The sequence below is a fragment of the Pieris brassicae genome, chromosome 1, assembly GCF_905147105.1.
Source record: "Pieris brassicae chromosome 1, ilPieBrab1.1, whole genome shotgun sequence".
Taxonomy (NCBI): domain Eukaryota; kingdom Metazoa; phylum Arthropoda; class Insecta; order Lepidoptera; family Pieridae; genus Pieris; species Pieris brassicae.
In genome coordinates, this window is record NC_059665.1 from 20,845,408 (window position 1) to 20,917,496 (window position 72,089).

General features: G+C 33.6%; 1 protein-coding gene across 1 annotated transcript; it reads left to right on the forward strand.

Moving 5' to 3' along the window:
• Positions 1 to 11,842: 11,842 nt before the first annotated feature.
• On the forward strand, positions 11,843 to 47,070 carry LOC123713766 (B-cell lymphoma/leukemia 11B). Its single transcript, XM_045667609.1, has 5 exons — positions 11,843 to 12,200; positions 33,585 to 33,761; positions 34,642 to 34,839; positions 35,290 to 35,478; positions 44,054 to 47,070. The coding sequence occupies exons 1-5, from the start codon at positions 12,164 to 12,166 to the stop codon at positions 46,048 to 46,050; spliced, it is 2,598 nt and encodes an 865-aa protein (XP_045523565.1). The 5' UTR covers positions 11,843 to 12,163; the 3' UTR covers positions 46,051 to 47,070.
• Positions 47,071 to 72,089: the final 25,019 nt, after the last annotated feature.

The window sequence follows — 72,089 nt, forward strand, 5'->3', positions numbered from 1 at the left end:
AAGCGTAAATTTATTACAGACATATGGTGTCCGTGAGACCATAGACAATTTATTGCCTATCTATTCCATAGCTGACCTAACACAGGTTTGTTTACATACTCGAGGTTTTAATTACAAAAATCGATTAGCTACAAATGTAGGCAATAATTTCAAAATGACAATTGACATATTTAACTGAGTAGAATGCAAAAACCGTTTTCAATTATGTTATTTTTTCCTTATATTATATCACAACAGTAATATCCAAGCTAAGTAATTACAATAATCTGTGAAACGTGACAAAAAGGTGACCTATGGTTAGGGTTGACAAATAGATCTGTAGAAGAATTTTATATCTGTTGACATTTTAATACTGTTAAATGTATCACAAAGTACTCAGCGGTCAGTGGCTCATTATGAAATTGGGATTGTGTTCGTCACCATAGTTACGTTTTCCCATATAAATAGATGGTAACCATGGTAACTAAATAACTGGAATAATCGATTCTTAGGCTATAGGTGTTGAAATGTTATGTTATCTATGTATGGATTTTTAATATATGTGTGTCTATGTATAAATAAATTCAGGTGACTAAATGCACTTCCGTGGTACATAGAAAGTGAATAAACTTCGAGAGACTTACAACACTTCTTCACTTACAAACTTCGTTTGACAACCCTGATCCGGTCATTAGTCAAGTTATGGCTGTTTGTATGTAAATCTAGGATGTGACCTTGTCAGGAATCGAACTTGACCACGGGTCACGTCAGGGGGTCAAACATGAGCGACGTTGACGCATTGTCGCGATTATCATTCTACACTGAAGGCAAATGATTCTTTTAACTTATGGTTAATATTTCGTCCAAATGTTTTTATGTTTTTATGTTTTTTACATCTTTATCATGACGATACATTTTGGTATAGAGATTCTTCTTGCGGTGCCTCCAATTACTGGAGGTTCACGTCATTATCGTGAAGCTTGTCCTATGCCAGATTCAGCAACTCTTCCTCAATCGCAATACGCGTCCATTGCCATAACACGCCGTTTACCCTGGGTTTTACTTATGAGTATTAATTGACGGAAGCAATCATGGCGCAACACAAGGTCCAGCATTCCGTAGTTTAATATTCTGCATAAGTTTTTTCGTCACTCCAATTCGATTTAGATCCTTCTTGCTAGAAACCTTCCGGATCCAGCCCAATACAAAGCGTGCGGCGAGCGATATGAATGCTTATAACGTCCATTAGAGCAGCGTTGGCTTAGTAGCTTACCTTCGACTCACCACATTTAACACACGATTGTTAGGGCTTACGTCTTGAGCAAATCGGCATGCCTAAAACTCCAAAAAGTCAATAGCGATCAGAAGACTAATCACTAACACGTAAAAATGCATACGACCTAGATCCAGAAGTCTGAAACCTAGACCTGGCTCACTGAATTATTGGTTTTTACTTACGTGTGTTTTATTGATATCAGTATTTCTGCCTGGCATTAAATAAAATAAAATAAATAGTAGTTCTGGATTCTCACCGTGTCAGTGTCATATTGATTTTTATCAGTACAAGCGTACTTGGTTCGTCTATATAGAGTTGAGAATTGCAAGCTAAATAGATATGTATTATTATTTACTATCGATTATAAGTAAAATTGGTTTGATGCTATCGTGATATATGCTTATAATGAGTATTAATTTTACATAGTTCTGAATCACCTGCATCATGAGCAAACCTCACATAGTCATCCTTACGTAGATAACACTCACTTTCACACCATTACACAACATAGTCGAATTAGGTTTGATTCAGTTGAATGTATTTAAAAGTTTTAAATATTTTTTCCTTGTTTAGATTTTTGAAACATTATGTTTATATTATGTAGTGCATCTTTGGTTATATCTTTAGTACACATTATTTTTGTTAAATATATATATATATATATATGGCTATAAAATAAAATCACAAATATACTAATAAAAAATAAGTATGTAAACCGTTTAGTAAATCTATTTAATTAAACGAGATTTTAAATCTGAAAAACGGACACTATTTGTATATTTACATAATTATTATTACACATCTATTGAAACTCTTCCAGTGATTCATATCAAGATGGTCATGTTTCCGTTGCCATGGTAACGTGGATAGGCCACGGTCACGCCACCCTCAGTAAAAAACCTGAGATCTGGTACGGCTTGGCACCAAGTATCGACCACAACCGACCACTCGGTGCTACAAGGCATTCGACTTAAAATAGTATTTCACAGGGATTATTTAGATAGAAAATAATAGTACTTTCCAATAGCAAGCCAGCTATAGTCCGCAAATTTGTGAAAATATATTGGGATAACAGGGCTTAATAAACAAGAAAATGCTTTTTTTTGTGACAGAAGACAAACTGGCAGGAGTCTCATCTGATGTTAAGCGACGCTCAGTTATGGAACCACGGATGCCGAGGTGATACAAATGGTATTTTCTAATTGAATGTTAATGGACGTCAAGGGGAGGTTTTGTATCCTTCTCATTCTGTGGACCAATGTAACTGAGTTTGATGATACTGATTGTGTACTGGTGCAATTGATATGGGTGACGTAAATTTCTTCATAGAGTCCTTGTATGTTTAATATGATGTGATAGGTAGTCAAAGTCAAAGTCAAAAATCTTTTATTCATATAGGTAACACAATGTGCACTTATGAACGTCACTAAAAATGAAACATACATTAAATGCTTCTAATTATACAACTATAAATCGTAATATATTTAATTCACTTATCACAATTATATATTTAAGAGTGTTTTAAAGATTTGTTCGGACTCTTATGCCATTGTTTTTATATCGCGAGACAACTATATTTCGAGCATTAGCCGCGTACAAATTATTTGAAGAAGCCTAAAAAGTATGAGGGTTTGCAACTGTTTAATCAATTACTGTCTAAAATTCGTAATATTAGCGCGTTTAACCAATTCAAAAGGGCATTAAAGAAAAATGAGCATAGAAGACTGAAGTTGGGACGGCTGATGGTGACGTCTATCTCGTTCGTATATATTAAGTTTCTCATGTAAAATATCTTAAACATTATATTTGTCATACTTCAATAAATCATTTAACGAAGAGATTTATATACCTTCACGTATATTGCACAGCCTGCTGGCTTTATTCAAACATCGGATACCAGTATGACTCACGCGAAGTGTATTCCATAACATAAAGCCTACATATAATTTCATATCAATCACAACTAATTACAATGTATCAAAGAATGACCCTCACATCAAAACTAAATGTCGTATTACCATACTAAATCATACTATTGCAAACACGCCCACGAAGTTCCCACTGACTCATCTTAGTACTTAATGAACCGTTAATAAATAGTTTAGGATTATAACAATTTGATTGTGTCTATAACACAGTGAAGGCATTATGGGACAACCTCTTTAGATCTGGGCTTTAGATTTCTGTAACTGTTTCATGATTAATTGTAATTATAATAGGCAAGTACGTGATCAGCCTCCTGTTGCCACGCCGTCAACTTTTTGGGTCTAAGGCAAGCCGATTTTCTCACGATATTTTCCTTCACCGTTTGAGCGAACGTTAAATACGCAAATAGACAGAAAGTCGATTGGTGGGCAGCCAGGGTTCGAACATACGAAATACGAAAATGTATCGTTCGAAAAAACTAGGTGTATCTTTGCATATGGGAATGCTAATTAAAATATAATTATCCAATTGACATACACAAATACTTGATGGAAATATTATCCTAAGACCTCCTGTGATAAGATAGCTATCACAGTGTTCTGTCACTTTTATACCTTATAAATAGAACAGAAGAATAAGCGAGCAGTATTTGCCTAGGCAAAGCTGATGCTGAAGCCACTAGTGGCTTCAGCATCAGCTTGTCCCTGGCTGTTTACCAATTGACTCTCTTTCTATGTGCGCATTTAAAATTCGCTGGAACGTTGAAGGAAACATCGTAAAAACTGTCTTGCCTAAGACCTGAAGCTGAAGGCGTGTGAGGTACAAAAGGCTGATCAACTACTTACCTATTAGACAAATGATCATGATACAGATAGAGAAATCTGAGACCCAGAACCAGTTCAAGCGCTACTGGTTCATCTTTTTGTTAATTAATACAATTAGGTGACAAATCTTTTGCAGAATCTCGACAATCCGTAGCAATTACCAATGGTTTCTGAAACCGCATCAACATAAAGATCATGCAAATTTATGAACAGAGGCGATCTTCACCCAATTCCAGTCTATTTTAGAAGCTGGTAATTTCTGAAGATGAATTCTGCCTCATCGCAATTTATAGTGTACGTTGGCGGACACCGCCACCTCTAGACACCTAGGTTTAAAGTTCAGGTCTAGGGATGTGTTTGGGTATATCGATAATATCGTGCTTAACTCGCATTTTAATCTGATTTAATTTTATCGGATGTCACCCTACAGGATTTATTACCAAGTTTCTTAATTAACAATAAGCATTCAATATTTTATAGGAATAAAAATATGCCTAATACGATCTTGTAAAATGACATTAATAACATAGGACACACCTAGTCTGTACTTAAGTAATATTTTAATAGTTTAAATATTCAAACGCTTAGTTGTCTATGTTCACCATTGTTTGCTATCTGTGTTAAAACATAATTTTATAATGCCGAAAGTTACGCTGATTGAAGCAATACTGATACAGTTATGCTTTGATAATTCAGATTTTTTTATATATTTGTTGTATTAAACCTGCAAGCCTCCTGGCGTGCCTGATATTGTCTTGAAGGACCCTAATTTGTATAGGTTTGGAAATACTCCAACGGACAGTTGGTTTCACCTGGTAGAAGTCCGCCACATATAGTGCTTAGGAATCTCTCAGTATAAATAAATTTAACCTTGTATTTTAAAATAGATGACTTATTTCGATTAGTACGTGAACATTTTTATCTTATTGCGATAAAATTTGAAGAACATTCTAATCTACACTTTGTGGCCGTATCTGCAGTATTTTTAAGATAAATTAAAATTTTGTCTTTTTTTAGAATTATATATTTCTTGCACTACTGACGTTAATAAAAACTCTACATGATTGTGGGTTAGCAATGCTTTTACAATTGTAGAAAGATACATTGGATTATATACACACAAAATAATACCATAGTTACTATAATAGTGCCAATCTCTCTATATATCTCAATATATATCTATATAAATATCTAAATCTCTATTAAAACGGCTGCCTACACTGATCTATTGATATAATGGTTGGTATGTCCGACTGCCTCGGATTCAATTCTGGCGACTGCCTCTTTTCTGCGTCTGATAGAATCATCCATTGATTTATGAAAAATAGAGATTATTACCTGCTTTAATAGCCAGTATCAATAGAGCTCAGACACAGTTGTTAATTTTTATATTATGACAATGCCAGGAATTTATAAATCTATGGAAAACTTACCTTGGCAGAAATGGAGTCTTTGCTCGTGCTATATACATACCTATATACATACCATATCTGTCACGTTAGATATGTAAGTTTTAGCTGATAATCACAGGTAACTCAAACAAAATAGCTACATTACAATACATTTTTATATATAATTAATACATTGTATTTTGTGTTTCATATGAGGTATACTGTTGTTGAGGAAATAGCTAAAGAAACCATTAGCCAACGAATATTTTGTTTCGTAAATATCGATAACAGTGGCACATCACCAATGCTCACCGGAAACCACTGACTTATTTGGTATAGTCCTTGATTAGGTCGAGCATAGTAGGCGATGTTGATTCACCAACATACAAACTAATTACCAGATCTGCATCGTGAAATTGGTGAATCTAAAATCTAGATTAATTACATTAATTTTATTATAAAAAATTGCTCTGGTTAAGAGAATGTAAATGTTTTTTTTATACAAGAGACATCTGGACAAGGGCTGGAATAAAAGTTAGACTATATGTGTGAACTATAAATGTATGTTTTTAATAAAATATATCAAACATTACATGTATCATAGTAATACATCACTGTATTACTATGACAAATATAATTAATGAAGTAGTTTTAAAGCGGATAAGATTGCCTGCTTTGGAATTCAATTATAAAAAATGTAAAGAAAAAATACTGCAAAAGATCTCTTAACAACAATTTTCTCTTGTTGTAAGGTTTATTTTTTAATTAAATTTTTTTTCACTAGTACACTAGGAACACTAGAAGAACTTGAAGAACAGGAGGGCTCTCTTATGAAGTAATTTCTTACAGTCTGGAAGAAAAAAACAGTATTTTACACTGTTTAATAAAGCATCTTGTGGTCTAACCTTTATTTATTGTATTTATTTATTTTTACTTTATTACGAGAAGTAAAAAATAATATGATATAATAATAAGGAGGGCAACGTCGGTCCTATTGCATTCAAACGATCTCTTCCAGGCAACCAGTGTAAAGAAAAAAATAATAATTAAAATGAGCGCAAGTGCTAAGGTACATATGATATACAATTACTTAGACATTTAGACTCTCAGTTAAATCAGTAAGTACGTAACAAAGTTAGGGATACGATGTGAACAGGTAATGCTTGTATAGTAGAAATTGAAAGGAAGATAGAGAAGAAGCTAAGCGGATAAATGAATTTCATAGCTAAGCTACGGTCCCTAAGACCCTATAGGATTCGCCAAGAGGTATGTAAGTTTCAAAGAACGTATTTCTATAAACGTTACGTCTCTCTATTAAGCTTTCATTTAGATCACCATCACGTAAAAAACACTAATAACTAAATTTGGTATCTTTCACCCAAGTGAAGATCACAAAAACTATACATGTGGCATCCGCCACAATATTTTGACCTTAGTTAGTCTTTCAGGGATCTGTTTGCCGTTAAATGCATCTATATAAGTTCACAGGTAATGGGTGTGAATAAGCTTTACATCTGGTTTATACATTTATTATTTATTTAATTATATGATTAAGGATACAACAATAAAACAAAATTTACTTTTTGGTTCTGCCTTCTTCGTGTATTTTGTCTATGTTCTCAGGCCGGTATGGCTGTCAAACCAATTACTCTGTATGTTTAACATATGTGACAGCGCTGAAAGTTTAAATACGAATAAGAATATGGACCATAGTGATTTCAAATGTAAGGTGAACATGTTTTATAAACATATATTTTAATAACTAAAATAATATTTTAATAACTCAAATACATACAGGATTTCATGTCAGATGTCTCATTAATTTACGAAAAAAATCATATAATGGAAACTTATGTGTAACTATAGTAAAAAAGTCAGAATATGGTTCAATTTATATGAATATAGCTATTAACAGACTTCAAAACATACAAAATTTAGTAATCCTAAAAGTTTTGTTTTGAATTCCTATGTCTACTAAGTATTTGTATTAGTGTAGACGGAAGGTGGAAATACATATGCGTATGTGCTCCTAGTAGCATGGTATGAGGGACGCAATTCACACCGAAATCTCTGCTATTCAGAGACTCCACCTAGAGTAGTTCCTAGAAGGCTGCGTTAGAGGCTTGTTGGAAGAGCTGAAGTAAACAAAACACGGGTATAAAACTGGCAAATCATATACAAAAAAAAATGATTTTTATTTTCAGCTTTGACCAAAATAGTAAAGTAACTGCAATTGCTTATTTCATTTAAAACCACACAGTCATATCATAAGTAATAAGTGTAAATATAAATAAATCTCTCCCTTAACCATATTTTATTATCAATGCATACTGAAATAGAAAATATTGGGGTTGTTCTAAATTTAAATTGGTCACAAGACTTGGACGTTGTATAATAGCGATGTCGTACAAAGCTTTTATAACTTACTATATGTCCTGTTGCGTCTTCCGAGCATGGCTTGATGATATAGCCTTCCTCAGTAAATGTATTTTCTTTTTCATGTGTCTTTTTACTATTAACCCTTTCACTATTGCTTAGTTGCTTTGCTTGGTTCCATTAGTTGAGTATAAAGTTGATACTAAATTTTATGTTAAATGTTAGGTAATAATCTGGAGTATAATAGTGTGAATATTCTTAGATTAACAATTAAGCAATAATACATACACACACCTACTCAGAGATATACACACACTCCCATAAATACACATACCCCATGTGGTTTCCTTAGATTAGTATATTATATTATAATAATAATTGTTAATTCAGCATAAATTTTCACAACTTTTTAAGAAGTGGTGGACGCCTGATGACTGGTACAGACAGGTACTCCTACTTTTAGCAGGCATCAGTCTCACACAAACAGTCCATTCCCTTAATAGAAGAAAAAAATATTTATTACAACTGTAACTTGTTATGTTTTTGTGAGGAAATAAATAAAGATTATGATTACTGTTATTTGTTTTGTCAAATTAAATTTACGGCTTATGCAATTTTGAACTTCTTGATCTTATGGTTTATATGGTTGCCTGGAAAAGATCGCTCGAAAGCGTTAAGGCCGCGGGTCGGCTTCTTTTTAATTTTATTAATTATACGGTAATTCTACATTACTGAGACAAAGTGTTAATAAATAAATAACCACTTTTCAAATATATGAACGAACCCTTACTCTTCTAAGACTGTATGATGTTCACTGTTTTTTATATTGTCCGATTTTAGTTTAGTCTAATTTGGTTTTTTACATCAATTAATAATTGTCTTTAAAAGCAGTATTGGCCTAGTGGTTTCAGCGTGCTAGTCTTATAAGGTCTTATGTTCGATCCCCGGCTATTGGTGTTTCAGTCTATGCACATATAACATTCGCTCAAACGGTTAAGAAAATTATGGAAACCGGCGTGTATCAGGCACAGGTGGCTGATCACCTACGTGCCTATTAAATTGACAAATTGTCATGAAACAATTACAGAAATCTGAAGGCCAGACCTAAAAAGGTTGAAGCGCGCCAATGTAAGTTTTTTTCAATAATTGTCTAATTTCGTTACTTGCACGATTGTATTATTACCGAATTTTTTGATTAAAGTATTCATCTACTACAAAGAATACATGATGCCCGCTCTACGCCTATGACTTGCGAACTGTAAGTAAATTTAATACCTTTTCTGACGTTCGTAAGTTTACTTATTGACTTATATGAATAAAGTTAATTTGACGTGAAGAACACGTTGTCGATTTCGGGGTCTGGTCGTGGTTTTCTGGCGATTTTCCGTCGCCAAACACTGAATACGATTAGTGCAAAGCCGTGATTTGAACCTCCCTGTAGTCGGAAGCTGGATAGACTAAAGAAAATATAGAACAAGCAGCCGAAGTCTCGTAATTACTACAACTCAACGGATACCTTTTTTGTGTTCGCCAGATGTGTGACAGGATACACAAAATTGCTCAATTTGAGACTTGTAACGTTATATTTGTGAAAGTATCGAATTTTTATCGTGACATACCATTTATTTTGACATAGATTTAAGAATTTTGGTACATTACAAAATGTTGTCTTTTAAAGAGGTACGACCAAAGTGACAGGCCCATTTACCATATACACTCGATACCGACTTTTAAGATATTGGCAATAAATCATACAGAAAACCTCTAGACTTTTTGAAGGGGATTATAAACTATAAATATCTACTACTTAATACTTTATTAACATTTTTCAAATACAAACTACGCAATGGACGACCGTGTGGCTACTTTAAACGTGTATAAAGATATACAAAACCGTATACTTATAGGTTTAAAACACGTTAAAAGTTAAATATTTTTTACTTAAACTTAATTATGCAAGAAAAACCGAGATAGATTTTATTTTAATACCTAATCGAAGATACTCCAAAAGATATAAAAGAGAATAAAAGCTCAAGTAAACGAAACTATGAAAACAACCCTTTTCCCAACATCCACGCCGCCTGGCGTCGAATAGCAAACTACACATAACCTTTCATCTCTATGCATCCCTCTCAAAACACCCCCACACACCTACACATGAACGAGATAAACATATCACTGGTCATATCCAGAGTTTTCCTCGGGGAAATGTCACAACCCTCTCCGTCTCTATTTTCACCCCGCTAATGGCTAGTTTAGAAAGAGACAGACCGTTCGAAGTGGACATTAGATGACCACGAATCGTTTATTTTTGCTGAAGTGATTGGATAAAAATTGATAATATTCAATTGGTATTGCCTGCGTAGTAATAGTTAGTTATAAGACCTAAATTCGTCTTGAAAGCACTATTTAATTTTAAGATATGTCAGTGTCAAAGTTCCGTCTAACTTTTATGTTTGATGTCTCTTATATCTATAGTAAATATCTTATAAAAATACAATAATCACAAGAATTTATATGTAAATATTTGCCTCTCATTATAACCTAATGAGAAATACTTAGGTATTTAAACTAAACTTCAAATGATAGGTGAACGATTCGAAAGGAACGCAAAGTTAACTTTAAAATTTCAATAATCGAACACGCAAACTTCGCAAAGTCAGTTCAGAAACAATTATGAAAAAGTTGCTCGCCGTTCGCGCGCCAGTTAAGACTCGACTGACACTCATAAAACTTATTAAAGTCAAGGACCGACCGAGATAAGTTCGTGGCGTCTTAAGTAAAATAACGTTGAAAAAATGCAGAAAGTTCGCAAAAGAGTGAGAGTGAACGATGTCGAGTTTCTGAACGACTCGTCTACGTGTTGCGTTACAGACATTTGTTTTATTTAACCGATGAACCAAATACCTGTTTGACCCATATTATTATAAACAACTTTATAAATATAGGATAAAAAATTTCACTCATGATGCAGGATGCTTATCGTCCAATTAACGCTTATTAGATGCTACGTCGTAGCAGTGCTACGGAAAAGATACCTTTCTAAAATCACGTTAAGAAATTTCTTTTATTTTTTAACATTATCTATATTTATGTAGTTAATTGATATGTAACAATAGCTAAGGAATATAAAATTAATTTATTACAAATATTAGTTGAAATATTGGGCTGGCTATATACGTAACATTAACCCCGTGACACATTGTTTTCATCAAAACTTTGAAACAGTTGTATAAAAAATTAATATACAAACTTTTACGGCATTTTTTTCTTAACGAGCATAGTGACCGCGCGACAAAAGTCCATTTAATTAAAAATTCCATCTCCTAATCGAGTCATGAAATATGCAAGCAAATATTATCCCTTTCTTTTGTCGGCTGCATCTTGCCCCACCCGCACGCACACCGACGCACGGCACTTGTGAAATGAGTCTATCTCTTTTCCACCCACGCAATTGAGATGAAGTGTGTGGACAGCGGTCCCTCTCTAACCGCCGACGAAAACGCGACCGCGAGTAACCCCTGGCTACTATTCCCGTGGTGCGAATCTTTTAATTGCTACTTTTTACTTCTTTGCCATTGAAACAATAGACTTTCGACGCATTCCATTGATATATTATTTCGCAATTTTTTTACTATTAAAATAGAATAATGTTGATAAAAATATTTTTTAAACGATCACAACAAATAGTCAAATAACAAAAACAGTTTATTGTTTATTATATTATAAATAAATAAATTTTTCAAAATAAAACGTAAATAAATACCTTATTTTAGTAACGTTACAAACAGTGAATTTTTTAAATGTATAATGAGTGAAAGTCAAAATTAATATACATTTATAGTAAAAGTAATAGAAATTTTCTTTCAAAGTATTAGTTGCAGACAATTCGGCCGCAACTGCAGTTGGAAAAGTTGGAAAATGTGTTCGCGTCTGAAAAGTTACGATATAGGCGTGACATAGTCCGCACGCGCCGGCGTCGGCCAGTCGAGCGAGACGGCACTAGTTGGACACGAGACAGCGTAGCCCTCGCGCGAAGGGACACGGGATAGACGCGTTCGGACATCAGGCCAGAGCGGGCGTCCGGCCGCACCTGCCACACCGCTTCGCACGCGATATACATCGCGCCAATTCAAATATTTAGTTTAATTCAAAAATCATTGTGATGTGGAAGTGTAAAATAGATAGGACATCCAAGTGTTAGTTATGAAAAGAAAAAAGGCTTGAGGCTTTATTTTTGTTATGGAACGGACTGTACCCGGGTCCGCTTAGCTTTTGAGATAATTCTGACCGACGGCGGCCCAAGTGAAGTGAACAAACTGTCGCATGATAGCAAGATTTAGATAAAGATTAAGGATAAAGACGATCTAAAAATAGGTGACCAAATCAAAATGAGAATCAAGATGCCTGCTGTACGCATCGCGCAAGGTATGTTTATTAAATATATTTACCCTAAATTACTAATTTAATTCTAATAAGTAACCTAGCCAGTAAAATGTCTTAAAATCAGTTCGCTATCGCATTTTAAATGTATTGAAAACAGAATCTTTAGGTTAATTAAATAAATTAAAACAACTCATATTATAAAAAAGTTTTGTATTCAATATAGAAATAGAATAATAAAAATGCGTTGTTTATACTGATGTTAAAAGGCTTTATAGAAGAAAATGAGGAAGTTGATAGCGTAGCCTATGTCAATATTTGTTTTGTGGTCATCTACTGACCAAAAGGAATGAATGTAAACATAAAAACGAACTTTTTAAAGGAATATGCATTGAATAATATTTTTTTCTAAGTAACATTTTCATTTTTAATTGTAAAAATTTGAACTGTGTCTAAATGTTTAAATTTTGACATTGTATTGCGTCTATTACATACGATAAATTTTTATTTTTTAAATTCAGAAGTAGACTGTACAAATTACTTTTTGTCGTAAATTACGTCAAAAGATGACCATAAATGAATTTTCATTTACGTCAATACTTTTATGAAACATATTAATTATTTAATGTTAGTCACGCTTCTATAGTAAATGTCCGTTAAAATATTGTATTTTAATAAAAGAATTTAAGATCTCATTTGCATAAAATCGTAAATTTTTTTTACATGTCACTTTTGAAAAATATTTTTTTAAATCTAAACAAAAACATAATGTTTTACTAATATTCTATCTATAAAAGATTTTAGTCAAACAAACACATACTCTCCTATATTATGAAATATTTATCATTATTAATTTAATTTAAAAATCCACAAATTCATGAACTATAAAAAATATGTAACAATTTTTATAAACAGCTACAAATTAACATTTGTTATTTTTTTTTAATATAGAGAAAGTCGGCTAAACTTTATCAAAAGTTGTCCATCAGAAACATTGTTAAAATTATTAATTAAGCAGCTATTGTTAAATACCGTTCCCACTAGCCATCTTGTAATGTTATTATTCGAAATTCCCATGATTTACTTTCAAAGTGACCAAAATTTTAATTGAATAACATCTTAGTAACAAAAATAATAAGGCAAAACTTGTTGGAATATTTGGATAAATTTTTGACGTTATTAAAATCATGATTAATAAAAATTAAATATTTGTGTCACCTTTTCTAAGTTTAATACTATACTGTTTCATTGAAGTGTTTATAGTTAATAGACAAGAAATGTAGATTAAAAATCAAATTTTGTTTTGAAATGATAAAAAAAATGTGTTCAATTGGCAATTAAATTTAAATAACTCGTAGTTATTTGATAAACTATAAAAATGGAAAATTCCATTTTCAAACGTTCAATTTTTTTAAAAATAATTTTATGGCCTGTCAAACGTTCAAATATCTATGTCATAAATTACAGACTTCCAGATGCTAGTTAAAAAAAAATGTTACTAGTGTAATAATTTGTTTTTAGTCTGCATATTTATCTACCTAAGTCATTTTTTATTCATTAATTACATGACCACGAATACAAGTCTTTCCGATACAGTACAAAGTATTTCTAGAAAACATTTTGGTGCGTTCATACATAACTATATGATAGATTATTAACATGCAAAACTTAGCTAAAATAACCGTAAATAATTGATCATTATATAAGTTTTGTGTAATGGACTTTCTTACTATATACCGTAATTAAATTAAATCACACGGTGCAGCGGTGCGATATATGCGCGAGCGCAGTTCTTAAAACGTTATCGCACACATGGGCAATTAGTCCAAGTTGACCGAAGGCGACACGGAGGCCTGATTGGCCAGTGGTTACGTGACGTCATCAACGGCTGTGGCCGTCACGCCTGATTGGCTGACACGCGACATTTCGTCGATCACATTTGTTCTTATTTCAACCTTAAGAGGTACTCTTTTGTGCAGTCCCCCTCGAAATTGTTATGACGGCTTGTCGTGTTTTTGCGCCGCATTTTTTATGAAATACCGACTTTACAACAAATACTACCGCGGAGTTTTATAACTATTGCACTATAAATGTTACATGATATATAATATACGAGCAGCGTTGGCCTGGTGGCTACAGCGTACCACTCTCATCCCTGAGATCGTATGTTTGATTCCTGGCTGTGCACCAATGGACTTTCTTAGCGCATTTAACATTCGCTCGAACGGTGAAGGAAAACAAACGGCGTAAGTCAAGCATAGGAGGCTGATCACCTACTTGCCTATTAGATTGCCAAATGATCATTTTTTATCTATAATATATGTTCGTTAAAAATCTATACTATCATTTATTTACTACGGCTTTACCACTATGTGGAATCTGCCCATTAAAGTTTTGTCGAACAATTTCGACTAAGTCTTGAAAGCCTTGCATCGCACACTTGATTAAACGCCATTAAACAGTGTGATCCATGGACGGCAAATTATTAGATGAACCTCCTGCACCTGTACACTTTAAAACAAAAAAGGCTTTAAGAGTTTGGTGAAACGCGTCAGGAACTGCAATTGGATTATTTAGTTATTTGATTGAGAAAGGCATTACATTACGCGTAGAGCAAATTGACAATTGACCGACATGATACAACTTTCGCATTACACTTAGTACTAAACCTTCTCGTCACAAAAGTTAAAAATACACGAAGGGTATCCCCATTTTAAAACCCTCCTCAGAAGTACGAATTAGAGAATCGTAAATTTTATCGCGAGGCTGCGGGTGAAACTCGGAAAGTTTAAAAATGTTACTTAAACATTTAACCCGTCTATTTGTTTGTCGACTAATTGACGCGGGATGCAAAACTCTTTTGACGTGTCTAATTGTTTTTTATGTGTGTCGAAAAAAATAATAATTTTAGCACAGTATCTTATCGTAGTATAATTATTATAATAGACTAATTCATTTAACAAAATTTCGATAACAAATGATTGATGATGATGTACATCAGATCAAATTAAAATATAATTTATACATAGACAATGTAAGATGAGTGTAAATTAAAAAAAATAAGCAATCACCAAGTTATTTTTATTTTAAATATTATTTATAAATATTTGTTTTAATGTAACATGGGGCAAACGGGCAGGAGGCTCACCTGATGTTAAAGTGATACCGCTACTCCAAGATACTCATATTACCAGAGGGCTCGCAAGTGCGTTGCTGGCCTTTAAATCATGCTCTAACATCTGACATTATAACAATAATAAATAAGAAACAAACGTTAAACGAAAGATAGATAAAAACAATCTAAATGTTACAATGTACACTCTACAACTAAAAGTAAAGTATCAGTTATAATTATAACTTACAATAACTAATTTCTACACTAAAAAGCTTGTTTAACTCATTTGTTTTCAAATGCAAAGTGTATTAGATCGAAATTTTATTTTCCGAACATAATGAGAGCGCTTGTCAGTTTAAAACATCGCGTCTTCGTTGGTTGGCGATTCAATATGTCTTCATTAAGAGAATATCGGAACATTTTATTCACAAGCGGAACTTTCAATCTTGATCCTTGTCCAGGAATTATTGTTTCAAGACCGCTCGTAATCCGTCTAGTTTCGTCTTTGTATTGTAATGGCCGGTAATACGCGTCCTGTTCTATGCAATATTTTAAACAGTGACCTATGATTTATGTACATTTATTATACGCCTTCGTGAAAAAATAAATACTCATCCGGTTAACATTGTTTTGCTAAACATTGTTACAGTACTAATAACACAAATATGGTAAAGGTGGTCAAAATTAAAGATCGGATATTGCCAAAAATTACAACTTACGGATATAAAAATAGTTTACGACCTATTCTCAGGCCCAATTTTTAAGAAGTATAGGCTATACACACTTGCAAAGCCTGCGCAAATCTTAACATATTTAGTTTTTTTACCTATATGAAAATTTTAACTAACGTTTACTTAAAAGTATTAAAGGTTTGCTTTAGATCCAATCAGGAGTTGATAATACTTTCGTTTTTAGTTGCTTATATAATTTGACACTATACGTTAGTTGGATGGAAATTAAAAACTTATCATTTTGATTGCAGAGGTCAGCAACAATTGTTTTACCCCTGAAATATAGTTGGACACGCCCTGTATAAATATTCACGATTTACATGAATTAGCATAGCGTGATCTCAATTATATTTAATTATAGTTATAATTCATTATTTTTGTTTTGACTGACTTTGTCACGTAATCTTCTGTAGTCATTTTAAATCTATGTGATAGGCATTTGTTTCATTCTAGAGAAGTCAATGCGTTTGAAAAGCACACAAGCAATACTTGTTCCAAAAGCAGGCGAATTTGACAGCAGTTATATTATTTTAAATTAAGAACTAATGCTAATTCCTTTGCAATATTTCCTTTAACCTACCATATGACTTATGAATTCCTGGTACTTACATACATGATTTTTCTATATTTCGTATAAAGAAACATAATGAAAGCTACGAATGGCATAGAACGGCTCGTTATCCGTTATATGGACCATTCGATATTTAAATTATGGGAAATCAGTTAATTTAGTATTAAGAGTTCGGCGGCCACCCGACTCAACCGGACGTTTTTTAGAATTTCATTTCGATTCAAGATGTATGGATTTACATATGTTATATCGCGGAGGTCCATGCTATTAAAATGGATTTATTAGTTTGTTCAAACAATATGCGACGTTGGAGGCTTTGATGTCTCAACTATTAGGTGATTTTTATATAAAAAACCATTTTAATTAATAAAATATTACAAAATAATACAATTCCTAAACTGTAATCTTTCGTAATTAACTAATACAATTATTAAATTGTATTATTTTGCATTGAAAGCTTATAATAGTTATTTTATGCATTGTATTTGCTAGCGCCATCTTTCGCATTCTTCACAAAATCGTGTCATTGTAATCCTTTCAAGAAAAGGATTATTTTTGACAATAGACAAACAAAAACAGAAGCTCACCTCACATCTTTCGTGTGATAATCGATTATTTAAAGAAACGTATCTATTTCTAGTAATCTTCAAGTATCTCAAACCATCGGACAAATATTTATTAAAATTTATAGTCAAACTCGCCTACCAGTGTAAAAATTTGTCTCGCGGACAATCAAACCTTATCTGGAGTGTCACTAAGCCATCTTTGTAGAGAATGCAAAGGTTGTATTCATTCACTTAGAAGCCTTTGTTCACGAATTCTTTGACCAATGCCTTTTATTATAAATAATGTTAATAAGATGTATTAATTTTGATACAATTGGATTGGATGGGAGTGGGTGGACAGACTGAAGAGTCCACCTTTGTCAGGATTTGATACTAATTTGTAAGTGTCGACGAATGACAGCCTATTTAAACTTTGGTACAATCTTAAATGACATATTTCAATTGTTACAGTTGCTTCACAAACAAAAACACTGAAAGAAAACAATTTTTTTAGCTATGTTAACCAAAGACAAACAAAAACACATTTTTTAAAGTTAAATTAAACTATTTTTAGTCTTTTGTTATCCTACTATATAGATTACGTTAGTATACTAGTATAGTTTATTTTTAAATTAATGTAATGATTTTAATTATGTAATAATTGAATTATAAATAATATTAGTACACGACACGATGAGTGAAGGCTTCCAAATTCTTACATTCGTCCCTCATCTTCGCTACTATCTTTCGACGCTATGAAGCACTGCAATAAGTGTTTTGTCATATAATATAAAGTGTAGAATTTACTAGGCACGTATGTAACGTTTAAGATTTAAATATATATATAAAACTATTTATTGTTATTAACCGATTCGAAATTATATATCTTAAATTATCTATGTCACAGCGGTTGTGACTTACAATTGTTTATAATCCCTTGCTATAAATTGTAAAGTAATACAAAAATGAGCAGTGTTGGCCTAGTGGCTTTAGCGTGCGACTCTCATCCCTGAGATCGTAGGTTCGATCCACAGCAGTGCGCCAATGGACTTTCTATTTGCGCATCTAACATTCGCTCGAACGATGAAGGACGGCCTTAGACGCATTAACTCGACGGCGCGTGGCTGGCACAGAAGGATGATCACCTACTTGCCTATTAGATTGAGAAATGATCATGATCACAGAGGCCCAAACCTAAAAAGGCTGTTGCGTAGCAGTTGTTTCTTTTTAAATAAAAAAACATGCAAGATACTAAGCTAATACATAACTAGCATAACATTGTAATGACAAAATCAAGCTATTAACATTCTCAGATACAAAGAATACCTGCTAGTATTAGCCGTTCCCATCAAATGTCACATTAGTACATCACACAACGCTGGGAGCTTTCTCATGCCGGCCACTCGTGACCGCTCTAGATGACCTGGCTACAGATTATGCTCACATCCGCGATGACTACTTCATTGAGGCCATGTGAAAGCCTTTTTTCCCGATCCAACATAAACAGAGAGATTAATTAGTCTATACTATTGTTTGAGTTTAAGTATTGACTGTATGTATGTATAGAGTAGAAGATTCATTACAATTCAGTTTTTTATTTATATTTAAAAACTTGGTACCCAAGCAAATTATATTTAAGCGACGTTTCGCGGCTGGACAATTATTTTTGACAATGTTGCCAATATTTGTTGCCCATGTTACTTGGAGCTATTGCATTCTTATGGTAGGTATAGGAACTGCGATATTTGTCCAGTTTTCCGTTCATTCAACAAACATTTGAAGTCCGGCAACGCACTTGAGAGTGCACTAATAGTATAAGTCCATGGGTTTCACAATTGGAAAAACAATTCGTAATTTTAGAAACACTTACCCGGCAATTCTATTTCGAAAACCATAGATTCCGAAATATGTCTAGACAATATGACCATAGACTCACATGCGACCACAGACTAACAGTAAAGTCGGATCGTACTATAAATTTGACGATCGACAGATAACCGATGAGTGACCCGCAGTACACGGCCCATTGTGTGCGCGGGAGTCTACTGAGATTAGGAGTGACCTTTGATGCTGCCGATACGCAAACATTGCTACTTTTTAATGAAAGTAAAGCTTTTAAAATACTTAAAAACCTTTTCCGTTTATAACTGTTCTAATTTAAATAAGTTTCAATAGGTCTAAATAAGTTGACAAATTCTAATATTGAAAATATAAACGTTTTTAATGAATTTAGATTTACATTAATGTTAAAACCCGTATGGAATAAAATTAAGTTATAGCAGAGATAGTGTACTTATATAAACACTTTGTTTTTATACTTACTAGACTTTAGGAACGGATTTTTGTACAATTTTCGCCAGATAATGAAGAATTCTAGATGAAGTTTTAAATATATAGTTTATTGGTTATACACAATTGATGTTGAAAAAGTTGCAAAATTTCTTGCAAAAATAATTCTGAACCTCTCCAATAAATTTTTGATACCACGCCTGTCCGGTTAATACTAAGCTTATTGAACTCTAAATATTGTATTTAGTTAAAGGAAAGGGCGAACCTCTATAAATCTAAGAACGCCTACACTACAAGCTAACAATACACAAACACACACAACGACACAATATAAATCATAAACGAGACAGTCTCTCACTTTGGCTATGATTTTTAACACCCACTTAATCATGAAAAACAATGTCAAACATTTGTTTAGAACATGCTTTAAATTGGTAGGACATTAAAATTGAAATAATTTTACATAAAATAATGTTTTTAAACCAGCATGATTTAAAAATTTCGACAGGATTAGCTGAACGTTTTGTTTTTTTACGCCGGTCACGGGAAATAAATGAAACATTATTAAATTTTAAATTCAAGATAATTTTGTATGGCGTAAGTGTAAGCAAATAAAATCTCGTAGGTAATGTGTCATAAATACTTTAAGGAAATATAAATACGAAGTCCACTAGAATTCAAATTCGGAGCATCAAGTTCCAAATTCAAATTAGTGAATGCATTTTCATATCAAGAATATTGAAAAAACTTCTTGGATAGCAAAAAATCTGCTTAATTTCTTTCAAATCTTTAATTCAAACTAGGATTGCCGTCGCAAAAAATATTAAAACTGGTTGTAATTCTATAGCCGCTCTATTAAGCGACTTGACGTGTAGCTAAAACGGATGGTTAAAAAAATAAATTCAGCCGAATCAAAGGCTATTGGACAATGGTCACGGGTTTTGAATCATGGTTCTTAAAGCTCAGGTAGATACCGCGGTCGTGTCAATCAGATGTTTGATATGTTTTTTTATTCAGATGTGTTTCTGTTTTTATTTGTTGTGATTAAAAAATATCTTTAACACATTGTTATATGTTTATTATAGACTAAATCATTCGTTATATATATATATTGTTAAAAGCTTTGAAAATAAATATATAAGAAGTATCGCAATACAGTACAGAGAAAATGCTGCCAGCGTTAAAGGTACACTACCACAGAGACCAAACTTTTAACATTTGTTTTAATTTCCTAAAATTAATTTAAAATCATTATTATTATTACTTTTTTAAATACTTTATATTTGTGTGTTGAAAATAAATAAGATGTTATAAATATATAAGTATATTTTTATCATGAATCAATTATTATTTATTAAATAATATGAATAGTATTTATAAAAGAAAACAAAAACAGGTGAATATAACCTTACCCTTTAGCAAACTGTTGAAAGGTAACAACAATAGTTATTTTGACTACAGCCAACTTTATTATTTGACAATGTGGGCGCGACATTGCAAAAAATCCCTTTGACCATTTGTTTGTCAATTTTGTTTGACCATGGGAAAATATTTAAGCCTCAGGTGCTGAATACAACCTGTTTTGTGTATAAAGAATTTGTATAGGAATATATAACTGCCTTATCAGCGCCTGAGACTTCAGGCTATTTATATATATAGGCCGCGACCACAGCACATACATAATTGTTTCGTCCTTTTTAGAGCTTAGTAACGACTTGTCGGGAATGGAACCGTGGAATAAGTTATAGCATCTGTATTAATAAAGTTATTGTATTATTATAAAAAAAAAACATCTGTATAAATAATCGTATTGTGATATAAAAAATAGATTTTACAGTAATTGATAGTTAAAATAGAGTTTTAATTAAAGGAATCTAAATTAATTTGGAGTCGCGGTCAGCTTAAAGCTCTCCCACGCTGTCAGTATTGTTCCAGGTGAAATTCAACCCTTCCCATTTCAATCTATCATACGACAATACTGCCCACAAAGGATTCCTTGACCGAATTTGAACATGTGTGATTTTTTTTGCATACCTTCCGTTTCATTTGAGTTGTGAAAAAGTGACAATCATGATTTGCAAGGTAGTTTTGTGATTTTTTTTTTATATGGAGCCGTGTTGGCCTAGTGGCTTCAGCGTGCGACTCTCATCCTGGAGCTCGTAGGTTTTATCCCCGGCTGTGCACCAATGGACTTTCTTTCTATGTGCACATTTAAAATTGGCTCGATCGGTGAAGGAAAACACCGTGAGGACTTGCCTTAGAACCAAAAAAAAACGCCACGCGTCAGGCACAATTTGATTTTTATCTTTAATTATTTTATATTTTGAAGCTAAATAAAGAAGGTAGATGCAAATATTCTATTTGCCTACGTATTTTATAAAAAAACTAATGTAGTAAAATTATTATATAAAATCGCATTTTAATTGAGTGTGTTATTACAAATTCATAAAAAATGTTCAAGTCCTAAGACTGTTTTAGGCATTTGTCTCCATTCGTCTTAGTGTAAATACCATTTGACAGAAAGAGATAAAGTTATAATTATAACTGTATGAGGCTTAAAAGTACCTCCCTTGAAAGCCTATTATATATATTCTTAGATAAAATGTCTATATCGTTTAGATTGAAGGTTCTATTCATGTTGTATTCCTTTTTCAAATCAGAGGTCTATCAGAAAAACCGCGAACCCATTGTCCGTCAAATAGTTATCAGGTTGCGAGTGGTTGCCGGAACTATACCCACCTGTTATGAATTCACACGCTCAGGTAAAGTTCTATAACTGTATATTTTTTGTTTAAATCTTTTTAATTCGCGGAAAATCACGCTCACACAAATTATGTACATAGAAAATTGATAAGTGTTTTCAATGTAAATTTGGAAATAAGGTTGATGTAATTTTGTTGGGAAATTTATTTTTAAGAAAGTATTATAAAATGATATGTTTTAATAATCTTTTGCAATAAGCACCAATAATTCTTTATTTAAAATACTTATTCGATTTTCAAATATTTTAATCACACAAAAACTTCCCTAACGTTAAAGTAAAATAATAAAGTTAAAGAAATAGTTTAAAAATAGAATGTGACATTTAAATAAAAGAAAACAAACTTGAAATGTTCCATTTTTAAATATGAACGAAGAATATTCAATGATCGCGTTATTTAATTTAATGTTCCATTTTTAAATATCAAAATCGCTACCACATACATTTTGGGGAAAAAGTAGAATTCGTTACGTAATACATCACGCACAATTTGTCGGACGAAAAATCGAATTACTGCATTGTTTATCACATCCCCTAATATTTGGGCCAGATGTACACTCAACGTCAATCTTATTTACCTAAGAATAACAAACACGGGGTCATTCTGCAATTCGATTGTCATAATTTTGTTATATTTCCAATTTCGCAGCGAAATCATACAATTATTTCCATGATTTTTGGTGAATTAATATTGGATGTCGATCGTTTTTGGTTTTACGTGAACATAATAAGGTAATCATAAAAATTTTTTATTTATTTGTGACAATCGTGTTTACATTACCATAAACCATTTCATGTTTGACTCGGCCACTTTAAAAACATTTTATTTTAATACAAATATTTTCTAAACTAATATTTAAATTATACTAAACTTTTGGTTCGACTCTCACAATATCCGGATAACACATACTTTGTTAGCCGTCACAAACCACGTCGAACCAATAATTCATGCTTAATAAAACGCGATACAATTATAAGTCATCCATCCATTTAGATCCGAAATCATATTCATTCACTAATACCATTTTCGAAGTGACATGCAGTTTTTGCTATTCAAATGGGGACAGTTGTGTTTTTTCAATATAAGCTTTCTCTGGGTGCGTCGATTACGCATATTTTCGCTCACATTAGGGGTGCAGTGTGTGAAAAAAATGTTCTATTATAAATATACGCTTAACAAAGGGATGGGAGATCGGGTCACTAGCAAACGGTTTTGATACGGGTTTTTTTTTTACCTGCAATTCGGGGGTTCTTTTTTTAAATGTGGGTCTCAAACTTTAACAAGTTAGCCAGTCTGTGATCGTCTGCGAAGATGTTCACATGTTTTATAGTGCCCAGTGGTCCCATCGTGCTTTAACTATGGATTTGTCGTCACGGAGTAAGTCAAGATTTTTCGACTCTGGCATCGATTTAAGGAGAAAAGGTACTGTTGCGTTAGAGATGTTTCTTATTAGTTTGTCGATAGATGTGTAGGTATAATATAGAGGGTCGTAAAGGAGGTAATAACCAATGCTGAAGACAAATTGGAAAGTAATAAGGCAGTGAAAATGGTCTCGAATCTATCTCTGTATGAATCTGTGAATGCCATTCACATTAACATATAAATGACTAAGTTAGTGGACTCGTGTATTACGTATCAGATATTTAGCTATAAAATTGTTTTGGTTTATTAGGCGATAAATCTTAATTTCTCGTACGAATAGGTTGTTTTGATCTTATTATTCTGAAGGAGATATTATAAATTAGACATATAGGCAAACATTAAAATGTTTAGATGTCATAATTAAAATTACGTAATTATTTTTTTACATAGTTTTTTTTATATATATTTTTAGATAAACTAATTGATATCTCAGATAAGTGACGCATACTTTTTTTAATGGCATAAAAACAATATTATAGATAACATATAATCTTATTCCGAATATATAACAACAATACAACATAGATGTTTTGTGATAGTGTATATTTACCTATATGTAAGACTTACCTACGGATAGGGAATGCGATCCCGATCTCGCGGGATCTCGATCTCGCGAGATCCCGTGTAATTTTTCGGGATCAATCCCGAAGCATAATATGACGAGATCCCGTTCGAGATTGACGGAATTGGGCTGCAATGGTCAGCGATTCTACACACATGCACTCGGGACGCTTCACGCGACATTGCACATTACATAGGGTACATTGCAATGGACATTATATGCCGGTTAGCAGATAGCACTCTTGAGACACTTCAGAAGATACTCTTTTTTTAGAAGCTACTTTCAAAATCACCAATTTTAATCTCCTTGAGCTATACCTACTTTTGTTTTGATTATGTTCATGTAATTGAAATTGTTAGTTGTTTAGTTCGTAATATTAAAGGATAAAGGCTTTTGTTTTCTTTCAAATAATATTTTATTCTAATTAACCTCACTATCACAAACATGCAGTTTTCATCGTATTCAGTCACGTGAATTATTTTTTTAAACTATACGAGATCCCGAAATTTTCGGGATCCCGCCGGATTGATATTTCTAATCCCGCGGGATCTCGAATTCAGGATCTCGAGTCGGGATTGCATTCCCTACCTACGGACCAAGGGGTATTCAAAGGTTCTTACCGTAAAGTTTGATTTCCGTATGTCAACGTGTTCTTTATACAGTAGTTACGATAATTCTCAACCCTGTTACCCTAAGCATTTTTGCAGGCCAAACCACAATGGCTATAAAATTGTCATAGCTTTAACCAGACAAAATATCGGTTCTGTCGAGAACGCAAAATCTTAATACCATGCACTTATGCCAAGAAACCTCAGCACTATATCATAAAGGAATATTTAAAAGTATTTCAGATCTGCATTCCTTGGTCGCATTGACCGCAAATCTACGAAGAAGGCTGTTTGTCAAAATAATGACCTTCTAGTAATGGGAGGGTTGAGAGGACTATTATACAGAATATAAATAAAATTCTGAGGTTTATTCAATGCTTTGTTAGATGGACAGTTCTAGAAGCTTTGCTAGAACTTGTTAACGTAAGCTTTAGATTTGAGATCATTTCTTATATTTTAACAATAACTTTAAATATATTTTTTCTATTGGTTCGCACACCTGAGCTCGATTGGGCATAATCAATAATTATTTCTTCATATATCTATGATTTTCGCATCATGTAAGGCTCATAAAGTATAAAACTAACAGGTTTGCAGTTTTTTTTTATCAAAACACCATTTTTTTTATTTAAAAACACCAGGGTTAAAAAAAAGACAATAATTCTACATACAAACAAAGCTTTTCGCCTCACGAAGGGTTATAGGATAACAAAACAGGTATACACGTTTAATTAAAACACAATTTTATTATTTAACTTTGGTCACTACTGATGAGCTCAACAATAACTGTACAAACCGTAGATAGGTTATAAAAACGCGATTTCAAATACTCCAATAAATATTAACTTCAAAGTAATACATGAGGCCCTAATTACGTCACTTTAATAGCAATTTCAGTCATTCAAACCTCATTATAATCTCCAGAATGATCCGTTAAAACTTAAAAACGGGAGCGAGCCAAGAAAATCTGCAACTTTTATATTATTTATACCGGTTCAGTATAAGGGTTGGCACCCGGCCGACCGGACGTCTCTTTATGACCCTAGTTTTATTGCTCAGGGAAAACTATATCTTACTGAAAAATGTTAAAACTGTTAGGTATGATTTACCGTTGAGACAATTATAAAGTCAACAGAACGCTCATGTTTTATGAAGCGTACATTTTCATAATATACAATTTCGATTTTTTTTTTATATCTACACTCAAATACAGATTGTCCAATATCCCTAGAAAATCATTATATAAGAAATGTTGAACAAAGTTGAGGTACGTCTGGCAAGACTACGAATTTTGAATTTCGAACATTGCGAATTAGAATGTGATTATCGAAATAATTTACGGCTTACAGATTTAATTAATATTATACCATCGTTAAACAGATAATAGAAACAATTGGTAGCAATAATTAGAGGAGGACAGTTAACGGCAGGCTAGAATTAAGATTTTTGCCATAAACTGGCGGGAACTGCTGGGGATTAGGGGTTAAGTGTCCGCTTTAACGGGTATAGAGGTGGGATGAGATATCGATATTCTCAATAGTTATAAATCTACAGTGTCATACAAGTCAGTACTGTTATTAACATTCCTTCGTCTCTTTTCATCATAGTGTATTAAGAGCTTGACAGAAAAAGAGGAAGCACGTTACAAAAACTAAATTTTCTACGGCATTATTTGAATTTATATTGAAGCCTCAAATTACATATAATTATTTCCTTTTCTTAATTTTTGAACCTTTTTATAGTTAAATGTAGTATGTTTTCCATCTTTGGCTATATTTTCGGTGTATTTGTTATTATATATAATTTATATTAGCTGAAATAAATTAACAAAAAACTTGGTGAATATAAATGTTTAACAAAGGTTTCTTTGTAACAAACAATGGTTTAGGTATCGATAAATAAATAAGCGCATCACTAGGGTATGTAGTGTAGTGGCATACAGTCCGGCGTGTCGTTTTTATTGACACTCGTACTGTGACAAATATCCTACGAAAGCCTACAATTTTTTCCACAAGATCCGTATACTTATCACTAAAAGTATAACAATGGTTTTATTAAATAATTAGTTTCACCAAAGGAATTCCTGAAAACATGCATATACTTATAAAACTTGTAGATACCGATTTAAAAATGTGTGCGTGTACTGCACACGTAAGAAGAGAAACTTTCAACTTATAAAACTTTAAAAAAAATGATCTACTATATGCAACTTTAAAGAAATTGGTTAAATAAAATAAAATTAGATCAAGTTTAACAAAAAGGCTCAACACGAAGGCTTTTATTAACATAGACATGTATACAAATAATAAAATTATTTCATTTTACCTTATTACTACTAAGATTATTATAGAGTTTCATATATTGTAATATAATTATTACAATCATTGTTATCGTTATATATTTCTGTTAATAATGGCTTCGAATCTCTTCGTATCAACCGTGGTAGGGACAAGAAAAAGGTGACACGTAATCCAAAAATGTGACGGTAATCTTTTTTCCAACGCCGATAAAGAAGTTTCATTTCAAAACATACATTGCTATGTATATGCTATGCTACATTGTCTATGATTAACATAAGTTATTAAAATAAAATCAATGGCAATACAACCTATTTAAGTCTCAGCCTCAGGTTTCTGTATCTGTTTCATGATCGTTTGTTAATTTAATAAACTAGTAGGTATCCTCTAGTCACACACACACGCCGTCGACTTTAAGGCAAGACGGTTTCCTCACGATGTTTTCCTTCACCGTTCCAGCGAATGTTAAATGCGCATATACAAAGTGTGCAATTTACCTACTATCCATTGGTGCACAGCAGGGATTCGAACGTACGACCACAGCGATGAGAGTCGCACGCTAAAGCCAAGTGTTACTTAGAGCAGTGTAGGCACTAGGTTCACCCTGTATTTATTTCCAAAATATTTTAAAAGTGAAAAGACAAATAAATACATGAATACATGACATAGGCCGCTAGTATGTTTTAAAAATAATTAATACTAATATAGCGCACGTGACCCAAATAGGACTCGACTTGGATCAAATGTTGAGTCCATAAAAAACTCCCGTCTAAAATATTTAACAACAAAAAATTTCATAAGCTGACCAAAATCAATTTCAATAAAGATCGTCTTACCGAAAATTACCAAAACGTAAAATAAATTTACAAATTTCAAGGGTTGTCTATGCCCCCGGGTCTATATCAGCTTACACCTAAAGCGAAAAAAGAGAAAAAAATAATCTCACTAACGAAGCACCAATACACAGGAGGGACCTGTTTTCTTTACCCAATATCGGGTATTAGGTATCAGTAACACAATTACTGACCCAGCCTAATTTGATCAGTTGTGGTCGCGAAATTTTTTCCGACTACCTGCGACAAAAAATGCCGTAATTCATTTACGATGATGGGATTATAGCTTTCGGTCTACTTAAAATATTCTATATTGGTTTGGCTACACTAAGCTACGGGCAGTTCGTAGAACGTAGAAAAAGTAATTGAAAAGGAATGTGTAACAAAAATTTTCTCTTTTTGTCGTAGAAAATTAATACTAGAATTCTTTTCAGTTGAGAGCTCATGTCTGACCGATGTGGTCAGCAAGGTAACATCTGGAGCAGCAATGTGTCTAGCACCTCCCTTATAACAGTGGATGGTTTTGAGGACTATGAGTCATTTACTAGATCGGTCCATCTGGTTGATAAACATTATCTTTTGCATTCTGTGTTACCAACGTTCTCCAAGCTCTTACTGTCTCTGCGCATAGAATACTAGAACTATAGAACTGATTTTTTTTCCTATCAAAAGGAACATAATTTGTTAATGGTCCTTTACTTTTGTAAAGAACAAATCCTTGGACACATAAGTTACCAATTGTTATTTTATACAAGCACTTCATTTGTTTTCAAGTTCCCAATTCAAAATGGCGTCTCTCTAATACATAGTAAAAGCTTTAAAGTTTCACATAGGTTGTAATTATGGGGTAAAAGTGACGTCATTAACTGTTGACGTAACCCGCCTCTGAGTAGCCGAATGTACTGGGCGTGGTGTTTGCACTAGTCCCACCATAATTTTAACTTTCTACATAAGCATTAAGAGCACTTATATACTATTCCAAAAACCCATAACGGTTCCATAAATAATAATTTTACTAACCAATTATAAATCGTGTTATCCTACAATATATATAGTATATACCTATATGTACAAGCAAGGTGGCTTTATAGAGTGGGAAAGTACTTAGACCATAGGTTTTGACAACAATTACGATACACATAACATAACTTTTCTTATTATTATAACATACTATGACATTTGTATACCTATTTTTATACGGCTAGTTGTTAAGTTTTTTACAATTAATCTATCTGAAATCACTTTGCAAGTAAAAGATTTTTTTATTATTATTATTTGTTTTGTTATCAACGCGTAGCAAGGCAGATATTTTCCTTAAAGTTTGAAGTTATTTCGGAGGCAGATTAAACATACTATACATAATTAACATGGTATAGACATTAATAGTATTAGATAACATAATTAGGATAAGCAAATCATAAAATTACGAAGTAATTTTGTCTAAGAAATAATTTCGTAATTTGAACAATTGTTTGAATTGATCAATTTACAACGAATCCAAGCTATTCAACATCAATGAATGAATAAAAAGGCAACATTTAAAGCAAAAACAAGGTATTATCAAGCCATTAAAGAGCATAAAGCCTGAATTTGCCGACATAAGGCTGTATTTGGCCCTTTGAACTCAATGTCCATTTCCGAATGGTTCCTTTCAATAAATATTATCAAAGACTATCATCGCTTGGAATGTAAAAAAAAATCAGATGTTAGATTGCCGGATAGCGGAGTGTATTCAATTTTATTCTCAATAATGTTAATAGTAAATTAATTATGTGTTCAATTTTAATTAACTTTAACATTTAATAGAGACGCTTATTATTTTAAATGTAGGTTGAATTAATTTTAATTCTATACATTAAAAATAAATTATTTTAGGGATAATCGTTTTCAAAGCTCTGTGGTTAAATGCGAACTGAGCTCATAAAACGAAACAGACGTTTTAGAAGTTTTTATTATTAAGTTACCAGTAATTATCTTTAGCTTATAATTGCTGTTTACAATATTAGATTAGATTTGTTTATAATAAAAGTTTTTATAGAACAAACGGGTAGAAGGCTGACCTGGTGTTAAGTGATACCACTGCCCATGGATCTCAATGCCATAGGGCTTGCGAGTGCTTTGACGGCCTTTTAAGAATTGATACGCTTATTGTCCCTAAGTCAAATTGATTATGTACTTACGTTGTGAAACGATAGACGTTGAGGTAATACGGATGGTATTTTGTATTCTGCCTTGAGGTCCGATGATGAAACTCAGCTGCAGGTATTAGTCCGAACAACTCCTCTGAACACTCTCCGTGATAGATGCAGATATGTCCCACATATCTACGCAGCCCAAGGTATAAATTTAAGCTTGAAGAAGGCTTCATTGTCACCTTGAAAGGATTCACAGTAAAGTTATTACGGTTTTCAAATCAAATATTTTTCTTATAAATTAAATTATCAGTAACATATACATATTTACTTGGCAGCGCTTTTTCTGATCAATCATTGTAATAGGCGACTAAGAGAACGCCAAGGTTTCGAATACAATATCAAAATCATAACAAATTTCTATGAAAATTATTTTTGATTCATCGGCTACCAAATACATTCTGATTTATTGTTCTCCCCCGCAGATTATTTCTACCTTGTCCCGATAAAATGTCCACACAATGGGGTGTTTGAGACCCCTGCCAATTAATATTGGTCATGGCGGTCAAAAATACGTCAAAATCAGACAGATTTTTTGTTATGGATCATCCGATCTATCTTTGTATGAAATAAATATAACCTATAATTTAAACATATGTGAAATCCATGTTTTTTTTAATGTAAAATGAGGCAAATGGGCAGAAGGTTCACTTGATGTTAAGTGATATCACACATGGACACTCAAATTGCCAGAGGCTTCGCAAGTGCGTCTTTGTGCGTGTGCGTGCGCCATTTAAGATACGCTATTCTTGTCCTTAAGTCAAATTCGGAAGTACTTCAGTGGGCAGCTGGTTCCACATAGTGGTGGTGCAGGGAAAAACTGTCTTAAGAAACGCTCAGTTGTGGAACGGAACGCCGAGATGATACGGATGACATTTTGTAATATGCTTTGACATCCGATAATGAAACTCAGCTGCAACCGAACAACTCCTCTTAGCGTTTATTAAATTCGTCTTCAACGAATTCATAATAAATAAAGCAGGTATTTGTATAAAAGAAACGCATTACAGTAGTTTTACGAGTTTGTTATTACTCTTACTAGTAACGTAAAAACTGCATTACAAGAAAATATAGCGGCTACATATTCAAAATCGTATTCAATTCTTGGCACTCTAGCACATAATTAATTCAGGTGACACTCCGAAGTTTAACACACAAGTTTTCCATTGACCTTTCCTGCGGTGAAAAAACAAAACAGATTTAACTGCCACGTTGGTAGTAACGAGCTAATTTAAACTTTTAGGTGCGACCTTTTGAAGGGTGACACCCCCGTCACCTGAGGCGTTTGGCGCTGGCTAGACACAACCCAATAAATCACAGATATACAGTTGGAGCTAGATCGTGGATAGATTTAAAAATACTGCTCGATGTTTATATTCGAAGAATAATTTTATATATAAACATAATAATATTTTTAAAAAAGGAATTAATAATACCTTTATAGTCTATATTTTTTAAATATACAGATACAGTTATTTCATAGAACATTATGTAAACATTTGACAATTGACACAGTACTTTGTATAGTCTATACCCATGTATCGGTTCAAACCAATAAATCAGGTTCGATTTGTGGTAATTGTGCGCATGTGTCGACTTGACCACTGTCCACTCACGCGTGGGGGTGTGGCTACCTGATTGATCACTATAAAATCTCATATTACCCCGAATAACGAGATTTCATAGGGGTTAACTTAACTACATAAACATATATGCTTGGCATACGGTTAATGAATATTTTTAATTATTGAGAGTTGATATTAAGGGATACATTAAAGTTAGTATAGTGTAGTCATTTGTTTTTTTAAATTTAGAATTATATTCCTGATTAAAGTTTCGTAATAAGAAACGCTTCATGGGTATGGCAATTTACTGTCGAACGTTCTATTTTTAAATTCAATAGGTTTAAGGTCATACTCAGGTTCATATTATTCGACATATTTGAGTAATATTTACAAATAACAAAGGATTCGAGTTTAATCATTTTTAGTTTTTTTGAAGGATGCCTACTTATTAAACCCAATTTACTGCTATAAAGGCGCGGCCACATCGGAAGCATTCCGTCGGAAGCAATAAAAAGTAGCCATCTACACCGACACGAGCCAGGCCTAAATAAATCCTAAAACATCAATTACACGACACATTTACATAATAAACCCCCTAAACAAACCTGAACATTGTAAACAGAGCGCGAATCGGGTAGTTTTTACGCCATATTAATTTAGTGCTCGAGTTACAATCGACCCCAGTAAATAAAGTACCGGCATACTTTCCTCACAAAGCGATTGAAGGAAAAATAATAATAAAAGCAGTAAGGAATGTAAGGGAGTCTGCATAGTACTTATGTAAAATTAGCTCCGGCGTCTTTGATGTGCCGACCAATTGTGCCTTGAGAAAGCGTCTTTATAATTCCCAAGCGTCGGAGCTGTTGGCTTATTTATTAGGCAATTAAATTCTTTGCCCTATGTATCGCAAATCCTTGACTACTTCAAATTTTGCATACGCGTTTTGTCGGAAGAGTTCAAAGGCGAAAATCGTTCGAAATTTAAATTATAATTTAGTGAAAGCGTCTAATCTTAACACTCTTATAGTCACTATTATAGTTGCATCTACCCTACAATCATCTAGATCCTGAAATAAAGCACTGACTTGCCAGTACTGCTATTTTTTTAAATTACTTGCACATTTCTCTTTCTGACTTTTATATTTAGAAATATTATTGATGTCGATCTATATAAATACAAATTAATCGTACTAATACTAAGCGCAAAACTCAAAGACGGCTGGACCAATTGGAGTCATATTTTTTATAAAACAAGGTTTATATAGAAAGAAATATTGCACGTCACAAAAAAAACTACTTTCTTTTTCTGTAATTGTGAACGGGTTAAGGTTGTTTACAAATAGACACTTAAACAAAAAGGCCAGCAACGCACTTCTAAAAAAACTATTACAATATATCAAAGTTGACGTATTTATTTACCAAATCAACCCCTAATTATAACTCGTATAAAAATCAATTGACAATACGCTGTCATTTGCAAAACACCAGAGCCGTACCATCTGTTGACAATTAACTTACCTGTAAAGAACCCGGAACCGCAAACAGTTACTCTTTGTCCCGTGAGATAAGTGGTCAATCTCGCAACTGACACCTCAGACCGTGACTTGGGCTAATTATATGTAATTTGGAAGGGTTGAATGCATCATTGTCCATATGTCACTTGGACTATAATGGTTGCGTGATGTTTTGGCATTTTTAAACATCTTCTTACGGTATTTTTATCTCGAACAGTTTAAAATTCGAACCACTGTACTGGCGTAAGAGTAGAACGCATAACATAGAGAAGTCTATGGAGCTTTTTAGTGAAAATAAGCTCACCTTATATCCAGTTGGAAGCTATGCCTATTGTTCTACGCTTATCAGACATTTTGTAATTAATTTATTATTATTTAACTCTGATTATTTTAATATAGATATTAAAGTTATTATTAATTTCAGCGGATGCGGACAGTGCGGCAGAGGGAGGTGGCTCTCCTACACCGGGGGTGCCCGCAGACACCCTCACGTGTGGTGCTTGCCGCCGGGCTTTCGCCCTATCTGACATCGTGCGGTTCATACAACACAAAGTCTCTTCCTGCGACAAGGATCTCACCACCTACCATTGCTTTAGCGCTGGTGAGTATTGAAGGAAGACAGAAAGTTCTATTCACAAATTAATTATCACAGAGAAAAATCAAATTAGTGAAGAAAAACACTTTTTGAACGGATTAAAGCTATGTATTATTATTAAAAACTTATAATTATTTACATAATTCTAAATTTTTATTTTTTCCCGACGTTTCGCGTGCTTTATCAACTTCGGGCAATAAATACAGATAAAACAACTTTCTCTGCAGCTGTGATACTTTTGACATTTAACACCTTTTGTCTTCAGTCACCGTGACCACGCACGCTGAAAAGCACGCAAAACTTCGGTAAAAAAATTTAAAATTTAGAATTATGTAAACAATTATAAGTTTTTAATGATAATACATAGCTTTAATCCGTTCAAAAAGTGTTTTTCTTAATGTGTAAAAGCTATTTTAACAAAAGACAATACCAATTTAATAAACTTAAACTATAAGCCCCAATTAGTTGAACAGTGTTTTGTCACGTTTGTTTTTGTGTACAAAAATTCTAAGCTTAAATACTAAATAAGTACCTATGTTATATGCTATTTCAAGTAACTATCGCAATTGAGTACCGAGCAATAGACTGACACATTCCTACATTCGAGTCGTATCTGCCTTCTTTGCCTTTAATTGAACAAATTGTTGTTGCCATCCGGCCTAAATAGAAATCGAAATGTTTGAAACACACAATTAAATTAAAAAGTATTTTACTTTTCATTTCTATTCAAATGTATATGATAATACGGCGGACATATCCTCTATACAAAAATTAATTAAAGGAAATGAAAAAGTAAAGCTGATAACAAAAGTAATTTCGAACTGTCCTTCAGTAAAATATATTCAATACAATTAAACACAGGATATTGATTAATAAACTTTTCCAGGTCCAAATTCCGACCCAGAAGATGGTTCAAGACCCGGACAATTAAGTACTGGAAGTGGAAGGAGACCATCACTCCTGACTGCAAGAAGGCCGCCCAACAGTCGGGTTCACACCCCACCACTAGCCAGTCCATCAATAGCACCGCCAGATTTATTGGAAGATGGTGGAGCTTCCAGCACACCTAAAAGATTATTAGATGGTAAATCAAGCCTTCTTTAGCATTTTTGAAGAAAACTATATCAGAAAATCAATTAACCGATATAATGCTTCAAGACAAACAAACATACAACATTAAACTGAATTATATTTTAAATTATTTAATATAATAATAAATAATTTAAAATTCAAATTCTTCTTATACGCGGAAATATCTTGTACACTGTGTAGTTATATGATAATAATTATTTTAAAAAATATTTGGTAGAATAACAAAGCTTAAGTATATGTTATTTATTTACATCAAATAGTAATGTATATCTTTAGATAAATCTTCTGTGTGTGTGCATGATTTTGATAAAAAAAGTCCGATGTACAAGTGATGAAGTTGTTATATCTTTAATAATTAAATAAATATAATGTAGGAGTAAGCAGTAAAAATAGTTACATTTAACTCAATTTATAGAAAATTTAAAGCAAACTTAAAATACAGATGCCGATGCAGAGCAGTCAACTCCAAAAAGAAGAGCGTCGACATCCCCAATGCCATCCAGCTCACCTGATGAAGACATCAAACCGAAAATCAAACAAGAACACATTATGGACACATCAGGCTCACCCGACGACCAAAAGAAATCCAGAATAGACGTTGCTGATGCTGAGTCTAACACAATGCATAGTGGTATGTAAAATTTACTATTAAATATATAATTTATATATATTTGGCTTAGTTATGTTCGGAGCTAAGGTTCGAGAAATCTACGTTATTACGTAGATACGAGACTCTTCAATTTTAATTAGTTATTATTTTTTTCAACTAAATTTCAAATCTTATTGCGTTCACACAATGACATTTTAGTTATTTTTGAAATGTTAAGAATGTGTTGCTGTTATTAATGATTGTCTAAATTTGCTGTCAGCTTGGATGGAATGAAAGGATTTGGTTGTTTATCGGCTCAGACATTGTGTGACATGTTGCGCAATAACAATACCGGACAATTCATTAAATGCTGCGTCATCTTTGGGTCATACATTGCGGATTTCTGTCAATCTTATACAGTGTGTATAGGTTTCTTTATGTTGTAGAAAATACCTTGATTCATCTAAAATATCTTTTGTAAAATTGAACACATTTAAGTAGTTTAACGGCACTAATGTTTTCCAAATTGTTCGGGATTTGATAATTGTAATATATAACGCTCTTTCAATATAATCTTTACATATCGAGTACCGTTTACGATTTTTAAATTTCTTATCGTAATCCTTAAGCTCAACAAACACGTGGAAACTTGGAACATCTGTATAAGCGCAATCTCGCGGGGGTGGTTCGAAAAATAATCTATCCAAGCATAACCCTTTGTGCCAGCAGATGTGGCGTCATTTGAGACTTTTGTATTAAACCGTTGCACAACAAAAGCTTTCTTAAACCCGAAAATTGTACAACGTTTAAATTTTCAACCCGCATTCTGTCAACCGCTTTGTTGAACGGTCACTATGCGTAATCAAAAATTAAGAATCGATCCAAAATTCTGACATTAAAGAAACGTTAGCTGCCACAATACGTTTGCGCTATCATCCAAATGTCAATTGCAGGTTTCGCTTCAACACCAGTTGTTTGGGCTTATTGAGTTTATCCTAAACGGTGATATTAACCCCTTCGAGTGAGCTGTCAAACGCTACATTCAATATAGGGGTCCGTTAATAATAAAATCATATATTTTATTCATCTAAAACAAAACCCATCTATAAATCTCCAAAGCTCCTGCTCATTGTCAAAATAAGATCATAATTCTGACTTTGTAAAGAACGTGCCATTGAAAAAAAGGATTTTAATTTAATTGTATAACTTTATACATGTTAATTAACCCCATCAGTTTACGAACAGATAAGGGGATGTTTTTGGAGAAAAAAATTATTTGCATGAGCACACGATTTGACGTGCGCGCATTGTTATCACCGGCTTTTGTGATGACCCTTACGTTAACCATGACCAAACTTAGCATAAAGATATGAAGGTATATGAACTGGCTAATGAATATTCAGTCTTGACCCTATTTGTTTAGAGTTCAATATCAAAGGATCAATTGCTAACGTTAGAGCATTTTAAATTTAAAGTTGCGCATGATATTATAATTGTCAAAGATGCTACTGAGGTTCCATTGTCAGAAACGGTCTTTTATAATTTTTTCAAAGATAAAAAATGTTTGGCGTGCTCCTGACACGTTCATGTGTCGCCGTGACCTACGGAACGTCTTTGACGAGGGCACAATGGACGAGGATATTTTTAGTTTTACATAAAGGTAGCTAAGTAGCGGGTTTTGAATAAGTGGCTTTTAATTTTAGATCTGACGTCTTTCTGAGGGGAAGATTGTCTCGTGCTCATCGCGTGTCCTTTACCTATGAGAAAGTTAAATTTGGAATATATTTGGGTCCGATGAAGTAACGTTGGAATGACGACATTTTCATTTAAGCAATTTGTTCGATATACAATTTCTTTGTTTCGATCGTGAACAACTAAATTTTTAACTTTGCAAGTTATGTATACCGTATGCTTTATTATAGGTGGCGATACTGCCAACAGATATTTATTTATGTATTAGTCATACTTAACATATAACAAAAGAACATCTTTTGATGGCTGTGTCCACAAGTCTGATACATTACCATCACAATTGGAGAACCGATGGTCGTCAGTTATTTGTCTCAGAGTCAATATTGAACCAAGTGTACGTTGCGTCCAGTGTTTGTTCATATTATTTAGCTTACAAATTAATGAGGGATTGTTGGATCAGAATGGTATTCGTTTATCACTTTAAAATCTAATATGGTCAAAGGATTTAATATGAAGTAGTTGCTTTGATGGCGAAGTTTTTTGTCAATTCTTCTCGAGCGCTATTTGATTTAGGAACTAGTAGTAACTTTGAATTTAGACCTTCGTTTTTTGATATTGACGTTTTAGTTAACGTGAATAAAGGAATTTTTATCTAAAATATAATTAACGGAATATTGAATACTGCTTCCTGATAACCGACCGCAATATTTTCATATCAAGACGCGTTTTCTTAAGGGTCGTCCACAAAGGGCCATCTCTTACAATCTTTAATCCTATCTCGGGACCTTTGCGGGCAAATTTAAATTTCTTTAGAAATATCGTCTCTATTATATATGTGCGGGTTCTATTCCTCGTGACGTTCGTGGGCGAGATAACGTAAGTTAAGTCCGAGTAGATTGTTGAGAAAAAACTACCGCTAACTTCAACTGAAGCCCATCTTCGACTGCAGCTTAGGCAATTTGATCTTTATAACACGGCTTTAAAATCTGATCTCGTCTGCAGTATCTAGGATTAGTGGAACCTTATTTTGTATATGAGGTGATAAGTCTTTATGAAGGGTCAACCTTTTCTATAGAGAGCTCACCCTTTTAGTGAAAAGAGTTCGTTGATAGCTGATTTAGGATTGGTGATAATGCATCCAGTGTGTGTAAATATATCATAGATTTATTCTATGATAGATCTCTTCGAGAGCGTTTTTTGAATGGAATATTAACAATGGACTTCGAGTAGATACTGACATTTGTCCCCTAGGTCAGATTTTAAAGGATTGTTGGTCACATCGATTTGAGAGCAATGAAAAGCTTTGTGGTTTGGACATAAGGGTTATTTGTTTGATTGTTAATTGAATCTCGTGTATATTTTGATCCAATTATTCCTATTCATACAGTAATTGATGATTTTTATGAAACTAATATAAAATACATTCATGTTTTGTCCTCGGCATCAATTTTAAAGCATATCCCCAACCCCTCCAACAGTTTTATTGTTTTTCTTCAATTTTTTGTAATATGTGGTAATGGCCGTTCCACACGTGTCGACAACGGTTATTACGAGTTTAAAATAGCCGCCAACATCTGGCCAGAAACGGACCAATTTTGGAGATCACATCTCCGAGATAAGGGTTTTGTTTGGGTACGTCGATTGACATAATATAACCGTGTATATTTATCGTCAATGAAATGAGTTTCTGGTTAATTTCTTATATAAATCAATTGCTTTTTTAAAACCGAGTCTAAATATTTTATTATTTTTTCTAGATATCTTTTGCATAGGCACATAAATCGATTAAATGTTAGTTTAATTTTAACTTAAACTTTACATCGAAACTTATAGTTTAGATCTCTTGGGGTACAAAATTGAAATCAAGTTTTATTATTTAAGTTATCAATAACATTTCGGTTCAATTAGAGATTGCCAATATCCTTGCATTAATCAAAATTTTGATCATATTGAAGTTATCTAAAATTTTCAAAACATTATTTACAAATGTTTCTTAATACAATTACCAATCAGCAATTAATTTAATTTTTGTAAAATGTTTCCTATAAATGATATATATATATATTATTATATTATGATATATAATATTTTCTTCTTCTATACGTCTTTTAAATCAATGTTGCCAAATGATATTAATTACCCAAAAAGTACTAATCGTGGAACATATTTGATGTAAGAAGATTTATACTCTTTTTATACTAACCGTAACATATCAACGGGTCACAATTTGCACTGGGGGGTTGAAAGGGTAGTTTGGAGGGTTGGGGGTCGGAAAGGGAAGACGGTCATTCAGCGCAGCGGCGCGACGGACATCCGCCGCATAACAAGTCGATGGTCTAAGCGCTCTGGCGTTATAAATATCGTGAGGTTCTTTTTTCAAATTTTCAATATTGTCTGTGGTAAGATGCGTATGGAAATATCCAGAATTTAGGAGTACCTTATACGTACTTTTTGGAATAGATTTTAATGTACTTGTAACAAACACAACTCATGTTCATCAAGAACAAAATAATACTTAGCTGTTTTATCTCTTTTCGTCCAAGCGGCAGCACATTTGACGGAAAGAGATACGACTATTATACAACAAGGTGAAGTCGACGATTCAGTTATAATTAATAGTTATATAAAATATTTTACCTAACTTTTTATTGTTAGATTTTAATAGAATATAGGAGGAGCGCTCATTTTCTCACGCGTAAAAGCCTGCAAAAGAACTCTTTCATAGTTTCAATGCGTGAACGGACATACAGAATTTTTAACTAACGCCCATACTTAGCTGTATTGTTTAACAGTAGTATATATTATCTAGATATCAATTAATAGCATAGACTAAAGGTCGTAGAAACTGTACGATTTGGTAATTAATTATTAATAAGAATATAAGACTTACACAGATACAAAATTATGTAATTTTTATGCACTAACAGTTAATATGATTAAAGTAAATCTTTCAAGTTTTACTTTAATCATATAAATAACGTTCGACTTAAGTTCATAACTTAGACAGTTTCTCGAGGTGTCCACGAGAGGCGCTAGTGAACAACTGTTGACAGGAAGTAGCGCCGACGGCTTCCGGTAGAATGTTCTATATGCTGCATTTTCCATTTTCAAACTCAAGTTTTTTGAGTTTCACACCTTTTTATATTTTTCTTTAAGAGCTTTTCAAGTTCGGGCATCCATCAAAATAGTCAACGTTTTAAATGATAGATTACATTTTATTTTTCAAATTTCGAATATTAAAATGCATAAAAAACATTTTTATTTTGTATTTTGTACTGACAGACTTAACGTGAACTCCTGGTTCATAAATTCCATTTCTTGGCCTTTTAAGAGTCATACCCAATCAAAAGTCTTGACTCTATATCTGAACCTAACAGCCATAGCTCTAGTCCATATTATAAAAGCTATCAAAACATTTTACAACACTTTAATTATGATATCAAGATTAAGAAGAATAAAATTGTCGAAAGAAAACAATTTTTTAACCAGATTAAAGGTATTTGTATTAATAGTATAATATTAATTATAAGTGTTTCGCGTGCTTTACAGCGTGCGGTCAGTCACCGTGACCACGCACAAATAATTATAAGTTTATAATAATAAAAATAGCTTTAATCCGGATAAAAAATTGTTTTCTTTCAATGTGTAAAAGATATGTTAACCAAATAAAATTGTCATATTAAACTTTAAAACACTTTGTAAGAATTAAGGAAAATGATTCGCAGATCTAAATACATATAAAATTACTTTTGCTTATTTAAATAGGATGAGAAACTGCAAAGATACAGTCGAAACTCACGTCTTGTACATTTAGATCCGAATCGGATGTCGTATGATCTTTTTGAAGATTAAGCAAACACGTTTAATAGTAAATTAATTAAATAAATTTTTTATTATATCTGTCGAACGTAACCAAGAATGAAGCCTTTATTTACTATATAATTGAAGTCAGACTCTGAATATATTTTTATACTATTTGGGCAAATAGGTGATTGGAACCTGCGATACAGTAATAGATGAAAATGGGTTGAAACGGCTAAACCGATACTATGAAATTTTAAATATTTGATAGGTGATCAAAGCTACATTACAGGCTGGGAAAATATAATCATTTTTCCCTGGAAGACGACTGAATAAAACATTTCGTCTAGTTAATTATTAAAGTACACCACAACTTATGTAATAAATCAGCATATACAATTTACAAAAAGTAATATAATATTAAAACAAAGGAATGTATAACTATACTTAACAATTCTTTATGATTATAATTAAAGAGATAACTTAAAGGATGTCTATCGTGGTCTATAAGGAATGAAGGCATCGGACAACGCTCAGTTAAAAATGTCTAACAACCGTTTCGATTTCAAAAGGCAATCGTTGATTGTCATTGTGAGGCAGTGGGGGTGAAATTTTTAAACGCCCCCCGTCTGGTCCCACATAATCGCTTGGGGTGGACACATCTTGGACAATAACTTTAGTCATCCGAATTAACTAGACAGAACGAATCACAAAATGCTGTAATCGATATAGTTAGTGGCGACTGTTTTTTTTTTCTTCTGCGTATTTGCAAGCAGCCCTACGGCAACGTGCGATCTGTATGTGGAACAGCTTCCAATAGAATCTGTTCATCTACTACCGAGCGATTCTGCCGATCTTCTAGCTCTAGAATATTGTGACGTTTTAGTTGTCTCACATACTGTTCTATGTTTCCGAAGGGTCCCGAAAGCTAGAAGTTCATACTTCTATAGGTACATGTTCTTTCATGATTTACCTCTAGTACCTTTTGGATGTAATAAATACAATGGAAAGACCACCTATCGCTATTAGCAAGGTTGTGTTATAATTGATTTAAATTCGTTATACTAATTTGTACTAAGGAGTATTTATATGTACTTTCATAGTTCAGCTTTGTTCATTGGTAGCTAAAAATACTTGTCGGTGATTTATTGGCATTTTAGAAATTCTATATTACGAAATAAAATTTAATATGTTTTTGGATTGAATGTTTAATAATAGTAACACATTTTCGGTAAAGTCGTATTTATTTGATATGTAATGAAAAACTGTATTGCTAGTTCACATATACACCACAAAGCCTAGCAATATGTTAATCGTAACCAATATTATATTCTATATATAATGTACCAATAAACTTTAGTAGACTTAAGATTTGATTGACTAACAATTACAATTTAAGATATATCAGCTCACCCACACGTTATTGTTTAATTATCAGTATTATCACACGAGCAATAGATCTTATCAATGTAATATCTTATAATCCATAATACTCGGTAAGGCTTTGTACAATTATTTATTAGGCGTTGTTGACTTAAGAGTCTCTAAGAGACCTATGAATTTTTCTCCCTGCATGCGCAATTACCACTTACTTAATGCAGATATCGTGAGAATACCGACGTGCCTTGGACCCAAAATCTAAATTTTGTTAAGAAACGTAAGCACTCTGAGCCCAAGCGAGGGTTGTACCGCGATTATTATTTGTTCGTTAAATACGTTGTCTTTAAGGAACCGCGGTTTCGAAATTCATCTTCGCCATTCCACATGTAATGCACAGTGCTAAACGACTCGTAGGTATATTATTTTGAAATAACTTCTTTGAATTATCGAGGCTGTGTTATCCGCTATACATAGTAAAATGTAAATGCCAAATAAATCTGGGTTTACACTGCATATTAGAATTGTGTTTGAATACTTATTGAAAGCATCGTTTTAAAAACATAATAATTTAATAATAAATACCCAGTAGTGACCAAAATACAATGGACAATATAAAAAAGGTAAAATGTTTTCGATGTTCATAATACCTCAGTATATAGGGTGTATTTATTTGCGATTTAGCATAATAATACGCATTTATTTACAAATAAATTCAATATCATATAGTAATTTCATTTTACGAACAAAAAACGTGAATGAACTTCATTAACAAATATGTCGTTACAGCCTTATTTTTTAGGTCTGAGCAGATTTGTATCTGTTTCATTATCATTTGTCAATCTAATAGGCAAGTAAGTGTTTGACTCCTTTTTGGGTTTAAGGCAAGCCGATTTTCTCGCGTTATCCTTCACCGTTCCAGCGAATGTTAAATGACACAGAACGAAAGTCCATTGGTCCACAGCCGGGGATCGAACCTACAACTTCAGGGATTAAAAAAAATGAAATTGTTGGTTTTTGTATTATATTATTTTAAGATTTAATAATACTCTTCATTGTATGAACAGTACCTCACGATTTATGGGTTAGACATATAAAAAGGCTTGTCCATCAATACATCCTGTATCCCGGTCACAGTCTGACCGTTACATTTCAATAATCGTCTTAACAAGACTGCTTATCTGGCCGCGCCTTCCATTCTTATATTAGTGATGCTCTTATTTTTATCGATATTTTCTTGTACCGCAATTGTATGCAGGAATGCATGATGGTATTTAGATTGGATTAGCTTTCGTGATCGATATATTTATGTTAGTAGATTGTTAAATTGTTTATCGGGGATTCAATAGATGTTCCTTAACTTAAGATTATCATAGCAATATACGGATTAAATTTCAAGTATGTCCATTTTGATGCTTGAATTTTTAGAGCATTAGACCGCAATTCATTTCCCTTTCGTAGATATGTAACAGTATAGATTTCAATATCAACAGTCGTTACCGCGCATCTGTACGTGATTCCGGTCCGCGAATATTTCATAAGATTTTAGAGGTGCATGAATCACGCGGAACACGAAGGGGCTATCCGTCACGCCCGCCGTCCCTCGGACCTTCTTAGCATGCGTGCCACGTGCCACCCTAGGCCTACTCCGCGATATGTGAAAGCTATTACTAGACACTTTGCTATTAATATCAGTGTGAATCCGACGAATATCGTGTTTACTAACATCATTTCTATTTGTCCACAGAGCCAAGTAACTACGTATGCTCCACCTGCAAGGCGCGCGTGCACTCTGCTTGGCGGCTGGTGCAACATGTCCAGCACGTACATGGCGTGAAGATATATGTGGAGAGCATGCCTCAACAGCTACTCAACAAACAGAATCACTCAAATTCAAGCACATCTTCAAGCAGCTCCGGCTGCTCGTCGTCTAGCGCACCGTTGCCACCACCGTCACTTCGTCACCACCCTCTGCTACCTCCGCCAGATATGCATTCCCCTTTTGGAGTTGGTGGGCTGCTAAGAATGCCGCTGCCTGGTAGCTTACCACCTCTTGCTCATCCATCAGTACCTCCAGCGCCACTATTTGCTCGCCCCAACCACCACGACCATCGATTTAGAATGGAACAACTCGTTTCGGAACAATTCCGCCACCATGGTCTCAATTTAGCTGCTGCTGCTGCGGCCGTTGCAGCAAACTCCCTCCCACCACATCAAGCTTTTCCTTCACCGGCTGATCGGCCACCTGTAATACCTACCTCGCTATCAGCTCGTGATAGACAGCCCCCAGTATCACAGCCTCTTTCATTGGAACCCCAGCTGGATTTTTACTCGCAGCGCTTGCGGCAACTGGCCGGTACAACCAGTCCAGGGGCGGCCACAGGCAATTCCAGCTCTCCTAGCCCCAGGAAGCATTCTCCTCCGTTCGCTTCCCCGTCGCCTTCCCGAGTAGGACAAACTCCACCGGTGGGCGCCGGACCCGGAACGGTGGACGCGCCACGTGAAGCAACACGGGCGCATAGTTCCATATCACCTGAACGTCGAAATGAACCACAAACAGCTGACGCTCCACCAGCAGATCGATCTTCATCGTCCCCTCCAAACAAACGGACCGATGAAGCTAACCACACTTGTGAATTCTGTGGAAAGAAATTCAGGTATGAAAACAGTTTAATGGTTCATCGGCGAATTCATACTAGAGAAAAACCTTTTAAATGCACTGAATGTGACGAAGCTTTCGAGAAAAGCTCAAAATTAAAACGCCATATGAAAGTACATCGTCCCGAAAGCAATACAGAAGAGGGAGGTGAATCAGCTGGGGATACCGGTGAAGATGACACCGAAGATGAAATGGAGGATGAAGAGCTGGATGGCGAAGAGGAAGAGGAGAACGACGACGGGGAGGAGGTGGAAGAGGCCGAGGACCTAACTGTATCAAATAGCAGTGTACCTTCGGCCCCAACCAGAAAACAAACACCTGTGTTGCCAGCCCACCCGCCTACTGCATCTGTTGTTGGTGAACTTATGGACAAATTTGGTCTCTCCAACATTGCCCAATACAGTGAAGCTTTTAAACAAGCTCTACAGGAATCTGGTAATTCGTTAAAATGGCAACTGGCTAAGGACCGCGACAATAACAACGGGCCTCCATCTGATAAACCAAATGGAATGCCTCCATCTGCGGCATTACGATTAAAAGAAGAATTCGCTAAAATGCCCCCACAACCTCATCCCCTATTCAATCCTTTTGAGAGCCCATTTGAAGCATCAAAACGAATGAAACTGGAGATGGATAGAGGTGAAGGATGGTGGTTACCTACATTACATGCTCAGAGGCCTCCAGAAAATATATTTGACGGCCTTAAAAATAGTAGCAACGGTCTTCTCCAAAACCCACTATTAAAAACAAAAGAAAGCAGACGTAACGACACTTGTGAATTTTGTGGAAAGGTATTTAAAAACTGCTCAAATCTGACTGTTCATCGGCGATCACATACTGGAGAGAAGCCATATAAATGCGAGTTGTGCTCCTACGCATGCGCACAGAGTTCAAAGCTGACGAGGCATATGAAGACGCATGGTCGATTAGGTAAGGACGTCTACCGCTGCCGGTTTTGCGAGATGCCTTTCTCAGTTCCATCGACACTTGAAAAGCACATGCGAAAATGTGTTGTCAACCAAAGCAATGGAGGCTCTCTCGCTCTGTCTGACGACTCTAATGCGTGCCGGGATGAGGCATCGTGACTCTACCCCTGGGGCGGCCTACGTTTCCCACCACCTGCGCCGCCCAGCCAGATTTTCTAGAAAAATCAATTTCTCGAACAATTATTTGCTTATTTGCTATAGAAATTCAATTTCTAGTCTTAAGAAATCATTGGAGTAGCAAAATTGTAATTGCAATAGCTCTTATCCTAATGGAGGGGCATTTTCCTTAAAATTATTGACATATCTTTTGAGCCAGTGTTAAGAATTCCAGTTGTTGATGTTACTGTTTAGTTATTTTCTTTGGAGGCTGTATGTTCTTTGCGTTACATTTTGATCTTCGTTTTTGATGTGTTTTTTTAATTGTAAAAGAAAACTAATGCCAAAGTTAGCTACGTTGATTTATACATTTAATTTTAGTATAGCGTCAATTAATTTTCGCTACGTTTAAGATAGAGATAGATGTTTGTTTTTAGGATTATATACAACAATAAGAAAATGTTTCCTATCCTAGATAAATCTTGTAAATATTAATGTGTAAATGGTATTGATGTTCATATTTATAAATATTTGGCAATTTAAAAAGTTGGAGAGACGGTGAGTTTCCTGTATCTTAAATTAGGACAAAATTAAACTAGGATTAGTACAGGTAATTTAGAAGTAAATTTTAATCTTGTGAGGTGTATAATCTAATTCGTTTGAAAAGCCAGTTTATTTAAGACTGAAAATATTCCAGCTTTTCGTTGTGATCGTTATCACTGGTACCTCTAGAGCTAGCGTGATTCGGTATACGTACTTAATGTAATATATAGAATTTATATAATTTAAGTAAATTATAATAGATTATGTCTCCAATTTAAAAATCCCTTTAGTTTTCTCTCAATGGTGTTATTTTAATGCCATTCAGACAAAACATTGTTCTTACCAAAGGATTATTTTATGGGTGCCATTTAATAATTCTTTGGTACTTTTCAGTTGTACAAATTAGTCAAACACGGATTGTTGAGGAGACAAAGTAAATAACAAATAAAAACTAAGACAAATTTTATTGTGTAACTGTGAAAGATGAACTGTTTTTATTATTTTTCATTTTTATTATTTTTATTTCAATAAATATCAATGATTTGTTAATCAGATCTCTTGTTTGATTTACCCTGCAATTTAGTGGAATATTAAAGAGTTTAATCAAAACTTCGAACTTATATTTCATACCCAATTCGATATAGTAGTCTCAACCTTAATATTGAACCTGGGACCGGCATAGTTCGAGTTACCGAATATCGGGGCTAGTTCCAATGCACCGGGAAGAATAATATTTGAAACCATGTTTCAGATATGGAATAGAGGTTTCTACATCTAAAACTTTTTAAATGTTAGTTATAATAGGTTTGCACTTAAGGCTAATATTAAAATAAGAAATATCACACACAGCACTATAATATTATAAGATCAGGTTCAAAGGTTCAACGTATTGGACGATGTACCGGTGTACTAAAACTACTTAATTTTTTTTGGCCTTATTTCCGATTTTTACAGTAAGTTAATACTATAGAAAACTATTAATGTCAAATCTCTAAGTCAATTTGTACGCGCTCGTGGTACAAGCACATTTGTACGCGCCGAGTGTGATTATTTGGCACATGCAACCCCAGTTTCTCCAACATTTCCACATTATATACACTACCTCTAAGGACCTTAAAAAGTACAATGTTATCGTAAAGTTCTTTACCTCTAACATGTTGTATTCTACCATACCTAAGACAAACATATACCTATACATATATATGTTACATAACTGGGTAAAATGCGTACTATGTACGCTATGTAATGTATAGAGTATACAACCTCAGTTAATGTATCTCGTAAATTCATTTTGACTGATAAGTATCAGTCATCATATAAGTATATGATGTTATTATTTTTTATTCCTTAACTAATCTTTCTCGTTAGAGTTCTCTTGTTAGACTGGACGCTACAGTAGCAGACTTTGCTGGGATTTATGTTTAAGTACTTGCTTATAATGATCGGTCAAGATGTTACGTATTTTAAACTAAAAAATCTGGAATAACTCCAGTTTAAGCAAATTCAAACGGTGAACAATTATTTGAGGAATGTCAATCATCAATGAAGATTTATAGATAATTTTCAAACGAAGTTTAGTTTCGAATCTAGAAAACACCGCATCTCTATGTTTATGAACATTGGGTCTTACCTTATATCTGTAAATATATTTACAGATTGTGTATAATTTTGTATACACAATACACATTAAGTCAACGTAAGACCGAGAGACTTACAACCTTCTCCTACCTACTCTCTAGTAGTTTCAGTATAACGAGCACATAGAAAGAAAAGAAAAGCAAAGATAAAAAGAAAGTATGTGCCCAATAAATATAATAATAATTATAAACACTGTTAATAATGCCACATTTTTTACTAGTTTCAATACAAGCAGTTATATATAGTCTGGCTGCTATAATGGCCGTGGGTCTACCTTGAGTTTTATAATACGTATTGGTAAAGTTTTTGTATTAAATTGTTAGTTTTAACCCCTTTGTGCGATATCAACAGCGATTTTACGGCAAAACTAAGATTATATACAAATATTTTAAACTGACGATGGACTCGTCACGGCCACACGGTACGGTACAAATCACGGTAATACATTCTTACATCTTTCTTGGGATTATTAAGAGTTAGGTACTATTTATTTATAAATGTGAATAGCCCTCTTTGACTAATTCTTGTCCGAGGTCGCAGCCAGCTCTTCGGTCTCCAGTGATATATTTTCTTAAAAAACCATTTAGCGTTTGGACCCCACGGACCGAATGGTACAAAATAATATTCGGAGCCTAGAACCATGGTTATGGATGAACCCACGTACGAAGTTTCTAATAACATAATTACTAAAAAAAATACACATATTTAGAAAAAAAGCATTGAGATTTGTAGAATAGAGAATATAGGTATCAATTTATGATAGCGACCACAAATAAACAGTACGTTTTTGTCAAAATAGAGTAATAACGTTCAGAAAGTTGTCACTTTAAAAGAGAAACTAGATGTTTGTACAATGAAATACATTTGATATAAATAAATAATTTCTTCTCTTGTTAACAACTTGGAATCAAAATACCATTAGAATGGCTAGATTGTAGTTAGCAGGATTTTATTAACCTTCTCTTGTAAAGTGATAAACACTCTTACTATATAACTACGATCTAGTTAAGAGATTTCAACTGATAGCTTCAGGTTTCAGGTGTTGTTATTAATTTAAAGATTATCTTAGATATTGGAACTACCAAATAAGAAAAATTAAAATCAATAAATTTCATAAAAAAACTAGATGACATACAAATATACATACATACAAATTCGTAATAAAATATAACTCCAAACGATAATATATAGTTTGGCCGAATTCTCTTAACTTCGTACCTTAAGGTTAAGCCACGACATGTGGCGCCATCTATGAGTGAGTAGCGGAATAACTAGAACAAATTGGCGTTATTCTCTGTTTTTGATTTTAATAAATTAAAATGTTACCGTTACTAAATATAAGTAAATTTTTTATATTTTACTTTTTAGTCAAAAATGTTTGTTTTACTTTGTAAGAGTACATGTACATTTTCTAATTAGTATAGGACATTCTAACTTGCTTAATTTTTTTTTTCGGCTTACCTTTTTAAAACACAATTTTACAAACGATACATAAATAAATCTGTTTTTAAATTATTGAAATTCTTGTGATTCATCAGTGTATTTATATTATATTAATATTTCTCTAAAGTATTATACATATAAAGCAATATATTACTATTATTAGCAGCAGGCAGAACTCATACAAAATTAAATGTCGCTTATAAGAGTTAGTTATTGATCCTTATTGGAAATCACTCGCAGCTTCTAATCGGTTTCACTAGAGGGCAATATAAACAATTCTACAAATCAAAAACAATTTAAAGATGTCGCTATACAACAAAATTCGAAGAATAGATCCAGTCGAGATTTAGCACAATCATTTTAGTATTGCAAAGACCTTATGGATTTTAGTGCTGCAAATTTAACCTATAATAAGACAGCACACATTTGTTTTTGTTCCATTAATCTTTAGTAATATTTTTCGATACGGTCATAATGGTAATTGGCTGAATGAAAAACCTCAGTATGTTTTACTGGTGCCGGCTAACGTCACTATTTACTGTCCATCCACACAGATGACTATGAATACTGAAGGCATATTTCTAACATCTATAATTTGTAGGAAATACACTAAAATGGAAAATTTAGGCTTATTTAATGTTGTTCCTACGAGAATATAAGTGCGTGCTCCTATTTCACCATAGACGACAAATATTTGGTTTTTTATTAGATGATGAAGATGTCAATTGGAGCACTGTGTAAAAACTTGGCGATTAAAGGAGTGGCGGAGAGTTTATTGCCAGTTCTTCTCGTCCATTCTACGCCCTTGATTTGAGAAATGGCAGTAAATGTAAATTTAGAAGCATTTAATATGTATTTGATAATTATTGACGTTCATAAATGTACATTGTGTTACCTAAATCAATAAATGATTTGAATTTGAATTAACGACATATATATTCTTAACGATCAGAAGTCAATTTAATTTACAAAACAATCGAGAATCAATCCACGTCCGCCGCGTCCAAGCGTCCGAATGGACAAAAAGCAGGTGAGGTAGTCAACACACAATATCACGCCCCGTGAAAATAATATCAGGCGATGTATGCTGCACGCCAATCTCTTTTAAGAATACTTATTTCTGTTAATCGTTTTTATGAATACATATAATCCCGTAAGCTGGATTTGTAATTGCTGGATTAATAATAATATAATAATAATAATAAATATGTTTATTCATTTTAAGTTTAATTTCATTACAATGTGTAAGATTTGGGAACCCTTTTAAGTAAAAAATATACCTGTGTCAGGGTTTCCAGCTCTTTCATAACAAACTTAGTTATACATTCCTTAAAATATTTAATTTATATATAATTTAGTTACATCTTCTATTAACTTTTTTTTTCTTTTTTTTGTTATTGATTTTTAACTGTTATCAACAAAATGGAGTGCATAATGAGTGTGTGAGTGCAAATGTGTGAGTGAGTGAGTGAGTGAGTCAGTGAGTGAATGAATAAAGTCTGTACTACATACTAGGCCTCAGAAGAAGCTCCAACTCTGCGTAGGGTATGTTCATGAGCCAGTCCTTTAGTCGTATTTTTAGATTGTAGACGGTAAGTGGGTAGATGTTAAGCAGCCTATTTAATTTATTATAGATGTAGTCTGCTTGCATATTGCGTCTCGCAAAGTAAATTGTATGTTGTGGATTGTAAATCAATATCTTCTACTTTCTTTTAATTCTTTATTTATAACTTTCTTGCAAGTAGGTCGGCTGTAAAGTTCAGAGACGAAAGCGTTAAGTACGACTGCTGTATGTCATTTTCAATACGTTTCCTTCGAGTTGTATCATACATACATATATCTTAAGTACCTGTTTGTACATTTCCTGCTTTGTTTTTTCGAAGTTAAGCGGTGTTTTCTGTTTTCAATTATAAAATAATCTAAGTCTTGGGTGAATTATAATAATACTGACAGTGAAGTATTGATTCCAAGTGGAAATTGAAAGGGTCAGTAGTGACCAATGGGCAGCGTAGCCACACCCCTAATAGTGGTGTGTAGTGGGTCTCGATATTTTTATTTATTTTTGTAAATCAGCCAAGATTATTCATCTCTTACAAAATATAAATTATATTACTTAGATATTGTTTAACTTTAAAGTATAGTATTATTCAAGTGTATTTAATTTACGTTTACGAGAGAAAACGTATGATTAGGCCAGACAAAAAAATTGATATATTTATTTATTTTTCTATGGTAAGTCAGGCAGTGTAAGTTAGTAAAATTTGATGATAACGACATTTTGATGTGTGTGTGATTTGACATTTGCATCAACCGATGCAATTTTAGTTTAGACTAAAAGTACAAATACTATTAGGTATCTCCGGAAGGAATGGTTTTTATAAATTTGCTATTATTAGGATAAACAGTACGTGACAAATCACTTAACAGTTACTTTTTATTATTATTATTAAAGCATTATTCATTAACCCATACAATAACTGGTTAGTTTACAGTTCTTTACAAAGCCTCCTCCATTTATCTTTGTCTTGAGTACCATTCATCCAGTTGTCCCCCCCTAGTTCTCTAACGACATCTTCTTCTCATTTCTTATGTCGTCCTTTTTTCAGTAAGTCCAGTCAATTTTGTTACTTCAACAGCTAGTTATTAGAACTAATGAAACAGATTATATTTATTATATTAATAAAACTATTTTGTATTAAATAAAAGCTAAAATATCCGTTACAGTGTGACCATCTGCCATTTTAACAATGGATTTTTTGCGAATGCATATTGCAAACTGGTCTATACTGAAACTGGTTTTTGAAATATTATATAACTACCTACTAATAAAGATTTATGAACACCGTATAAGAAATTTTTTTCTAATAATTTGTGAAGGCAAGTCTACGGCTGTTATAACAAGTGTTATAAAAAAAGTTTAGTATTTTATAATTAATAAAACAAAAGTATATATTTAGGGAATTTTAAAAAGGAGAAATAAAAACATTTTCGTATTTTATAATTAAAAGACATTTTATTGACAACTCTAGACGTGACAACATAACAGTCTTCTATACGTACCTACGGCTAGCTTATCTGCTACTTTTAATGGTCCAGTGAATAGGCTATCTCGCTCTTACAACTTAATTATTTAAATTAATGAAAATATTGATATGTTTTAAAACAATCTTCCAATTTACAGTGACATTGTTCATCATGATTTTACTGAGTTTTAAGTTATTACTTTTATTGGTTTCCTTGCTATCCTGTGTTCTAATAAAATCGATATAGAATTTTGTGATGTCATATTTACTTGTATAATTTTATTCATACACGTTGTTTTAGAACTTATAAATAAATAAATAAGTTACTATAAATACCTATGTGATGATTTGTAAAAGCATTATTTGTCGGTATAATATTAGGTCACACATCGAATTCGACTAACTACAAGATTTTCATTTTTTTTTTCAAATACTTTGTTAACTGTGATGACTTACTATTTCTTTCCATTATTTTTAGATTTTTAAGCCATTGCAGTGTGCATTATATCATCTATATAAAATATAATAATTCAAATAATTTCCTTCTAACAACATCATGCAAAGATCATCTCTACAAGTTTAAATTATTTAAACATCAAGCACGAAAAAAGGAATAAATCATTGGACGAATTACATACCACAATCCATCAACAACTTTTGAAATATAAAATATTACAGAAAAATAGCACGCGTAGAGCATTACAAAGGCAGGAATGGGTCAAAGAGGTCAGTAGAAATTGGGATTTTGGAAGGGTTGAAATAGCCCTAACTGGCCACGGGCGGAATATCAGAACCAGTTTTCATTTAATATACAAAAAGCAAAAGGTGCCTACGATGTTACTATTCTCGCAAGTTAATCTGTTTTGATGAAAACTTTACATTTTATAAGTAAATAGTTGCCGGGAACTTCGTTTCGCGGTTATATGATGTTTACTTTAGACTTTTTAATCATCAAGGCGTCACTGAAAACTGTATTCAAATATAGTCATCCTAAACGAAGTTTGGGAGTAAGTAAGTATTGTAATTCCAACTCTAATGTATGCCTGCCTGGACGTTAACCAAGAGATATAGTGAACAAAATAAACGTTTTCCAAAGGGCTTCAGAGAGATGTTAGCATACTTGTCTTTAGCCATATATCAAGCGCTGGAAAAGAAGACGAAACACCGTTATTAGAAAAATGAATGTAACCGATGCTATAGAACTGGCATTTAGGCTTAAATGGAGCTGGGCCATCTGGGCCAGTGAATGAACCTACATTATCATCCACGCGATGGGAAGAGAGAGCGGTAACGCCCATGACGCTGTTAGCCGACGATCTGGTGCTGGCTGGCGGAACATGGACCCGGCAAGCCCAAGCAAGGGAACTGTAGTAGGGGTTGGAGGAAGCCTACACCCTATCATGTGATTCTAAAAACTTAAGGTAAGATTCAATTGTTACACATTTGAAAGAAAAGAGAACTACCTACTCGTCACTACCAACATATGGAACATTATGGTATGCTACCCCATAAAGATTGTTCACTTTTATGAAATAAAAACCTAAGTACCTACTAAATAATTTTGTTTTATTTTCCATGAAATTTCTCTTCTAAAAGCTTCCTCGGAGTTCAAGGAATAAATAAAATCAATCTCGAATTGTCCTCGTCCAATTGTCCAGCCCTCGTAGAGTTTGGCGATTAGCAAATTATTTAGCGAATCATTTTTATTTATAAGTAATACAAATGTATTTGTAAATATTCATTCTGTGTTCACTACTTTATTCTTTGGGGTCTAGGAAATCGTTTGTAATTGTCGATGCTAAGGTCCCGTTTATAAAAGTTATATAAAATATTTTACAATATAATGGTTTTTTGCAAAGATTTAACCTACTTTTCCTAAACAAGGAGGGGCTACATAATGACAAAAATACGTTTGAAATTGACACACTTTACATCTCAAACATTTACAACTAAAAACAACCCAAGCATTACGTTCAAGATCTTCATTTCAGGACCGTTTCGTAGAACGTAACCGCGAACGTAGACAAAATAGGTGTGCATAGACGACCAGCTTAGCTAGACCTCCCCCGCTCCCATCGCCACCTGGAATCAGATTAGAAAACGACCAACAAATAATCCTACAGAGGTCTAATTTCAATGGCCAAGCTACAATCCGAATCAAAATTCAAAACCGCGCGCTCTCTTAATCCGCGCTGAGGATCACAATAAAAGGTAATACATTTTAACTCCTTGTGTAATGCTGGGGAAATTTGAACCTTATTCCATGAGATAAAGGGATTAGAACTGTAGTAGGGTACAAAAATAAGATTATCCAAGCGAAAGTAGAAGGTGAAAGGGAGACATTTTGATATAAAGCTTGTGTCACAGAAAGCTGTTTAAGATCTAAATTATTTAAAAAAAATGTGTGCGTGTACTAGTGTAAACACGTAAGAAGGGAAACTTCTTTATGATTATGACCTTATTTTTCAAAAAATTATCTACTATATGCAACTTTACAGAAAATGCTTAAATAAAATTAGATAAAGTTTAACAAAAGGCTTTTATTATCACAAATATGAATACAAATTATACAATTATTTAATTTTACCTTATATAGCTATATATAATAGCTTTGAATCTCTTCGAATCAACCGCGGTAGGGATAAGAAGAAGATGGCGCGTAACCGAAAAATGTGACGTTAATTTTTTTCCAACGCCGATAAAGAAGTTTCACTTCAAAAAAAAATCATCACACACATCCTCATTCTCAGTCGCAGTCTCCTTTCTAAGGTATTGATATGCAGAGGGTATTGACCTCACTGAACTGCTAGTCTACAAGGCTCTTTAGTAGCCACAAGGCCAACACTGCTTATATACTTGTCATAGTATGCATTAAACTCTTGTATGTGGGTGAAGCAAGAGCAGGAAATTTGCTTTTTACCTGTGTTTTATATATATTATTACGAAATACAATTGATTGATACTTTATAGTATGCAAAATATATGTGAAGAATTTAGTATAATTCAGTATTTATTGCAAAGACTAACGGATTATTTCGAATAAAGTCTTGTGTCATGCCCAAGAACTTATGTATCGGTCATATTTCCGCAGGTGCTGTCGAGAAATGACAGCGGTTAACTGTCACTTTAATCGAGATTTACTCTCAGTGTAACCCCAGCCTTACGTCAGGTGTCGGTCGGCTCGCCATAACCAACGCAACGCTCATTTGTGCCTCGCAATTAACCCGCAGGAATCGTGATTCGAACACCTACGTGAAATAGTTCCGTACGTTCCGTCATCACGGATTATTACATTTTATATAGATAAATATTAGGTAGAAGGACTTACTTCGCCCATCAAGAAGGCAATGTATAAAATATTACTAGATTTATCAAATTTCTTTTTAATTATGGTTAATTTTAAAACTGTCATTAAAATATAATTATAAACATGATTTTGTGAAATTGCGTTTTATAATAGTTCTGTGAAGTGTTTAATCGTAAATATATATAAGTATACTTTTATTTGTTTAAGTGCATTTTTGTAAATATTACCGCCATTTTCGCTTCAGTCGCGTCGCTTAGCATATCTTGTATAGCAATTATCTGGTTGGTAAACAGCACATTAACTTGCCTAAAAATATCAAAAAACATATTCAGATATATCCCATTTCGATATTAAATAATTGGTATTTTTTTTATTATTAAGTATACTTAATCAAAATCAGATATATCACAAACATAACTCTGCTTAAATGTAATTAACATTTTATTCAAACAATTATGTACTCTATAATATACAAGTGTTAGCCCGGTATAAATGGGCAATTCAGGAAGGTTGCGAGGTAAATAACAAAGAAATATGTAACAAAAGGCTCTCGGGGTGGAACGTGGACAATTTTACACGAGTATTTACAACCTCGCTGTCCAACGGTCTAGGGAAATTGTGAGGCTAGTGTTGGGCTGATTTATCGATGAACTTTAAACTGTTTAAATGTTTTAACACTGTGTGTCAGCGCTCGACAAGTATATTATTATTTGTATGTTCTATTCGTTATAAGACATAATATTGTAATTACCTCTTGCGTTACCTCTGCCCTACTAAGTTCTTGATAGGAGTTTTAGGGCATGAACTATTGGAAACGGAAAATGCATACTTTCTGGGAGAGATTATGAGACTGTACGATTAGTACAGTTATCGCGCTGTCGGTACCATAACCTTTTTGCTGTGCGTTTGACTCGCACTGTGCAACGTCTTGATAAAGATAGCAGTCTTGCCCCAGTTGCTCCCACAGCTTCATAGTTTTCTCGACTCTTCGATCGAGAGCGACCTAATCGTTAAGCGTATGGGGTATTATAATATATAAGGGAATACTTAGAGAGGATTAAACGGTAGCAAAAGGTTTTTAGTGGATTTTATAAAGATGGCTTTATAGTTTTATAATATTTTTGTCAAATTTTTTTGGCCATGTATGCGCTGTAAATAAATAAATAAATGTAAAATATTTCTCTCAAATGTATACGTTATGAATAATCACGGACTTAGTCAATGTCACACATTATCGAATGCGTTACTACGCTAGTGATAGTTACTCCCAGGCGTAAAGACATCATTCAGTAGGTACTTAGATCAGCTACTATATTTTTTCTTTTTGATACACATAACCTAATCTAGCAATCAAAATATTAATTTATTGACAGCTACAATACCGCGTATACAGATTTTCCAAGACACTGAAGTATTTACGTAATCGAGGTCAATAAAACTTTGTCTTTAAAATAACTAAAATAAATGAAATAAATATTCTTGAAACCTCGTTAGATCTGCGTTAAAGGATCAGTATATTAGACAAGTGTCTTAAATATAAGAAGTATTATTAATACAGAGTTAACTCAAACTAATGTTATTACGTAAATTTCCTAAAACATCGAAAATACTCGGCTTTGATTGATTTACGGTGTCCATACTATGTAATGTTTCTATATATCAAAAAACTCTCTATAATGCCAGTTAGCGCAATTCCACATAGAATTAACATAGTTATGAATAAAAAAATGAATTAAATTGAACTGTCGATAGTTTTTGGTCAATCACTATGCAACCATCATCAACACCGCATTCGGAAAATCTACACTTAACCAGAAGAGCCAGCCCTCCCATTTATCCTTACACTTAGTGTCCTGGAGGGGGAGAGGGTGGGGGTGGCAAAGGGCAATGGGCGCTAGCGCAACTAAGCGTTGATTCGCCCTTTGAATAAGTTTTATGTTTTAGAAGCGAAGTTTTTGGCACAAATAACTCCACACGAGCACAAATGAGAAGTTTGGATAAAATTGATATTCAAAGTTGGTAATTATATTCTGACTTGTGATTTTAGAATTTCGTTTGATACGTTTCTTGTAAAACTAATTAGTTTGTGAATTGTTGAACTGTTCATTCTTTCAATGCCGTGGCTTTTTCCTTTGCGATCCAAACTTTTACCAATTACGTATCCGTAAAAATTCGAGGCTAGTTTAGAGTTTAATTCTTGAAATTTATTGCTATCCAAACAGATTGTTTAACGCAAAATATTTTTTTGTTAAACGTATCGCATGGATATATATATATATATAATATATATACTGCTATCTTCTGTAAAACCGTAGTACATTACTTTGCTCTATTGTCAATAGTTTCCGCAGATAATGGTGTGACATGATCGAAGTTTTCATAAGAAACGATTTAAAACAATTCAATTAGCTATGTTCATCAGGGATAACGTACGGTTATAATGGTGAAATAATTTTCTCATACCAGTCCTGTAGTGACTAAACAAACAATCAATTGTTTCCTCATTCTAATAATAGTGTAGATGAATACAAAAATGAAGCTGTTACAATTTTTTTAAATACGCATTAATACATATATAGTATATACACATACTATACCTACTAAGCGTCAAAATGATTACAATAACAATTATTTCCAAGCTTATGTCAAATATTATGTATAAAATGCGCCAAAAGTAGCCCCTTGGGGGGTTGTTAGATTAGAGGGTGGGGGGGGGGGGGGTTACGGGCCATCAGTCTGGCCGATTCGGATGATGAATTAATCCAACAAATGTGACGCTATCACTTAGCCCTAATGTAAGGATATAATCTAACCATGAAATTTAAGACAAAAACAGCCGTTATTAATATTATAATATTATATCAGTTAATAAACCTAGTGTAGTGAATATAAGTGCAAGTGCTGTATCTCGGACACATGAACATAGTGTTAAAACATTACAAAACACTAACACACAAGACATTACTTACTTATAGGCTAGATTGTAATTCATTTAAAGTCGCACTCTTTTTTGTGAACTTTATTGCAATACAAAAAAAAATACATATAATTATGTTCACGTTTAAATTAAAGTACAAGCTTAGTGTAGACAACGAAAATGACACGAAAATAATATACAATTAAATTATTATTTCAATCGAATTAATAATTAATTATCCAAAAGCTTAAAAAAGCACAGACCAGCTATAACATACGTCTGAGCCATAGTTAGTTTGTATTAATATTAGACATACTAGAACATTACGGGAATAAGCCACTGAAGTATTTCTGAACTAATTCGACTTCGGAAGAAAATCTTCAAGAAAAGTGCGTATTAATTCTTAAATTGGACGGCAACGCCCACGAGCCGTCGAGCATAGAGTGTTCATCTGTGGCAATATCACAAACATTACCTTACGATCTAATAGAGACTCCAGAAAATATTCAGAAACCAAGGCTTCTAAATACCGGCCCTGGATTTTAACGTTTTTATCATTAAATAGCACTAAATTCAGTTAAATTTGTCTACAATTTCAAATTATTTTTATACAGCTTACAAACTCTTTTTAGTCATATGGACCATAGAGAATATGAAAAATAATTGTTAAAAAAACAGCTTCATCGAAGAAGGTTACGCTCACTTTAATAATTATAATAAATTCAGAGAATGAAGACACAGTGACTGGGATATCTACTTTTCTCCTAACTCTATTATTTGAATGTCTCCCCTTGAGAAGGGTCGCATGTGCTCACCTGATAATGTAATTAAAACACATTTATTTGGAGAATTTAATGAGTTTTCCTCTATGTATATATACCATATTATATTTACTATATCTTTGAAATTATTCAATAACTTTTCCCTTTTTACACTTATTTTTAATCAGTTACTTTATGAGCACCCTTCAGTATTAACAATAAAAGTGCAACGAACTTCAATTTATGCAATCCGCCATTTTAATTCAATCGGACATTTCAAATTTCGAAGGGAGCCTTGACCAATAGTGTGCATTTAACCCTTTCAAAGATTAGAGTATTGTTTCAAAGCTCCGTGTTTGTTTCGAATTCAGAACGCCCGCCATATTGTTCATTCAAAATGGACGTGCTAACAATGGGTCACCATTGTTCTAGACGGACTGTGTCTGCAAAGTGAACGAATGTCGGCCATTGTTTTACCGTATTCTAATTTTGAATTTTTAATATCGTTCCGTGTGTCGATAGTTGAGTGCTCCCAGTATGCTTTTTATAAAAAGAAAAAGGCCGTTGTTTTCAAGATTTTAATGTTTTGTTTATTGTTTGTAACTATCGTAGTGGTTTTACTGTGCTGTCGTGGAGCGTATACATTGCAGGCATTAATGAACCTTGATTTGGATTTCTTTTATCATATATAATGCATGTATATAGTAGGTACAGTTATAATATATTTATTTTAAAATAATTGTCATTATTAAATAAACGTCGGACATTTTTAAAATGGAAAATGTATGAAATGTATAACTTGGGCCTGCAGTGATTATTAAAACATTTAAAGTGAACAGAGAAATAATACCTAGTAATGAATTTGATTTTGGGAGAGTGTTGTCCTAGTGGATTCAGCGTTCGGTGCGATCCGATCGAACGACTGTGCTGTACTGTAATGGACTTTCTTTATCCGCAGAAAACAGACTTGCTTTAAACCCAAAAAATCGACGGCGTGTGTCAGGCACCGGGTGCTAGTTACTTCCCCATTAGATTTACAAATGATCATAAAACAGGTCACGGTGACCACAAATAAATATAAGTTTATAATAATACATAGCTTCAATCCGGTAAAAAGTGTTTTCTTTAAACAGGTACAGTAATCTGTAGCCCAGACCTAAAAAGGTTGTAGCACCACTAATTTGTTTTAATTTTAATAAATTTGATAATACATTCAAATTATGTTCCAAATAAAAAATGTCCAAATTCATTACAAGAATATCAAGTCCTTTGTAAACGTTTGACAATAATGAAATTAACGTGAGCCCAATAATCCCAAAAACCGGAATAACATGTTCCATTGTACTCATTCATTTTAGGGTTAAAACTAGATCATTCTTTTGACCGGCGGTGGGCACGCACAAAAAATATTGATGTAATATTGTCAAATTGTCGGTAATTCAGTTTTGTCAACAGTCATGAGGGTTACTTGACAAATTATGGAAAATAATAAATGTAAAATGGGTGATAACATCGATCATTGGTTGGTACGACCGTTTTATTATGTAAATAAATTATTATTAATAACAAATCATTATTATTAGAGCAGTGTTGGCCTGGTGGCTTCAGCGTGCGACACTCATACCTGAGGTCGTAGTTTCGATCCCCGGCTGTGCACCAATGGATTTTCTTTTTATGTGCGCATTTAGCATTAGCTCGAACGGTGAAGGAAAACTTCGTGAGGAAACCGGCTTGCATTAGACCCAAAAAGTCGGTGTGTGTCAGGCACAGAAAGCTGATCACCTACTTGCCTATTCAATTCACAAACGATCATGAAACAGATACAGAAATCTGAGGCCCAGACCTAAAAAAAGGTTGTAAAGCAATTGATGTTTTTTTTTAATTATTATTTTGCCCTAAAGTAAATTAAAAGAAATAACTTAATTACACATAAAATATGCCGCTTTGTCTTTTATCTGTAGTTTTATCAATCTTCCCAAGCGAATTGTTAAACACTTCTTAATCACCCCTACAAAAGAGACCAGAGACCAAGTGGCTCCTACCTTTTAGGCCTGGTCCTCAAATTTCTATATCTGTTTCGTGTTTAGTCGTTACGATAGCTAACGACTGCCTGTTGCCTAATAACTTTTCTTTAAAGGCCTCCTGCCCGTTTGCCCCCTATTTAAAAAAAATTAAAAAAAAACTTATGTAACCTCCATACTTTTTGTTTTTTTATTTGTATAATTATGTATAATATACATAAGTATGTATACGGTAACGAAGTATAAACAAATAGCTATGAGGCGCTTGCAAGCGCTTTGAGCTGGATGCTTTATTCCGTCGACTTTTAAAGCACGCAGCTTTGTGAAGGTACCTAAAAGGTGAAGCCTTGGTTTAAACCTATGACTTCAGGTAGTCGCTGTACCTAGTGGTGGGACCCTCTTCTTCCGGTGCAGCCTTTGGTTGATAACTTGAATTACCGGCTAGCTTCTGCTAGTCCAAAAAGCTCATTGGCGGACGTGATGCCGATCCACACCCAGCCAGCCAGCACCAGCCTGTCTCTTGTCTTGAATTTGCCCGTCAGCATAAACTCAGTCGTATCGATGTTGACGCAAAACGTGTCTCAGATATGCGACTTTCCGGAATAGTATCCGTTGTAAGTAATAAATATTAGAACATTTATACGTAGTAGAGGATCTCGTGGGTGGTTCGCTAGTTTTCTAGGCTTGTTACCCGCAATACGCAAATTAATAAGCCCTATCTGCACGGCTGAGTCCAGCTGAGGCCAATCACTAATCTATTATGGATTCAATTTCTTTGATGCAGTTACGTACAAATTCATGAGAAATCTTGTAAAGGGTTGTTTCTCCTCTTTAGAGGGTTATGTAGATACACTAGTCTAAGGACCAATCATAATTTTGTTTTGTTAATAAAAATAATAACAAACAGCTTTCTACGTATTTTCACCGTTCAAAGGCAACGTTCCCGACATCTGTTGGATAGCAGACTTCTGTGACTATAAAAAAAATGATTTTATATACCACATTCTTGCAAATAAATTTTTCTTATTATTGTTATTAAAAAAAGTGTTTACCCTCAAATCAAAAAAAAAGGTAGTTTTAGTTCCCGTTCATTTCTGTTTTCAATAGTTGATCCAAGTAGGAGTAATTATAGAAACTCATATTTCTGTAAAAATGGTTGAAATAAACAGTTGGATCAAATTACTATGACATACAATGTGATCAATCACAAGAAACGAAAATGCTAATACAGTTATCCCCCCTAAAACGCGGTAGGTACCGTTATAATGCATGTTCGTATAACGCGATTACGATAACGCGGACATTTCTCAAGTTATATTTCTGTAGTGTGAAATTTATAATGATTTGTCAAGTCCATATTTAGTTTTGCGTACCTTTTCACCTGTTTCAATTGTGTTGTTATAAAGTTTATTTTTATAAAAAACAATGTGTGCGTATACTAGTGTACACATGTAAGAAGTGAAACTTCTTTATGACCTTTATATTTATTTTTCGAATAATGATAAATATGCAACATTATAGAAATTGGTTAAATGACATGAATATAAATAATACAATTATTTCATTTTACTACTAAGATAGTTAAAGAATTTCATTAATTTTAATAGAATTATTACTATTACGCGGTATATTGACTATGGATACTTATTAAGCCGTAAACAGAATTAAAAAGAAGGAATTAAAAACCTTCACAATTTAATAAACAAATCGTAAAATGATTAAATATTTTTACGAAATGATTTCCTGAAATCTATAAAGTATCCACTAGATCTATTAATTAAACTTGTCTGCCTATCTATTAGTGCAGTTTCAACGGCCCTCGAATAAAAAATAGACAATCCATTGTTCCCGTCAAATTGGTAGAGAAAATTATAATTAAAACCGCGTCGAAGCCTCCTCGACTATTGAGAAGCATGTGAAAAATCACGCCTTGTTTTAATGAAATAATGAAAAAGTCACTCATTCGTACGAGTGTCTGCTATAGAAATTTAAAAAATGGCAACACTGAATGATTTTGTGAGTGCAACCTTATACGTGCAGTGTAAATTACCAATTAGAAGCCTTTGATAGTAGTGCTAACAAAAAAAGCAATCGTTGTTATTGCGTTTGAGTTTCGAACGGTTCTGCATAAACTTTTTTATTGTGGCCAGTAAGTAAAAAGGTCATTAATAATAAAAAAAATATAATCGTTTGCGCTCTGTTCAAACAACTTTTAAAAAACATATACATCTCTTTCTTCATCTTTCACAAGAAAGAGACAGGTGGCTACTTAAGTACGTTCGATGTATGGTGTATACGAAAAAGGAGGTAAAGCTATCAAAGAATATTACTGTTAAGTCAGTAATCCATTGTATCTTAAATTTATTAACGCACAGTTGATCTTATATAACACCATTTTTATTCATATACTACAATAATATACAATCGTTAAAAAACAATAAACAACAAATTGCTAGTTAATAATTATAGATTACAGATATTTTAGGATATCTAATAATAATAGTTTCCTGATATAACCTAGGACTGAATAGAACATTTCACTGACGAAATACGGAATCCCAAATCAGTTTGCATTGCTAGATATTGTGGTAGGTAATTAGCGAGGCAACACGGAGTGGTCGTGGAATTGCCACTTTTCCCGATTGTAAATGTGACTTTGCTTTTGTGTCACGTGGGGTGTCATGCCAATTAATATTAGATCAATATCTGTCTTAATCTATTGACGATGTTTTATCTGTAGCAAATACAGATAAAATATATTTGGCTCTATAGTTTTTGGGCTAAGACGCTTTGTTGAGTTGAGTTGCCTTTGGTCTTCTGGTCTTGCTAATAGAACTTTGTATGTGATCTATGTATTAATTTTTATTGTTTACTTATGGTGTTTTTTTTTGTGGGACAGGAGGCAGATGGGGGATTTAAAGTGTTCAGTGCCACCCAGGGACATTAACACCAGGAGGTTTACAGGCGCGGTTGGCGGCCTTAAAGTAGTACGCTCTTCTCTTGAAGGTCCCTAAGCCGTAGCTGGTTCGATGCAGTGGTGTTGCGCAAGAAGTGTCTGAAAACCCGCATCGTCGTGGAATGCCAGATTTCCAGGAGAATGTTGCTTTCTGCTGCTGTTGATTGACGTCCGATGGTGAAATTTACGGTTGTGCCTTTGTCATTTTTAAAGTTAGTTGCAGCGGTAGCTGAGAATCGTTTTAAAAACAACAAGCAACAAGCTGTTTCGCTGGATGCCCCCTGTCCCACTTAGGGACATAGAACTTTAAGTTCATTTAATAAACTGAAAAGTACAGAATTACGGCATATGTATTCCATTATTACAAAGTTTACTTAAGTACTAAAACAAATAGAAATAAATCGCTACAACATTTTTAGGTCTGGGCCTCAGATTTCTGTATATGTTTCATGATTATTTATCAATATAATAGGCAAATCATCAGGCTTCTAAGCCTGAGACACGCCGTCGACTTTTTGGATGCAAGCCTCGCGATGTCTTCCTTCACCGTTCGAATGTTAAATGCGTAAATATAAGAAAGTCCATTAGTGGATAGGCGGGGATCGACCCTACGACCTCTGGGATGAGAGTCGCACGCTGAAGCCACGGCCGACACGCTACGTTACGTCTTGCATTAAATACACATAAATTTACATTTTGAGGCCTTAACTGTATACGTACATTGTTCTTTACATATATATTCACATTGATTTGTATGTGTAAAATTAATCGATCTGTATTTCACTATCATGGAGCATTCTATACAATTGTAATGATTTTTATTTTTCTTTACTAAAAGCCTCCGTTCGATCTTTTCAGAGCAAATATAATGTGAACTCGACCGTTTCATACAAAATATTACAATGGCTCTAAAGAATAATCGTGTACAATCGATTGCCAGCTATGGCGTGTGCCGATAAAACAGCCACGGTTTAAGAAGCTTGCAGCACTCAGGGGGATGGTGTTTCGCGAGACCGAACCAAGAGGATGCGACAAAATGTCTTAGAATTGAAAGCATATAGAAAATGGTTTATCTGTATGTTTTGTTGAAATAATTCAAACGAAATTGCGGCATGCGAATTAACTGCTATTACATAATTAAATTTCGTAATATAATTATTAGTATTAAACATCTGTTTTTACTTCAGAATTTCAACAATTTCTTTTACATTGCAACAAAATAAACGTTACTTTTTATATACTTATAATATTGGAAATATATTTTGCTCTCAACTCTCGCAACCAAAAAATAATTTTATTTCTTAAGCTTGACTCTGCTGTATCGGTTGACGTCATCCAAAGCCGATGGCTCCAGGCGGGCTGTCATTAAAAGGCTTTTAATTCTTGATGCTTTCCCCATTCGCCATAATACGTGATTCTGAAATACAACATCATATTTAAACGTTTATACTTTTGAAACATACGTCATAGGTTTCTATCTAAAATCTATTTTTTAACTATTTAAATACTCTACTTAAAAGGCCGGCAACGAGTCCGAACATTTTTGTATTGTTTATGGGGTATACTTTTTTTATGTAATAGCAGGCAAACGGGCAAGAGGCTCACCTGATGTGAAGCGATACCGCCGCCCATGGACACTCACATTGCCAGAAGGCTCGCAAGTGCGTTGCCGGCCTTTCAAGAATTGGTACGCTCTTTTCTTGAAGGACCCTAAGTCGAATTGGTTCGGAAATACTTCAGTGGGCAGCTGGTTCCACATAGTGGTGGTGCGCGGCAAAAACTGCCTTAGAAAACGCTCAGTTGTGGAACGACGGACGTCGAGGTGATACGGATGGTATTTCGTATTTTGCCTTGACGTCCGATAATGAAACTCAGCTGCGGGTATTAGACCGAACAACTCTTCTCAACACTCCCCATGGTAAATGCGGTAGAAGATGCAGAGGGACCCAACATCTCTACGCAACGCCAAGGGATCAAGCCGCACGGAAAGTGATTGGTCGTCGACGATTCGAACCGCTCTTCGTTGAATACGGTCAAGTGGAAGGAGCTGGTACTGGGGAGCTCCCGCCCAGAGGTGAGAACAGTATTTCATGTGGGGCCGTATTTGCGCTTTATAGAGTTGCAAGCGGTGGCCCGGAGTGAAGTACCGTCTCGCCTTGCTGAGCACACCAAGCTTTTTGGAGGCTAATTTAGCCTTCCCTTCCAAATGACCGCGAAACTGGACGTTATTAAACGTCCGCCCATTTACCTATACGTTTTCAAAATACCAGCTTTACAAGTTAATGAATAATTAAGGAATTCAAATTTTTGTATCCGTTTCATGGTCACTTGTCAATCTAATAGGTTAGTAGGTGATCAGCCTCTTGTGGCTGACATACGACGTCGACTTTTTGGGTCTAAGGCATGCCGGTTTCCTCACCATGTTCTACTTCACCGAGCAAATGTTAAATGCGCACATATAAAGAAAGTACATTGGTGCATAGCCGGCTATCGAACCTACGACCTCAGGCATGAAAGTCGCACGCTAGCCAACACTGCTCTTCGTCGTCGTCTCAGTCTTAAAAGTTGCGAGACTTTATACTTTGACTTAGACTAGCAACCTGAAGTACTACACGTCTCACACAGTTCCAATTAGCTGTAACTACTTGTATTACGAGGAGTTTTTTCGACACGTAGCTATGACCGCCGGCTATTACAGAAGTCTCTCTGACATTATACTTTGCCTACGTTAAACTATATTTAATTACCTTCATAGAAGTTAATAAAAGTTCGCAATTTTACTTACTAAAAAGCCAACAATGACTTAGATATTACAATACGAACAGACTAACAAGGGAACATCATTACGATCAAGTTTCCACAGCGTTGTATTAGGCCCGCATTTTCCTTTGAAAATCATGAAGCAAGCCTTTTGTTGATACAACGCATTCAACACATCGGAGGCTCATTACTGCCTCCACGTCATTTCCTTCTGCATCTTCAATACCTTGTTATAATAAGCTCCGGTTCTAATATGCAATTGAATACATTTGTTACATTCGCATTAACTTATCATAAAGCAAGGAACGAATTTCGTGAAAACTACTCAACTACCTTTTTTTTTATTTTTACGTCATCGCTTTATGGTCAATATAATACATAAAATAAATGGTAGGTATCTACATCAATAGCGAGCGAGAATAAATATGCAATCAATAACTAGTTGCGCTTACAACGTTTTAGATCAGAGGTCCGAGTTTTGGATTTAAGGCATGTCGGTTGGCTCGTGCAACGATAGGCAAGTGTTAATGCGCACATAGAAAGCATGTTTCGCGTGTTTAAATCTTAGGAAAAGTACACTGAAACAACTGGTCGAACACCAAACAGTGTATGACAAATATGCAATATATTAAGACAATAAATAACTATAATAAAAAACGGGAAATGTTTTCATGAATTTTTTTAAATAGCAAAAACAAATATTCATGATCGTATTCACGATCTTAAACTTGGCGATAAAGAGTGGCGGAAAGTTTATTGCCAGTTCTTCTGTTCCGTTCTACGCCCTTGATTTGAGAACTGGCAGTAAATGTAAAATTATATGCATTTTATATACATTTTACTGTTTTTGACATTCATAAGTCTAGATTGTGTTAATTAATAAATGATTTTGAATTTTGAATTTCTATTCTCTTTAAAATAAATAAAACCAGATATAAATGTATTATTATTATTAGAACTTACAACTTAAACTATTTTTGACAAATCAGGGGATATATATTTATTTGTATATACCTCCTATATGTAATAAAGGCAGGTGGTAATTAAAAAAAAAAAGAGAGAAATTAACAGAAGTTTGTGTGTACATTTTTTCGTAATTTCTTTCGTCTAGCAGACTAAAGAGATTTTCCAAAAGAGTCTTAGTGCAGGCGGACGCTCAAACAATTATTTTACCATTCATAAATCCACAGTTTTCCTACCCCTTTCATACTTATAAGCGGATAGCAAGGTCTTGAAACTTCACAGGGGCTCTTAGTGACACGAGATTCTCAGTGAAAGAAACATTTGATACGTAAGTACCTCTATTACTTTAAACGATACAAAATTTTAATAGTTGTCATGGTTTATTATTTATTATGATTATTTATTTTTTCCTAAAAGGCCGCCAACGCACTCGCCCTCTGGAATTGAGAGTATCCATGAGCGGCTGTATCACTTAACGTGAGATTTCTTCCCGACTTCCCGTTTACCCCTTGTTCTATAAAAAAAACTAACTTTTTGTTAAACGATTATAATTTTATCGGATCCGACAGACGTTGTCCTGTTGCATACATACAAAATATATATATTAATGTAAAATATTTTCTATTTTTATAAAATATTTTATCAAAATCTGTCCAGCTGTTTAGGAGTTTCATTACCAACAGACGCACAGGAGATTTATATAATATATGTTATACCAGCTTTTTATTTGCTGTATAGAGTTATAACCTGGATACCAACTGCCGGGATGATTTGAATCTACACCATCCAGGCTGCCCAAACGAACAAAAAAACTCATTCAAATCGGTCCAACCGTTTAAGAGTTCAGTGACATACACACGTACATTAGAATAATATATAGAGATTTTGTTTAGTCGTATGAAGATTACGAATTAAAAAACGAGAAAATTGTTAACTTTTGTCCAAAACAATTTGGGATAGCCTACTCTTTTTACTTATTATAATAAATACTTACTTAGGATTTATTCAGACAAACCAAATATACACAAAACATGAAATTGGTCATGTTGTTTTAGATGAGTATTGTAATAAACATCTTGATGAGAATTTAAAAGAATTCGATGAAATGCTTTTAAATTAACGCGTTCGACATCCTAGCACTGCAAGGGACGTATATTCCAGCATTTTTTTTAAAAATCAAGTTGCCCAGCCTTGGATGACAACCTCTGAGTTACTTAATAATTATTATTTGCAAGAATATGGTACATGAATGTTATGTTATATACCAGCTTTTTATTTGCTGTATAGAGTGGATACCAACTGCCGGGATGATTTGAATCTACACCATCCAGGCTGCCCAAACGAACAAATTCGTTTGCTTGTAAATTTGTCTTAGGTAAAAAAGAAGTAACAATACACTGTGAGTTATATCATTATAGCCAATTCTTATATTATTTTATCACCACATCATCACATTTTTAACATTAACGTTATCAAATTGATATTAATTATAAAGTTTCACGCTAATAATTATTAATAGAATAATAAATTCTTTCCAAAACTAGAACATTAAAGGTTTCACAATGTACGGATAAGTTCTAGATAAATTCCAGATAAGCTATTTATTACTTATTGGTAGGATAAACACTATTGTTGCGTTTCACGACTGTCAGATCGTTATTCGTCACATAAAGTTCATCATAAGTTATGAGTACGATGAAACGCGAAGTTCTTATTCGGAATTTTTATCTTCCAAACAATTTGTGTTGCATAGCTATTTGGTACTTTAACCATACATTGTCAAACAGACCCTAAGTCGATTTTAAAAACTATAGAAAATCTTTGAATGTTTTGGTAAATTAGTATAAACTTGTTACTACAACTATAAAAACGCATTTAAGAACATTGCAAACATTCTTCAATTGTTTTATTAACACTTCGTTGCAAGTGTACAGAAATATATTACAATTAAAATAAATAAATAAAAACAGAAGAGCATCTGGCCTTATCGCTTTCCAGCAAACTCTTCCAGGCAATTGTGAGAAAAAAAATAGAAAAGGTAAGCGCAAGAAGTATATATATATAAGTTATTTAGACAAATCTAATCAACTAAAGCATGTATAAAATGAAAGGAACAATAATAAAAAGTACAAGTGTATTACTAACCTAACCTAACGAATGCAATTATTGTCTAGTTTTGTCCCCACATAATTACCTAACCAATACTTAGCAAACGTTAATTACAGAACATTATAAATCCAACAGGCAACTATTAGATGTACAATTTAAAAGCATCAATGTGTTAGCTAGTTACAAACGAGTTGTATCAATACGGAGCGGAGCCTTGTCACTTTGTCGAGTCACTTTTTAATTAGCGTATTCCTCTTTGTGCCGGTCTCTCGCAAATTAGCCTCTGATGTGAAGAGTGCCGCAAAGCGTACCCTGCCCTCTTTTCCCGGCTTTCACAGTTGGCATTAGCAAATTACTGCTGTATCTCTGATGTATGCTTTCCGATAGTTCTTTGAAAGAGCAACAACTATATAACTCTAATTTATGACGTCAGTAAAGATGGCTTAGCGTGATATGATAACTCCTTGGGATCATTATATTTCATATTCTGTTTGCAGTGTTTGCCTACAATACAAAATGTCTCGTGAGTGGCGTCAGCTAAGTGAAATTAACTTATAAGTTACGATATAATCACATTGAATACTACCGACTAATACTGTCTAAATAAGAATATTTTCTATTTCTACAGTAACTTAATACTAATAATATAAACAAAATAAATTCCTAAACCTCTTTATAAATAATGCATTGTGAATTCAGCCAGTGGGTAATTAAATACTACCGGGTGACATTCAACGTGCGCAAGACACGCGTAAATGGAGCTGAACTTCTACGCGCTCGAGGCACTGCAAGCTATTGCGACCGCTTATCACGCTGAGTCTGATTATTTGGCACACGCTATCCCAGTATATATACCCTCTTAAGACCTTAAAAAGTATAATATGATCGTAAAGCCCCTCCTCACCTCTAGCTTGTTGTATTCCACCAAGACAAATAAAGTTGGACACAAATGGTAAATATATATATATAATAGATATTGTAATTAATATATGTCAGTTAATAAATAGTTCGTCCCTTAAAGTATAATTAAATTATCGTTATAGTGGTATCGTATTGAGAACCAAGAATAAGCATATCCGTGTCAAAGCTTTCCGCACGTCGTTAAGATAATTTACCAAGATGTTTTGGCAAAATGTAATAGGTAAGTTTTTTAATTGATTTTAAAATCACCTCTATAAATATTATATATAAGTTATCTGTTTAAGAATCAATGCGGTGGCCGTTGATACAGAATTTGTTTTAACAATAAGTATTTAACATTGATAAACCCTTTATGAATTCTCGCTGCACAAAGACGCAATTTAACATTACGATCTGGCCTAACTTAAGACTAATAAGTAATTTAAAACTAACCTTATTTTACTTAAGAAAGTGTCCAATACCTACAGTCTCTATTAAATAGAAGACATCGTTCTTGTGTACTATTTTTTATCCACTAACCACTGTTTGGCAGTTAAGACTAACATACACTCACATTAATACTAAATCGAATGGTTTTTTCCCATTCAATCTTTCCTCGACATTGATTGATAAATGAAGATTTTATATATATAATTATGATTATAAAGAAATAACATAAAATGAAATATAGTTATTAATAA

Excerpts from the sequence above, each read along its gene's own strand:
- LOC123713766 (XM_045667609.1), top strand. The coding sequence starts at position 12,164 with ATGAGAATCAAGATGCCTGCTGTACGCATCGCGCAAG. Across the intron at positions 33,762-34,641 it reads CTACCATTGCTTTAGCGCTG|GTCCAAATTCCGACCCAGAA; the intron begins GTGAGTATTGAA and ends AAACTTTTCCAG. Across the intron at positions 34,840-35,289 it reads ACCTAAAAGATTATTAGATG|ATGCCGATGCAGAGCAGTCA; the intron begins GTAAATCAAGCC and ends CTTAAAATACAG.